General features: G+C 37.1%; 4 protein-coding genes across 9 annotated transcripts; 1 reads left to right on the top strand and 3 right to left on the bottom strand.

The window, feature by feature from the left end:
- Positions 1-17702: 17702 nt before the first annotated feature.
- On the top strand, positions 17703-29052 carry slc25a29 (solute carrier family 25 member 29). 2 transcript variants are annotated; one of them, XM_053242101.1, is made up of 5 exons: positions 17704-18089; positions 22688-23044; positions 25597-25640; positions 26426-26509; positions 26887-29052. In XM_053242101.1, exons 2-5 carry the CDS (start codon positions 23002-23004, stop codon positions 27652-27654), a joined length of 939 nt encoding a protein of 312 aa, XP_053098076.1. In that variant the 5' UTR covers positions 17704-18089; positions 22688-23001; the 3' UTR covers positions 27655-29052. The 2 variants fall into 2 exon arrangements, with proteins under 2 accessions (XP_026779373.1, XP_053098076.1); XM_026923572.3 differs by lacking the exon at positions 22688-23044 and having other exon boundaries at positions 17703-18089.
- Positions 29053-29428: 376 nt separating this feature from the next.
- myh6 (myosin, heavy chain 6, cardiac muscle, alpha) lies at positions 29429-35669 on the bottom strand. Its single transcript, XM_034313439.2, has one exon. It carries the CDS (start codon positions 35573-35575, stop codon positions 29771-29773), a length of 5805 nt encoding a protein of 1934 aa, XP_034169330.1. The 5' UTR covers positions 35576-35669; the 3' UTR covers positions 29429-29770.
- Positions 35670-37473: 1804 nt separating this feature from the next.
- On the bottom strand, positions 37474-55397 carry pak6b (p21 protein (Cdc42/Rac)-activated kinase 6b). 5 transcript variants are annotated; one of them, XM_034313422.2, is made up of 11 exons: positions 54115-55137; positions 50932-51038; positions 48636-48744; positions 47501-47716; positions 43714-44346; positions 43022-43489; positions 42694-42827; positions 40006-40132; positions 39731-39856; positions 38695-38829; positions 37474-38239 (listed from the first exon to the last, which is right to left on the bottom strand). In XM_034313422.2, the coding sequence occupies exons 4-11, from the start codon at positions 47705-47707 to the stop codon at positions 38072-38074; spliced, it is 1998 nt and encodes a 665-aa protein (XP_034169313.2). In that variant the 5' UTR covers positions 47708-47716; positions 48636-48744; positions 50932-51038; positions 54115-55137; the 3' UTR covers positions 37474-38071. The 5 variants fall into 5 exon arrangements, with proteins under 5 accessions (XP_034169313.2, XP_026778356.2, XP_026778354.2 ...); XM_026922555.3 differs by lacking the exons at positions 48636-48744; positions 54115-55137 and adding an exon at positions 55167-55397; XM_026922553.3 differs by lacking the exon at positions 48636-48744.
- A 471-nt stretch (positions 55398-55868) lies between these two features.
- bub1ba (BUB1 mitotic checkpoint serine/threonine kinase Ba) lies at positions 55869-68354 on the bottom strand. Its single transcript, XM_026922765.3, has 16 exons — positions 68084-68354; positions 65751-65941; positions 64583-64683; positions 63219-63343; positions 63104-63138; positions 61780-61870; positions 61450-61537; positions 61057-61307; positions 60269-60423; positions 59313-59447; positions 59138-59223; positions 57699-57857; positions 57466-57602; positions 56546-56690; positions 56293-56429; positions 55869-56134 (listed from the first exon to the last, which is right to left on the bottom strand). The coding sequence occupies exons 1-16, from the start codon at positions 68215-68217 to the stop codon at positions 55993-55995; spliced, it is 2112 nt and encodes a 703-aa protein (XP_026778566.3). The 5' UTR covers positions 68218-68354; the 3' UTR covers positions 55869-55992.
- Between the last annotated feature and the right edge of the window lie 3735 nt (positions 68355-72089).

Genomic DNA, 72089 nt, shown 5'->3' with positions numbered 1-72089 from the left:
AGTGGTAAACTGCTAGAAGATTTAATGTGGCATTTGTTTCACATAAACTCTAGAAATTCAACACTGCTGATTTGACCTTATGTATATGGATGTCAGGGTGTGGAAGCTAATGTCTGACATTCCAATCCTAAAGGATCAAGCCAAACAGACAGAAAAAAGCAAGCATAGGTTTTCATGTGTAAAAACTAAAAAGCAAACCTCTTTTTAATAGTAACTTGCTCTGTGTTAAAAGGAGTGTAATCGCCAACACAGAAAATTAGAGGGCAACAAATTAAAGTTGAAAGCTCAGTGGAAAAATGTTGTGGAGACTATGGGAAAGGCGCAAATTAATTTAAGCATTTACAAACAACACAAATTTAGCATGTGAACTTGTGCATAATTACACCTGTAGAAACACATTGCTCTGCTCAGTCATGCGTGATTGTGAAATATATTTACTGTTCCATACTGCAATTTGTTTTATCCATTTAAATCTGGCTCTCTTAATAGTTTCACAGAGTCTGCTGTGTGGAGCTGGACGCCAGGTAGCAGGATCCCAAATTGCATATTTCTTTTTTGACTGACTTCCCAGAGCTTCCTGTGGTTTTATTGCTTTTTGTTCTCCTTCTAGGAATGAAATCCATGTACTGGAAATTCTGTGCAACACCATACATTTATCAGTGACGAGGGCTAAATATTACAAAATACTCAATTTTTTCAATAACTTTCAGCTTATTCTTGTGTCATGACTAATAATAAGAGTAGTATATACAATATATACATATATATAAAAAATATAAGAAAAGCTAAGGAATGCTTTTTTTATAGACATTTATCTGTTAAATCTTTTTTTTTTTTTTTTTAATGATTTCACAGTAACACTTTAGAGGTTCATCAAAAAACAAGAAAAAAAAAATTGGCATTGTGTACTGTGTATATAGGAAGTAAGGGAAGCACAGAGCCAGAGAAAAATGACATGTTATGACTGTTTAACATCTTGGTGTAGCCAGTTGTTGTAGGTTAGAGAAATAGTGTTATTGTCCCTACATTGTTTAAGATGTTTAAATCTTTATTTGCTCAGTGACATTCCTTTAATTAAAAACATATGCAAATTGCTTGCTTTAATCTATTGCCATAATGGAAAAGATTAATCCATAAATTAGCCCCTTGGGTACTACTATGAGGTCATGCAGAATTACAACTGTCTGCAAAGTGCATTAAATAGTAACTCATTTCAAAGCAACACATTCCACGTGGTGTGCGCTTGAATTTCACATGCATGTAACAGTTAATCTGTTGTTAGTTTAACACTATGATATACATTAAAAAATCTTAGGAATCAATATAACAACTATACAATGCTATTTATCTGAAGCAAACTTTTATCATTTTATTATTTCATTATTATATTTAAAATATTTAATTATTATCATTTTATCATCAAACCTGTGTGTGGTATACATATACAGCAAAGATGTAACTGAATACAAATAAATTATTCTGAATGAACAGTTAATGTGTTAAGTGCACTTTTTTTTTTTTTTTTTTATTTTATTTTTTAAGAAAGCTTGCCAGAAAGCTTCATGTTGAGACTAGGTGTGTGCATCTGTCTTGTGGGACAAAACAGAAAAGTCATGTGAGGTTTTCATGTGGACCTCAAGCCACAAAGTATGAAGCTTTTGAGTATGACGGTTTTAAAAAATTCCTACCCCAACTCAAAAGTTGGTATTGGACAAGAGAGATGCAGTTTTGTTCTTTTTTTCCTTTTTTTTGTTCCCTTTGCGTAGGAAACAAGTTAACAGTGATGTGTACCTTTCTGATTTATTTCTAGAGCCACCGCTCAAGTCCTCGCAGACCCACACAAGGCACAGGGCAGAAAATCTCTGCTGAGATGAAATGTAGCTTAATGGAGCCCATTTTGACTAGCAACAGCACTGTGTCTCAGTTTTATAGTAGATGTCCAGTGAAACATTTCAGATCCTTCTGCAATGTAACAAACGTAAAAACCAGTGTAAACCTAATATTATAAAATGGCTATTGTTGTCAACTATAAACCACAGTTTCCTGACTGGGGAAAGATATTGTTGCTTTGAAAGATAGTTAGCTTGCTTTCTTACTCACAGTAGATACACGGATATGATACACTGTATGGCCAAAAGTATGTGGACACTTGACCAATCACACCCTTGTGTGCTTGTTGAACATCCCATTATAGATTTACTCCCCATTTGCTGTTATAATAATCTCCACTCTTCTGGGAAGGCTTTCACTACCACAAGAGCATTAGTGAGGTCGGGCCCTGACACCAGATGATGAAGCCTGGGCTGTAGTCAGTGTAATTCATTCCGAAGGGTTGAGGTCAGGGCTCTGTGCAGGCCACTTGAGTTCGTCCACACCAATCTTGGCAAACCATGTCTTTATGGACCTCTCTTTATGCAAAGGGGCACTGTCATCCTGGAACATGTTTGAACTAGGCGCCAATAAAGTTCCAATAAAGTGGAATTCTTAATTCTACACCATCTAAAGACATTCTAGACAATTGTGTGCTTCCAACTTTGTGGTAACAGTTTGGTGAAGGCCCACATATGGGTGTGATGGTCAGGTGTCCACATACTTTTGGCCATATATTATAGAAAGCTTGTCTGAAAATTCCACAGGACCATTTGCTCAGAAGTTGAATAAAGTTATGTTCTGCAAATTGCTAGCTGTTGTTATAATTTGTGAATGAAAAATTCATTTTTATTTTCCAGGACTTTCTTTTTTCTATGTTTTCCAGTGTTTCTGAGGCATAGTGGTAGGATCCACATAAATAAAAAAAAATGCCCACAGAATTTAGCAATTTTTTTGATCTGATATTTACTGAACTAATTAAACTTGGAAATATAAATATGTATACATATATGAATATATAGAACTTTAAACAAATACAGATACAGGTAGTGTTTAGTTTAGTTGCATTACACCCCTAATATAAAATGTGTCCAAGACATGATAGTGCAGTTTGATTTCAGTGACTGTTTTCCTCACAACAATTTTTAACACTTATTGAAAATAGTATTAGAAATGAGTTGTTTTATTCTTATTTTTGGATCTGTAAAAAAATATTTGTTCAAATATATAATAAGAAGAATCAAATAAACTAATAATCAAAATAATAATAATACAAAAAAAATTCTAGCAACTGCTGATTCAGCAATTCTCCTATGTACTGTATATGTACCCTGTATATGTTTCATTTATCCAACCTACAGAAAATAAGAGAATAGTACAGTGTTTATGGGACTTTGTGTGTTGTTGTTAATGAGGCAAAATGCCTGTTCTTCTAACAATAACAAAAAACCCAACCAAAGACACAAATGTTAAGACACTCTAATTACAACTGGCAAAATGCTTACAGGATAAATCTTCTGTGTGCTACAACAGGGCTGTTCACAGTGCTACCGTGACAGTGCTCCCAGGTCAAATCAGGACAACACAGTTCCTCCTGGGGCAGTGGTCAGAAAGGACTAAGCATGCAAAGCATCCGGCACAAATGTTTTAAGTCAGTAACACTTTTTGTAGGGATTGCCCTCTATCTCATCTTAGCAGAGCAGTCAGGCGCTAATCAAACTAAAACCGCTTCTCAGTCACGTACATTGCACTGTGGAGATTGTAAAAAAACACAAAGTTTGTTGAGCCCCTGGAACTTTATGACTGACAATGGTTGCTCTTGGATCAAGCTAGAGTAACTGGAGCAGAGTGGCTTTTGAAGCATTCACTGTGTCATTTTCAGCAAACATGAAGAGCAAAACATTCCTGGAGGTAAATGAAATGAAGGGGTTCTGCTGTCCTGGATCAGACTTCTCCACGGTAAAGCACCATGCTCACTGACCCCATTTCCTCAAAGCTGGGTTAATTTTATGAAGCAGTTCCACTGAAGTCATTTGGACAGTGACCTGAAATGACTCCAAATTAACTTGTGACATAGAAATCCATTAAATATGCTTTGGTTTGCTATGGTAAACTAGGGTAAACTAGGGTAAGGTATTATGAGCTTGGTCGTTGTTAAGAAGATTCAGGTCATCAAAAAAAGAGGGGCATTCTTAGACGGATTACCTAAAGTAAAACAACAGAAAGTTAAGCTTAGTACACCCACTGCCATTAGTAAAAATAACCTCAAGTATCATCTACTGTAGCTGTAGCTGTAATTTATATAGCCTGAAGTTTATCATTATTATCATTCATTTATGGCTTAGAATTGTTTGTTTCAATGAATATCTTTCATGGTCTGTGATCATGTCAATATGGAATTAAGAATATATAATTAACAGTGCTTTCTATGTCACTGGTGCAATGTTAGTGTAATTAAAAGACAGCTTTAGATTATGTGTTTGTTGGGTATTACCCCAAAAGCACATGCGTAACAGATCTCATGCATAAAAGATGCCAAATTTAGGTTACAAATGATAAAAGGTGACCTCAATGAACTCTTAATACACAGGAGCTTGATGTGCACTATACATTCAGAGAAGATTAAAATGTATCTGCACAAGAGTAAAAAAAAAAAAAAAAAGGGGGCAAATTTCAACATTTTCACTCAAACTGTCTGGAACTGTGTATGTGGTTCATGCATTAAGATTGCCTACTTGTGGTCAAAAGAAGATTATATCAATTGAAGCACATCCTGTCATGTTTATTTGTGGATCTTTGGGCTTTTCTTAAAGTTCCCAATTAGGCCAAGCTCCTCACTGCGTCTCCAAAGTTCTAAATGAAAACTACATGTTTAGGAAAACAATTTAATTTAGTAAAAACTACTTGTTTAAAGTAAAATCTTTGAAAATTATTAAGAATACATTGTGATTCTGAAATAAATGTATACATGGATATTAACTTTACTATTTAGATTTGACTTAGTAACAAATTTATCTAGTGCGTCCTTTTGACTGATTATTTTTGTGTTTATTTACACAATGTAATTACATCTTAGACAAGTACAGCTGATGAAGTTCAGGACCCTCAGGACCAGGACCCTACAATCAATTGTGAACTTAATCTAAAGATAAAGCTAGACTTGGTTGGAGTTTAATATATATATACCGGCTTGCATTCTGAGCTTCATATGAATTTAGTGGGATTATATTCTCCCAATCCAAAAACCAGCAGGGGCTGCTACTGCTGTTTTGCTCAAATTTACTTCTGAATGTCAATTTAATAAGGTATGAAAATTACTGAAATGTCACAGAGTATAGAATCACAGATTTTGAATTTAATTTTCTATGAGTGGTCACCTGACCTTAGAAACCTATTTAAAAAAAAAAATAAATTAAAAAAAAATTGAATGCTGTAGAAGCACAATTAAGAGTTTCTTAGAGAAAACTAAGTATTATAGTCAGGTTTTGTAAGTTTGGATTAAACTATAACTATACAATTCTATAGTTTAAATATAATATCCATTATCCATTATCTTTGAAAAGATGGGCTATTTTAGCTTTATGAGGCATATAATAAGTTCATATTTCTGATTAAATTTCAGATTTTTTTAAAACCCCATTTTCTCCCACATCATTTGCAAATTCCCAACAACTAGCTAGCTCTCCCCTATCACACAACAGCTACCAACCAGAAAGAGTGAAGGCTAGCATCCTCCAAAACTAGCTAGTATCTTTTTAAACTGCTGCTCATCCTACATCACAGGAAACTGAACACGCTTGGGGGAAGGCTCTAACTGCACTCTTCCACATACACAAGCTCACAGATGCCCATGATTGGCTAGTGTTGTTCTGATTGACAGTGGATAGAGTAATGCCATTCCTCCCAGTCAGATAGCACAGCCAGTTATGCTTTGTTGATGCCTGGCCATGGACAGCTGTAGTGTTTTCAGTGAGTTAATGAGTTTGAGCCTATTAGTCTGGATTTTTGCTCCATGCTTAAATTGCTGTTGATCAATTTCAGCACTACCAACTGTCTGTTATTGTTCATTGATGGGCATGAGTTTGGCATGGCACAAAAGCAGAAAATGGGACATCCATTGCTGGCTTGTTAAATGGCTGATCTGCTTGTGACGTCATGCACATAGGAACTAATAATTAACTGTAAAGGCCTTTGACAAGCCCCCATAAAGGAGCCATGATATTTTAAAGCACCATTGAGCAGAAACATAAAAGCAGATTTGAAGAAGCAAGCCTGACAAAGAAAGTCTTTGTTCGACAATATCTACATTTCTGTTTAGCAGTTAGCAAATGATAACTATATTCAGTGAAGTATTAGTAAAGCCACAAATGCAGTTAATATTGATCAGAGTACTCCAGCGGTGGCATGTTTTTTTGAAGGCAAGAAACCAGAGTACCTGGAGGAAACATACAACATGTAGAACTCAATAAAAAGCTCAGGTTCAAAGCCTGGAGCTGTGAGACACCAGCACTACCTGCTGCACCACTGTGCCACCTTATTGGAAAGGAGTTAGGTAATTAGGCACAATTAGTGCCAAGCTCTGCAATAAAGCAGTTAAAGTGCTTAGTAGTAAATATAACAGACATTAAGCACTACGAAAAAATCTACTACTACTACTACTACTAATAATAATAATAAGAAGAAGAAGTAGAAGAAGAAGAAGAAGATGAAGAAAATGACGATGAAGAGTTATAAGAAATAGAAACCTTATTTTGAACTTTTTCTCCACATATTTTAAGTGAACAGTCTTGCATTATCACTTCTATGTATTTAATTAATATATGGTTAAATTACTAAAATGCTATCCAGTTTTTCCAATATTTGAAACACAATGGGACTGTACTGTAAATTGGCATCTTGAAAGAAATTATACTTCAGTTTCTAATGTTATTTCCTTATATGAATTCTTTATGTTTTCTCCCTTGAATGCCTCACAAATATTTAGTTACACCTTAAAGCCACGTCAACATATGCTTTAATCTTTATAGAGCTCCGTCCACGTTGGAGACCCTCTCTGCGTCATTAGCCCTGACCTGCTGTTAAGGTGACAGAAGTTTTGAAATATTGCCTTGACCCTATACATGTGACCCTGCACTAAAACTTGTGTTTACTTTTTCAGCGTGTGTCAAAGTTCTGTCCTGTTAACAACCTCTGCATTTGCTTTCATGCTTTGCTGTGACTCCCATGTGACTAACATTTAACTCACACACTGTTCGGTTCAGTCTTGAGAGCAGTTATATGTGCAGTTGTTGTCATCAGTGTACGCAGAAATGGTGTAAGGTGTGCGCACAATGTACTGTACCAAAATGTACTACATTTAATTTGCATTTGTGTATGTCTGTAAACAGGTACTGTGTTAAAATAGTGCAAGGACAAAAACTGGGGGAGCTGAATGGAGTAACCTTCTTAGCTGGCCAGAGTAGTGGTTGCTCCATGAGAGGTTGCTCTGTATAAAAGACACAGTTCATACCTGACCCGATAACAAGCAACCTTCACTTGAAAACAACTTGACCTGAAATAAGTATTGAAAGAACACTTTATCACAATATTTGGACTATGCTGCTGTGGCGTGTTCTCAATAAGGCACTGTCAAATCAACATGCTGAAGGGCACAGGGGAATAAACACACACAAAAACACACTGTTTCTTAGAAGAAAAAACATTCTTTCCCAGTTTGTTATCCTATGACAATATCTTTATAAATATAAGCAAGGTATGATTGCAACTGTGAAATGATAATTAGTTGAGAAGAGCAAAGCAGACAGTGATATCTTACTTTTCCATTGTGTAAAACTAACTTTAACAATTAATGTCACTAGATTGCTAACCAGAAGCTAAGCAAGTTAAAATACATGAGCCCAGAACTGAAAACAACATTAAAGAAATGTCTTGTGTCATGGAAGTGACCAAACAATTGTATGCTTAGCAAACCCATGCCTTTATGCAGGCATTTTATATATATATATCCCAAATGAAGTTTAAAATTCAAAAATAAATAAATAAAAATGTGAAATAGGTGCACTCATGAGGTTGAAATTTGTTCTTTCATTATTAAAATAATTTGTATAGTGATAGTGATTTCATTGCTTCACCTTTGAGAATATTTGTGAATCAATATGGAAGTATGATCAACAATACACAACAGAGTAGTTGCAAAAATGCTACTGTGCCAAGCTTTAGTCTGCATACCACAGTGGTGCCTAACCCCAGTCCCAGAATGTCACTGAGTAGGGAAATGTATAGCAGCTCTGTAGCGCTCTTCATAGGTCTAAACCAATTCTAGATGGAATTAGGTGTAGGGGAGATCTTAAAGGGTCATTTAACTGTCAATTTATCTAGTCTGTGGAATTAAGTCAAAGCTTCTATTTTTATTTCTTCTGTAGGAAAATTTTAAGTTTTTTTGGCTGACTTACTGTAATTTACAACAGATAAGTTACCAGCAACTCATGCACAAAAACCCATGCACAGTGCTTTGTATCTGAGTCACATGCCATGTACCTGGATGAAAAAAGTGGTTCGAGTCTTTGTTTGTTCCTTTCATTCAGCAGAAACCACAACGTGGAGGTGTAACAGAGCTTGGTGGAAAATACAAACGTAACCTTGAACCTTGAAAGTAAGGTTGGTTAAGGCCCCCCCCTTTCCACATAGGCATTTGGGGTGAATGACCCACCATCAACCTTTAAAACCCAGAGAACATCCATTTTCACAATTGCTTATTTATTTACATTTTTGTTAATGTTTCACACACTTTATTGGTTGCCCTTGGTCACACGGAAGACTATAGATTGTACAGATTGACATGCTATGCCTTAGGTGGTTTGTCAATATATCTTTAGTGTCACACTTCCAGCATTGAATGACAAAACTAAGACAGGCGGTGGGCAAAACAACATGAGAAATTTGAAGTAACTAAACCATAGTCATAAAGGCTGCTACCCAAGTGAGTCATTAAGTTGAAAGTCAGTTAGCAGTATGAGTCAGCATCTTGTTATGTGAGTTTTCGAAGCAATAATAATGTTATGAAAAGGCCAAACAGTCAAAATACGGGTACATAAAATTAAAGGCAAAGTTATGTCCAAAGTTAAAGAGAAGAGTAGCAGTGATTACAAATTAAGCCTCACAAACAAGGACAGATGGGCACTTAACAGGATAGTTGCTAAATACCACTAAACCAAAGCCTTAAAAATGACAAGTCTGTGTGACTCAGTCTCAGCAATGTCTGAATGACGTGAGCTTCACAAAGCTAGAATTTATGACAACTGCACCATTTGTGACTTTCTTGTATCCAGGTAACCTGATCCCCAAAGCATTGCACATTAAGTAAGTCATCTTTCACATTTTTCTTTTCCTACATCTGACATATTTGCATTTGGTCAAGGCGAAAGGACACCTTTGTCTGTTGGAAGTGCTGCCAAGTAATTCATATTTTGGTGTCAGTGAAGCTGATGATTATTCTGCATGGTTGTGGAAAGGCTGCAGGGCATGAAACCTTTTTACATGACCAAAGGCACTCTATAGTGTAAACGCTGTTCTCTCATTAATTTGGAGCATGAGTTCTATTATGTTTCATACACTTAAGATGAGGGTGTGTTTTGTCCCAGGTGATATGAGAAACAGAACTTCAAGCTGGTGTTTTTTACACAGCACAGACTTAACTTTCTTAATGGATTTACGGAATTTCTGCACAATTCTTTCAATAAGCAGAAGTATCTTTCATGACCTCTGGGCATTGATGGAAGGATTCTAGACAATTTTAAATATTTTGGATGTTGACCTGAAGTTGAGCTGTTGACCCTGGTACAAATGTGGATCTGTGGACAAGTCAAGCCTCACAAAACAGAGCTGATGGGTACACAACTTCTGACTCTCTGACGACTCACTGCAGGATGACTCATTCCACTCCATTTCAACACTCACTTCTGTTTTTGTTTTCTGATGTTATCTCTCTCTTCAGCTGGCGAGGAATCACGCACGCTCAATAAAATGATTGTTGTTTCACCTCAAGCTGAGGTCAACGTGAGCTGGACATTGTTGATTGGCATCTGGTAGGAAGTGGAGTATTGCACCATGTCCAGGACCACATCCAATATATTCCTGCTATAGAAGCAGGGGAAACAATAAGTTCTTTTTATGATGCATTGAAGGTACACATTATGGAAAGGGTGGAGACCCAGGGAATACAAATTCCGCTGTGTCGTAATGTACATAGAAATTGAAATGTTCACTCCCATGCTGTACTGGGCACTCTGATTCCATCTTATTCAGGTCTGTGCTTTGTGTCACACTGACCTTGGTTGAACCCAGTTTGACAGTACAAGCTTGTCACATGGAGTAGTGGCTCAGGAGGTACAGGAGCACGGAGGGCACAGAAGGACAAGCAGCATGTGCCTTGCTCAGAATGGCATCTCTCTGCTGTGGGCAACTAAATGCCTGAGCTCTCCTGCTGAGCACATGCTGCCCCCCACTGAGTGGATGGAGGCAGTGGAGACACTAAAATAAATAAATTAATAAATAAAATAAATAATATATAAATAATAAATAAAAATAAAACAAAATTGAAGAATTAATGTTGGATCATGAGTTGGATTTATATAATACACAAAAATGCCAACACCCTAAATAATTCTGTGTGATTTTAATTGTTTTACACTGAAAAGGTATATAAAATTGTGAGCCACGTTGAAATAGCCAAAATGAATCGAGTTTTGTTAAGAGACTTTCTTACAAACTAAAATACAAAACAAACTGTCACAAGGCTGGCTGGACCACATGGGTAATTAATTAATGTAATTAACAATTAATTATTTAATTAATTAACTAACATCGTACATCGTTTGAATATAAAAAAGTTAAAATATATACGATTAAAAATAGTGATACAAGGCGATCACATTTAGTTGTAGTTTAGATAAATTTGTGTAATCCATAGAGCTCATTGTACCAGTCCAGTTTTAAAACACTGTACCAGTCTAATTTTGAGCCAGACATTGCTTTGATCTCCCTCTCAGATCCTGTCCTACTACTCTACACCTGATTTTACTTCTCATCACTCTATCAATCCCCATAGACTTAGAAGCGTCTGTTTTCCATTTGTGTCTGTGTATATTCACATATTCACTCAGTGGAATGGAAGATGCACCATGCTATGGGATGGGTGCTTAAGCAGTCCAAACATTATATGTTTCTTATTTCTGCTCCACCTCTGAGTCAGTGCTTTGAGTGGCAGCTGAAAGATCAGGTGAGACGGCTGGAAATTACCATCTGCCACCAGCAGGGTGCCATTAAAAAAAAGACCAAAATAGATCCACTCACAAGCTTCTGCTGAAGAGACAGAGAATTATTTCTGTCATAATGTATTTGTTTTGAGAGGTAGGCTAAGTCACTTCCTTGATATTTGATCTGGTGTAGAGACCAGACCTCGTAAGGGGATTTTATATGCATATATGCGCACTATGCTATTTTTAAAATTAGTGAGACATGGAGATGTATACAATGGAGATATAAGTCCTTAAAGCTTGTTTACATGTTTAGATAATTGCCCACTGTATAAAGGAGAAATACATTTATGCTTCAATTATTGAAAAAGGAACAAAAAAATTTCAAGTCTGTTTGATGTGACTGTGTAATTCTCCCTTTCAAAAAGACCCAGATGTCTCTTTGTGTTATAATTCTGATAAAAGTGTTTGAAGTGAAAGCACGTTTTACATGACCCACTTGTCATATATTTTTGCTCAAATAGTTTCCTTCAAAAGGAAAAATCTCTATCTATGGACACAAAAAAATTATAGTATTTAGAAGCAATACTTGTAATTTAATTGCTTTGTAAAAAAATGTAGGCATGTATGGCATTTTGCAGGCATAGCTGAGGAATAAGGAGTCATTTACATATTATAATACAATACAAGATAATACAATATTATACCACAACACTGTTGAATTCTCAAAGTGAATTAGTCAGAAGGTGTTGACTAATGCTGTGTTCAAATGGCTCCCTACTCACTATACCCTACATTAGAGACTGTGGCCTCATTCAGATTACCATCAAGTATCGACTACCCCTTGGCCCATCAGGTTTAGAAAATTAAGAGCCATATTGATAAAACTCAACCTCCAAAGTGCCTGTAACCCACTTCATGACAATGATGAGGGGAAGACCATTTTTAGTACTATGTATGTGCACTTTTAAGTCCCCTGCATCTTCCAGGTGTTTGTGAATGACGTCCTCAGAGAAATGCTTGGGAAATTTATTATTGCTTACATTTGTGCCATTTTGATGCATTCTGTAATATCCCTTGAGCAACACATCCACCATATAGAGAGAGTCTTAAAGAGTCTCTAATAGAGAACAACCTTCATTCATCGTCAACATTTATGCCTTCCAAGTCAGGGTTCTCCTACCAAAATGCATCCTATTGCTTCCTTTACAACAAACAAACAAACAAAAACCTCTCACCAGTAGAAAGAAATTATGACACAAAGGTTTCCTGGCCATTAAACTAGCCTTACAAGAGTGAAACCTATGTCTCTGTTTAGGACTTTGACTATGAAATAACACAGGTCCTTAAAGATCAACAGTCCCACAGTGTCCCTCAGATAAAACAGTTTATTTCCTTCAACCTCTGTGGGCACATATTTCTCTAGCTATTGGTCACCCAGGGGCCATAGACTAGCTGACTGGTACTAAATACTGCTCCATGACGTTTTTTATTTTAGTAAAGTATACTCATTATCCCCTTAGGACTCTTCCTGCTGGCAAACTATTACCACTCTCAATTCCTCAACCCCCATGGTTGTCCTTGCCATAGATTTTGTTATGGGTCTGTCCTCCTCCCAAGGCATTACAACTACTCTATTGGTTGTGGACTGATTTTCTAAATCCCTGTGACTTATTCCTCTCTCTGCCTTGCTGACCCAGTTTCCACATCACACTCCTCAAGCCCATAGTATCCGGCCACATGGTCTAAGCATCTCCCAGTGAGACACCACACTTATCAGAGATGTACACACATGCTGTCCTGATCCTCATCCACCTCCATGACCCAGGAGTTGCCCATGATTCTCATTCAGGTCTTGCATTGAGGACCTAATGGTTAGATTTTCTGCCTGTCCTTTGTTTTGATAATAGTCCCTTTGGCTTTGGTTTTTATTAAAAGCTGAATCTGCACCTGCCTGTCCACCATTCATGACATGAAGAGGGCATAGCTTTGTACACAGCAAAATTTTCAAATTAATTTATATATACATTTTCGAAGTATATAATAAAGTGCTCACTGAAATATGTTATCTTTCTATATTAACAACTAATTCAATAGGACTTGTATGGCAGACTCTCAAAAGTCTAACAATTAACGGATTATTTAAAAGTTTTTCTTATTTAACAAAGAGTAATATAAACTTGTTGCTATAGCTGCCTTTTGTAAGAACATTTGTTTAACATTAACCTCTATGTCAGCACTTTCAAGGTTGTGCCTTTACGTTTTTCATTATAGGAAAAGTCTTTAGAGCAGAGGACTTTGCGCTTTGCAGTTTATCAGTAACATGACAAACTATTTTTGTCTTATTAGTGTTAAAAGAGAAAAAAGAGAAGCTGGTGAGGGAATGACTGTTTATAGCTGTTATATAACGGATAACAGGAACCTTTTATTTTACGTTCCTCAACATTAAATCTAACTATAAATGGATAAAACTATGACACTGTACTTTTGTAAAATGTAAAAAAAAAAAAAAAAAAATGTAATCATTGGCAAATTGTTGTCATAGAAGAGCAGTGAAACACTTGGTGACACGCTGTTATAAGAAATTTGTTCAACTTTGATATGGCAGCACCATGTTGGTGATTATCTTTTTATAACTATGAGTGTCTGTCTGCACAATTTGTGGCTGCATAACACCACATGGCAATTCTCTGGCAATGAGCATCAAAGAGCACACAGTAACAGCATGCCCTGTTGTTTTTTTTATTCTGTACTTAATTATAGCAGAAATACTACTACTACTACTAATAATAATAATAATAGGGCCATTCATTTTATAAATCTGTAGTAGCCCTAGCTATTGGTGATAACATGCTTAGGTATGTCATGCTATAATTAACATTGCATACAGAAAATGGATGCACCTTAAATTTAATTTTTAAGTTTTATTTAATTTTTCTTGTATTAAATTATATGATAGTGTAGACTATTCATTAGGTATATATATTCTATTTGTGTTTATGCTCTATGAATGCTTTGGAACGCAACACAATCTTTTTATTCCATCACTTCTTTATCCATTTATCTTAGGCTTGTTTTGGCAGTGCCCTACCAGATCAGAGAGGTAACTTGAATGGTCATGTGTCTGCCACATGGGGGAGGCAAAGCCTACATGATCATACTGATTTTCACATCAGAGTTTACATTTCAACAACAGTGGAATGGAAACTCTTAGTATTATATTTTTACATCTTCATCCCAGATTCTAAATGTAAAATAGACTAACATGAGGATTTAAACCATGTAATATGGAAAAGTCCAGAAACCTTTAATAAACTTCTAATAAACAATGAAGATTAATAATGGGCGGGGTGGGGGGCATGGTGGCCTAGTGACTAGCACTGTTGCCTCGCGCCCACGGGCTTGGGGGCTCAACTAACTAGCATTTCCAAATTGTCTGTAGTGTGTCAATGGGTGTGTGAGTGTGTGTGTGATTTGTGAGAATCAGCTCAACTCTGAGTTTGTGAGGTTGCAACATACCTTCATATTTATATCTACATTCATGATATTTGACATTTGGCTAGTGCTAATGACAGCTACAAACTAAGGCACTACCCAAAAACATAATTACATTCGTTTTTTAATGCATACACAAACACATATTACATACACGGGATACAATGGTATTTTTATATTAGGCTAACTGTATGATTAGCATTCATTTAAGTGCTAAATGAGTGGCTCATCTGTTTGGGTTTGTAGACAGCTAAGGCACATTCATCCCCCCACCTGCGCACCAGTATAGAATCATTTCATTTAACTGTCGTGGGCTAAGCTGTATTTGTAGCTACAGCTAGGTAAGTTGTGGGATTTGCCTCTAGCATTATGTAGGAGGGGGCTTGACCTTTTCTGTCTTTGTATGCATCATGGTTTTAAATCTAATGTGGGCAGTTGCAGGAAGTCAGTAGAGTGAAAACAGCAGATTGAAACCAATTTCGTCAGCTGCATTCTTCAGTTTTAAGGACCTGATAGCAGGTGCAGGAAGATGCCATAGTAATCAAGTCTCAATAAATGAACAAACACCTGAGTAGCCTCCTGGAGAGAAAAGTCTATATAGACTAATATAGACTAATGTAAAGTCTAAAATGACTAATGTATAGACCCAGTGTTGTATTTAGGGGAACTTGTATGATAGAAGCATTCAATGGAAAGAAAAATTGGGATCCTAGTCAAATCATTACAAAAAAGGCAGTTATAGGGACATCTATTTGGGAAGTCATTTGTACTAAATAAACTACAGTCAACCAGCTGAAATCAGACTGCCCTACATTTCCTAATTTGTGAAAATGTCAAAACTCAGGGGAAAAAACCAATTCATGCAAACAGCTTACATAATTCTCAAAAGAAACTGCAGATAGGTAGCAGAAGGAAGTGAAATAAGTAGCAGAAAGAAGTGTGGCATGATAAAACTACTGAGTACCCTTCTGGCCTGAAGGTGAAACAGCATTACAGTGGAAATAAAATACTGTACTACCAGATGACACCATCCTGACAACATGTTTATGGTCATACTTTCATGTACAGGAAGTGGCAGTGATAGGAAGATGAAATAGGGAATCATGCTAGAAAAGTACAGTATGTGCATCTGTCTGCCAGAAAACCTAAACTGGGGAAGATGTTTCAGTTGGCCAGTGATCTCCAGCATGCTGCTAGAGCAACTCTCCAGTGCAGAACATTTTTGCATGGCCTAGATACAGTAGGACTTTTAATCCTACTAAATCTTTCTACCCATCTTGTGACAGCTTGATTTCAATTCATCAAGGAGGACTCAATACTTTATTAAAGTATAAGTAATGTGACTAGAATTCCCCACTTCTTCTTTCATTTAGTGTATCGCAGAGTTGGCCTTGAGGCTAGAAGCTAATTTTTTTTGATGGTAATAATTCAACTTCTTCTTCTTCTTTTTTTTTTTAAACTTAGGTTAAAAGGTTAGGTTTCGTATAAAAACTTATCTTAGTATCCTGATATCTATTTTGAGGTCATATTGAATACTGAACATACTGTAAGCATACAACCATCAAATGAACCACACCCTCCTCACAACAACAACAAAACAGATTTTTCAGACTACAAAAAAAGTGCCTTTAAAACATTCTTCTCTTTCCTCTCACCTCCCTAAAACATGACGTAAGTGGATTAGCTACTCTAACAAACACTTTTTTACAATAAAACAAAGAAATTCTTTAAATTAATATTCTTTGTAGCTATAATCTTACTAGCTATTGAGATGTTGAACTGGACAAAGTCAAGCAATGTTGACAATATTTCAAAAATATGGCAAATATTTGAGGGGATTTACTTTTCTCTTGGCCATGCTGCTAGAAACTTCCTGTTTGTCATGTGACTGATTGGGTTTCAGTAACAGAGTTGCACATACATTGTGGCATGTGGCTTAAATGTATAATTATCATTGCTTAATGCAACTGAATGCTTTCACCCTTCAATGACATATATAACAATTTGACCATACTAAACAAAACAACCTTATTACTTACTATTTTTATTATTATATGTGGCAAACAAAATGATTGTCAACAAAGTAGGACAAGAGAAAACAGCCTGTTTGAGGCATACACAAAGGTTATTGGTATTTTAAAAAATTATATTTTATAATTATATATTATAAATTACTAATTTTGTTTGTCATTTTATTTTGGTAATAGTAATAAATTTTAATTTGGTAATAGCACAACTGCAGTTTTTACAACTCTTATTTTGTTTTATATTCTGTGCATGTATTCTGTGAAAATTTATGGTGGGACAAAAAAGGTGGAATATGTTCCCAACACCCATCTGGATTAAACAATACCCTTCCTAACACACACCGCCACTGCACACCTGCACTTTATACTGTTATAAACAAGTGCTTTTTACTTTCAGCTCATTTGGCTGATACTTTTATCTAAAGCTACTTACAGTTGAGACAGTAGAAAACTAAGCAGTGGAGCATCACCCAACAGTGGGGCCTTCAGTGTGCTGCGATTTGAGCTCATGGCCTTCCAAGCACTAGCCCAAAGCCTGGACCACTGAACTACCACTGCCCACCTACAGACTAGCTCTTCTACACCTTTCTCCACAGACAAAATGTACTTGTTCCTCCAATGCAACACGGTTCTGTCGGCCTGTCTAGTTAGCATGCACTGTCCTGTGTATTTATTGTTCATTTTGCACTTGTCTCACACTGTTGTGTATTTGTCCTTTAGTTCTGTGTACCTTATTACTATATAGTTATGCCTTACCATGGACCTTGCAGTGCATACGAGTTATATAGAGGAATGTCGATGAAACCTATATATATTATATATATATATATATATATATATATACAGAGAGAGAGAGAGAGAGAGAGAGAGAGAGAGTGCATATAATATATATGCGCCGATTTGAGACACACCCAAACAGAATGATGCAACCCAGGAAAGTACTTTCAGTAAAGCGGTTCTGGAGAAGCACGAGCACAAGAGGGGGCGTGTCCAGAGGGATTGTTTTCATAGGTACGCCGCTATTGGACGAACAGGTTTTATGCTGTGTGACGTCAGCACACACCTCCCGCTCTGACAGCTAGGTTGAAACCCAAGTAGACGCTCCGGCAGGCAGGGAGGCTGAGGTGGATTTTTCCACTACAACACACGAGTCAGTCAGCCATTCAGTTGTTTGAGGTGTTGCAGCTTTGTTACCGTTCGTCATTTTATCGTACATACTTCTGGGGAAAATCTAAATTTAGACTCGGAGGATTGAGAGAGGAATCTACATAGCTAGATAGATACTTAGCGAGCTAACCTCCGGCTAGTTTCTGCCCACTGTAATTAACTGTTAGCTGGTACATTCATTTTTAAAAAAGAATTTGAAATTGAAGACGTTCAGGCTGCCAACGTGTGAAGACTGTTTTGGGAACAATGATGGACTTCGTTGCTGGCTGCATGGGAGGTAGGTGGATAGCCGGGTAACTAGCGCGCGCCATAAATGACTTCCTTGAATAGTGACTTCACATCAATTTAGCGCGTGCTTACTAGTGAGCATGCGAGCTAGTTAACAGGTTAGCTGAAGTTAATCTCGTTAGAAACACACACACACACACACACACGTGATCATGGATACAAATAGTTATATTAGAGGATAATAGTCATCTGTCCGATTTTAACTCGCTTAATTGTGTGAGCCACTTGCTGCTTTAAATACGCCAATGACCTAATAATAATAATAATAATAATAATAATAGTATTGTAAGAGGCTTAAGTTACCCAAGAACACTGTATATGGATATACAGAAAAATAGACACAGTAAACTTCAATATTGCATAGATAATTATACAGGAAAATAATAAATAACACATACCAGTCATGTATTAAACATAAACTAGTGTTAGTGTTAAATGTAAACTTCTAGTTTTTCTGAAGTATTTATATAATGTAATTGATGTAATCTGTGTCGCACAAAGTAATCCACTGTACAGAATACTGTTGCATCCCTGAAAGCATGTGTTAGGAATAATGAAACCACATGCTGCTGATTTTTTTCTCCATTTTTGATTCTTCGACCAATCCAATTTTTGGGTTTTTGGTTCATCAGTATGTAGACTAGGTGGGAGGTAGGTTTTGAAGAGCCTGAACAATCATCGCAGCTTGTATGTACAGTCAGGTCCATAAGTCTTTGGACACTGACACAATTTTCGTAATTTTGCCTCTGTACTCCACCACAATGGATTTGAAATGAAGTAGTTAAAATGTGATTAAAGTGTAGACTTTCAGTTTTAATTGAAGGGATCTAACAAAAATATTGCCTTAACTGTTTAGGAATTACAGCAATTCTTTTACAGAAAAAGAGTCCCTCTATTTTTACATTTATAAGCAGTTTCATGGCATGGCCAGTTTCCTTGTTATTTCATGACAAATTAAGGAGAAAAAAGGTCTGGAGTTGATTCCAAGCATTGAGTTTTCATTTGCATTGCATTTGCATTTGTTCATGGGAACTCCAAATATGCAGAGGTGTTGATGCAAGTGAAGGAGGCCATCATTAGGCTGAAAAAACAAAACAGACAGAATCAGAGAGATAGCAGAAACTATAGGAGTGGCCAAATCAACAATCAGCAACACCAAAAGTCCTGGAAGACCACAGAAGATAACTAAAGTGGATGAATGCAGAATTCTTTCTTTGGAGAAGAAAAACCCTTTCACAACATCTAGCCACATCAAGAAAATTCTGGAGGAGGTAGGCGTATCATTGTCAAAATGCACATTCAAGAGACCCTTCATGAATGTAAATACAGACGGTTTACCTCAAGATGCAAACCGCTGGTAACACTGAAAGCAACTGCAGTAAAGGCCTGGCAAAGCACCTCAAGGGAGGAAACTCAGCATTTGGTGATGCCCATGGGTTCCGGACTTCAGGCAGTCATTGACTTGCATCCAAGTATTAAAAATAATCCTAATATTTATATTAGTTTGTCCAATTACAAAGTAATTACAAATTATAAATTTTAAGCCTGTTAAAATGGACGGACTCTGCAAAAAAAATCCATTGTGGTGGTGTACAGAGGCAAAATTACGAAAATTGTGCCTCTGTCCAAATACTTATGGACCTGACTGTATATGTATAGTACATTCAGTTCAGTTTTATTTGTATAACACTTTTAACAATGAATATTGTCACAAAGCAGCTTTACAGATATATATATATAAAGTTATAAATTTATCCCTAAATGTATCCCTAATGAGCAAGCCAGAGGTGATGGTGGCAAGGAAAAACTCCCTGAGACAATATGTGGAAGAAACCTTGAGAGAAACCAGACTCAGAAGGGAACACATCCTCATATGATAGAAGGGAATTATTTATAATTGCACTATTACTGTGTACTATATGGTCAAAAAGTGCAATTGTGTTAGCAGGAGATTCATTATAGTTTTAACATGAAGTCTATCTTGTTCAAGTTTTCACTGATGGAAACTTGAGTGCAGAACTGTTGGTGGCAATTGCAGTCCTAAAGCTATCATAGCAATTGTAGTCCTAAGCCATTGCAGCAAAACTGGTTGTATCAATTGCAGACCAGAGCCATCTTCATGGTTTCTAAGTGGTACCATCGACAGTAATCTCGTGTATCTTTAGGCTGTCCATATGAGGCCATCCACAGCATCAGCGAGTGGTTTCCAAATGATGAGAACACCAACCAGAAGTAGGGCATCAGGCTGGATCAGTCAGGTCTGGAGAGCAGAAGGGGTCAAGATCACTGGTATCTTTTTCCATGAGGCCCATTTGCAGGTGTTTGAGAACTAGCACTCGCAAGCAAACTTTAAGTTGCTGTTCAGTTACAATTATCATTTTTTAAAATTTATATAGTTTCAGATTTGGCATTTCATTGTATGCCTATTTCATCGCCCACCCCCCCAAAAAAAACCCAAAAAACAAAAAAAAAACCAAAACATTTCAGTCAAAATATTCTGCCTTTTTAACAGATTATTAACCATTTTTGACTGCTTTTTTTGGATGACATTCATAATATATATATAATTAACTATATAATTATTTAATGATAACGAAGTCGAACACATCAGCCGATTTTATTTAGCATTAATGAACTTAAGTCGTTCTTCATTTACCTTGAGAGTGTGTCCCATCAGTATATTTTTTCAAGCGGCAAAATTGAGTTAAGCTGAAACATTACTAATGTGAGATGCGGGAGGGAGGGGGCGGGGCTTCCGGGGATCAGAAGCTGGTTCAAACACCTTCCAGGGGATCAGATCCCAGGTTCAAAACACCTGCGCAACTGTCAGTCATTCAAGATTCATATGTTGATTGGCTCTTCAGGTGAATCTTTTGTGTTGCCAGCATACTCTGATAATACTCTGAAAATGTGGAGCTTCTACATAAAATACATAAAGGTTGGCAGGTCTGATACAGTCATTTAAATATTTATTTTTGGTATTTTTCACACCTGACCCAAGCCCCCTGCAATTTGTGCCACCCCACTGTCTGAATACCTCTGGCTTAGAGTGAAGCATAACTGCAAATCAATACAATGTTATTCTGACAGATCACCTTTGTCCTATGATGAAACATTTCTATCCAACCCAATTGATGATCTTTGGGAGATTTTTGGGGTGACTGATTTTGGAGTGTTAGATAGCCCTCTCCACCACCATCATCAAAATGTCAAATGAAGGAATATCTTTTGGAGAAATACTGTTCTTCTCTCCAGTACTATTCCAAGGCACACTGAAGTTGTAGTGGCACAACATCTTACTAAGACAGGTTATGGTGGTTTTTACTTGCATTACATAATTACAAAATGCTGTTAAACAACAGAAAAAAAAGTCACAGAAACCTGTCTGCACAAATTCTGCAAAAATGTAATTTGGAAAAGACTCCAGGCCTACACATGTCTATGCTGTTCCCCTAGTAATTAACAACAAAAAAAACACCCATTTTTCAAACAGCCCTATGGGTTTGCGCTTCAAGTCGCCCTATGGGTTTGCGCTTCAAGTTGATGGGGTGCAAGTAGTTTCAAGATTCACGATTTTATTTGTCACATACACAATTATACATATAAGCTAGCTAGTATGACTGGGATCTTACCCAGTAATATATCATAGCACAAACTATTTCTAGCCATCATGAAAAGCCACATCTGTATTTGTAAAGCAAATGCAGGCTTTGCCTTCATTAAAGACTACTATATATTGTATTGTTCAATATGAGGTGATACATCTGTGTATCAAGCAATTCAATCACAGACAAAGTAGGCCACTCCTCATAAAATACCTCTTTGATATGTAAGAAACATTTAAGCTTAACATAGCATGTGATATGTAAGAACCATTTAAACTCAAGCCCACACTTCCTCCTATGAAAAGCCTCCTCTTTATCTCCAATCAGGAGAAGCCATGGTAGTTTAAAAAAAAAACAAAAAAAAAACGCTTCTTCTAAGCAGGCTGCTTTTCTCAAGCCAGTATGTTAACATAATAGCATACTAGTGTACTAGCTTGGGATAAGTAGAAATGGCTATGGTTAGCCACAAGCAAGAACTGGAAGATTTTGCCAAATGTTTAAGGTCTGGTGTGTGGAAGCACTTCAGCTTCCTGGTAAGTTACAGTGCTGTAATGGACCGAAATGTTAGAGCATTTTGAATCCACCAAGTAAGAGTACCATGCACCAGTGTCCAACATCACCCTTCTGTGTCAGTCTCTAAAACTAGATGAAAACACGAAGAAACACACGCATACAGATGTGTGCGCACGCACAGCGAACTCGCTCTGCTGCATTCAGACAGCCACTTGCTGATTCAGTCTGGGCTAAAGAAATCATTTGCAGCATTTGTGAGGTTCATATTTGATAGTGGAAAACTTTGACTTGTTACTATTCTCGCCACGGATGACCGTGTCCTTAAAACAGACACATGGCCTATTGTTTGTGTTGGCTTGTAGCAGCGTGGGCCCTGTGCAAGCAGATTAACTAATTAAATAATTTTGTAAATTCATAAATTCATAACTTCTTGTAAACTGTTGAACTTTCCCAACCTCTTGTATTTCAGGGCAGGATGGCTTTGGATGATGGACAATGATTAATGCCCAAATTGTTTGTGACTGGAGCATCTTTGGAAAGCATGTACAGAGCCTTGCCCTAACTTCAGCGTAATGCCAATAGCGATGCGTAAAGTTCGCAGGCTATGGAAATACTGCTGATTAATAATTATCCTTCCTCTGACGCTGCATGGTCACAGCAGGGAGTGAAGTGAACAGCTGACATGTCTATGGAGCCCCCTAAGAAGAAAAGGTAAGCTCCTTCGCTGTGTTGTTGCGGCAGGAACAGGAATGGGCAGAAGGCTCTGCTGCTCAACCCCCAGGAATGGGAAGTGTGAGCGCTTTAACAGTGTTGGAAGAATTTGGAGGTTAGTACAGCTGCCTCACATATACAGACAGACACTGATGTACTCTCAGTGGCTGCTTCTCATTATCTAAACTTGAATAATGAGCCCACTCTGGTGTAGAGTGCTGATAGCCTACCATCAGAGCATTCTGATGATCAGAATGTAATACAACAGTGCAGCTCAGCAGCAGCGAATGCGTGCAGGCTGATATTAAAGCTTCCTAGTGAAACCAAATCTGTGTCTTCCACTCGACACCACTGATCAAATGCCTAACCCATTTCATGGTATAGTTAACCAAGTGCGTGACTGGACTATTTCACTATGCATCAATCATTAAAGAGCTCTTATGTGTATTCAAAAGCACATTAAAGCTGCTACCTGATAAAAGGGCATACATGCTAGCTACAATGGCAGATGCAGAATAACCAAAGTTAAGATGCCCCTGATAGTGATACTGATTGCCTCACTAGTGGTACAAGAAGATGAACCCTGTACATCAGTCACTGTGGCATACCACCGAATATAAAAGAGCTGGCTTGCTGATTCACAAAGTGTATGATGTAATAGTGAATGTGGATTGTATCCCTAATATGGTGTACAGTTGGGGTCCTGGTCCTTAATGTAATAATCCTTGCGTAACTGGTACAGAAATACAGGCAACACTCCTACAGGCTCCAGGCAAAGGGAGACATAACAGTGATGTGCAATCGCTGACTGGGGTTCTTAACCTTTTCTTAATACACTCTTGTGTAACTTATTTACATCTAGAGGATTAAATATGGTGTCCACTAGATGGTACATCAGAGCCAAAACATCTCTGTCCATCTGGTTTCCAAGTCGAACTATATTTAGTGATTTCATGCACAGTTATGTTAAAAAGACTGCCAAACTCCATTTCGTTTTTAAAACTTTCTGCCATCAGCACGATTGTTGTCGTTGGATTATGTCTTAAATCGAAAACTCTGACCTTACATTTAAAAGTACTTACTAAGCTAGAAAACCCAGAAGAGTGTTACTCAAAACAGACCTTTCGGTAGGTTTAGGAGGTTTTTAAAATTCAAACACGAGCTGTAATAGGAAAACCGTTATTATCTGTACTCAGTAACGGTCTAGAGTAGTATATAAGTGAACGATTTGAGACACGTCGTTACTTTGTTTAGTCAGTTGGGGACACTGTCACATGGTGCTATACTGCCTACACTATTTACATTGGTAGTGCACCACATAATTGCCTTGCATTAATTTCTGAAGAAGTGCACAAGCAATGCGCCAAATGACTGCAGTATACGCGCCGGCCATCTTGCGAATACATATGTGTAGTTAACAGCAAGTATAAAGCAGCTTTTAGCTGACTCAAACTCAATAACGTGAGCCTTGTAAAAACTAAGTGTGCCACCTGCCAATAGTACCTGGAAAAGACTTTGGCACACAGGACTGAGAGGCACTCCTTCTGTCTAAAACATGAACTGGACATTTTGCTGCCGCAGCCTACCCTTTGTCTGTCATCACTAAAGGTCATTGAGTCTATTCAGTGACTGAGTTAACTGAGTCATTTCATTTATGTTATTCGTTCAGTTCTTTCTTTCAGTTGACCCAAATGTTGCACAGTTGTCCTAGTCTCAGCCTTCTGCAAATGAAATGCTCCTGAATCATTATGCAAAGTAATTGTTGTCAGTTGTGGGCTTTTCTATATAGAAAGAAAGATAGAATGAACAAGAAACTTTGTCACATATACAAGTATAGTACAGTGGAATTCTTTTCTTCACGTGCACTGAAATGCCCCCCCCCTTCCCGATATCAAGCTGGAGTCAGAGTGCAAGGCCAGCTCCGATACTGTACTCCTAGAGCTAAGAGAGAGCATCGAACATTTCGAGAATATGGTGTTAAGTTTTTCTTACATCCCCTGCTATACACTGTAAACAGAACTGTTTCTGTCTTTTGGAATATGGTGATTTTTGTAGTGTGAATCTGGTACTTTATGTCCTTGTTTTGGTGGTTGAAAAGCCAATAACCATAACTAAATGGCTATGGTTTCAGAACTTGAATGGAAAGAGTAATGTTGAAGTACTACAATCACATTAAGGCTCAACGTGTAATATAGACCGACCTTATTAGTAATCAACAAATGCGGTGGTTTTCCAGTATATAAAGCAAATTTTATATATGCATGAATCACTCTAAATGTTTCTGGTTCTTGGAAGTGCCTCAGAAACCCAAATAGCCATTTTCAACCTGATCCTGATCTAATCCTGCAAAACGGCCAGGCATCCACACTGTAGCTGTATTTTTTCCGGTAGTGTTTTTAATGTACATCCAATACTAAGAAAAGGTTAATTAATATTAATTACAATAACACAGTACTACAGAATAAAGAATTTTGCACACATTTTTGTCATTGTATTCGAAATGGTGGTCAGTCTAATATAGATACTTCACAGATTAATAAATGCTCCCCAGTCTTGTACATTTGTGAGTACAAGACTGTTAAAAAACCACAAGTGTTGGCGTACATTTTCTTCAGGATATTTGTGTAAATAGGCCTAATTATACCAGATTGCATTTCCACTCATCAGGTGCCGCTGGGGTTCTAGTAGGACATCCTTTTGACACTGTAAAGGTGAGTACATTGGTCTACATGCTATGGCCATTTTAAACCAAGCTTATTCTTATACAAGTGAATCTTTGTTTGCTTTGTAGCCTGTAATTAACAAACAACAGCAAACCACAAGAAATCCTTCCTCATAGTATTGACCTCTGGGCTCTGCATTTAATGGTGCCTCTGTGTTTACAGTTAATTCCCCTTTTCTAGGGGAAAGACACTGTTAAAAATATATGAATGATAGTTTTACTTTAACTGAAAGATCTACATTCTTATTACTCTTGACAAACTATTCACAAAATTGTACATTTTGCAGTCATTCTGTCTCACTGTATTTTTCAAAACACAGGTGAAATATGAGAATGTATAGGCCTCATCCCTGATAAATAAAGAGATGATTGTCTATTCATAACTATATATTGCATTTGATTTGTGGTACTTGCAAAAGAAATTGGTCTAATTACTATAGATGGCCATAAAATGCACTTTTTGGTGAGTGCATAGTCACTTTCTCTGAGAGGAAATAGAGCATGGAATCATGAAACGAATGAAATGTAAAGACAAACGTTTCTCCCTATATAATTATTAGATATAGTTTTTATTACATAAAGCTTATAGTAAAAGCGTTACCAGTGAATTTAACTACAAAGCCTTGAGAAAAGCTTTGGTGCACCAATTGATCAACATGCCTCTGCCCATTTCCATAGTTCCACTCTGTTTTTGAACACACTTTACCTACTTAATTTTGGAGACTCGTGTTTACTTCCTCAGATTTCTGTAGAACCATGCTTTGTCTTTCACAGGTCAGGCTTCAAGTCCAAAATGTGCACAAGCCTCTGTACAGGGGAACCTTTCACTGTTTCCAGTCCATCATACGGCAGGAATCAGTCAGTACCTTTTTCTTTGTGTTCATTTGCTTAATTTTAGTATTGGTTGTAATGGTATTAATTAAAATCAGTGAAAGCAGTTAGATTGTAAATGCATGGGTCATTCGCAGAATCTACTTGAACCAAGTAGTTAATGATAAGGTAGCTTCACACCCAGCCAGTTTTATGTCTACAAAGATGTCTGGCATAATTTTACAGTTAAATGAACCTGATTAACTAATTTGCTGGAAGAAAATGTATAATTGGGTATTATTTTAAAATAATTTGTTAATTACATTAAATCTATCTATAACCTATATCATAATAGGTTAGGACAATGTCTTTGCCATAAATGGATGATAATGTTATGCCCTAACAGCTGTTTTTTTTCCCTACAGATTTTTGGTCTGTACAAAGGCATTGGTTCTCCTATGATGGGCCTGACTTTTATCAACGCCATTGTCTTCGGTGTTCAAGGCAACACCATGCGTCTGCTGGGACAAGACACTCCCACAAACCAATTCCTAGCAGGAGCAGCTGCGGGAGCCATCCAGTGTGTTATTTGTTGTCCGATGGAACTGGCCAAGACACGCATGCAGATGCAAGGTACTGGTGAAAAGAAGAAGTCCACTCGCAAGGTGTACAAAAATTCGTTGGACTGCCTGGCCCGGATATACCAGCGTGAGGGTGTGCGGGGCGTCAACAGGGGCATGGTGACCACCCTCATCCGCGAGACGCCTGCCTTCGGAGTGTACTTCCTGGTCTACGATGTGCTAACACGCTCACTAGGCTGTGAGCCTGATGACTCGTACATGATCCCTAAACTGATGTTTGCTGGTGGTATGTCAGGCATTGCCTCGTGGCTTTCTACATATCCTGCGGATGTGATTAAGTCTCGGCTACAGGCAGATGGTGTTGGAGGCAAGTTCCAGTATAGTGGCATCATGGATTGCACACGCAAGAGCTTAGAGCAAGAGGGATGGCGTGTGTTTACGAGAGGCCTCACATCCACTCTTCTCCGTGCTTTTCCAGTCAACGCAGCTACTTTTGCAACCGTAACACTCTTCCTCATGTACGTACGGCGAGAGGAAGCGCCCAAAGATTGCGAAGCCGACTCGCAGCACCATGCTGCATTACAACAGCAAGCACAGCCTACCAGCTTGTAATGGCCTCCGTTTTCAGTGTGTATGCCATGGCTGATCATACACACTGAAAACGGAGCCCTCTGTTGGTAGATTATCCCACCCAGTCTGGAAACCTGTAGAAATAATTAATGCAGCATGAAACTGCATTTGCATATATATATTTTTTTATTTTACGGTGTGAAGTAGAACGGTTCTTAACAAAGGGATTTTGATTGTATGTACCTATAAAAATATTTTTCTTCCATTTATGAATACCAGTCGGTAGGAATCTGACTTTTAATACTACTGTCTAGAACCAGTCTTTTTTACACTGCATAAGTATGAGTACTGCTGCTGATGCTGATATTGCACAAAGCAACAAAGAGAGCAGCTGCTGTAGTTAAAGAAATCCACCACATCCTGTTACTGAATTACCACAAATGGTAAAATGTAAAAACTACTTCTTGAGGTAAAGTAGTTCCTAAACAAATGTGAAATACAGATGGAAAAATGCACTTTAGGGTACATCCTTGCTTAAATCTAACAGAAAAAAAAGTTTTTTAAGTGACTGTTGAACATAGGCTAGAAAAAGCAATGTCTCTCCTTTCCATAGTGTAAAACTGCTAATAAATTTAGTCACTTCTTCAAAGCAACATTCTATGTACTGTACTTACTCTAGTACTCATGCTGTTTTATAAGCATTGATACTGATAATTACAAAATAATGTTTAGATTTATTTAGAAATGTCTACCTGTGCTGGTTTCCTAGAATTCAGGTAGCTCATCTTATACTTAATTATTAAAATTGTAGAAAAGTAGAAACTCACCATTAGTCTAGTTCTGTGATTTCATTCATATGAAAGAGAAGGATTTCTTAAGAATTTGTAAAATTAAGAATCCATATCTTTTCCATGCAACAAATTGCACAAACTGTCTTGACCATTCAAAAGGGATGCATTTTTTTCTTTGTGTAGTCTGTCTTATTTGTACTTGAGACCTCTGATCTCTTTAGATAGCTATGGTCACTGTGGTAACAGCACGTTTTTTTTTTCAGTCAATACAACAGTATGATGCTCTGTGTTAGAAAAAAATTTTGTTTCTGGTCTAATTGAAGCATGTTGTTTGCCTCAGTAATACTGTACAAAATGATTTTATTTCTCACATTGTGTGTACATTACAAAGCCTATCCAAAGCTGTTGGAACTGTTTGCGTGAGTCAGTGGGATTTGTAAGATTAGAGATTGTTAGAGGCAAACATGGACTTCTATTGACATTGTTTGTACTTGTATTTAAACCCAATTATGGCAGTTAGTGTAACCCACACTATGATTGGTTATTAACAAAGTCTACTGTTAAGTGTAAACTCATTCATTAGGTCATTACTTGTTTGCTGTACTTCATGTACAAATGATGTATTCCATTAAAACTTGAGCTTTAAAAAGTAGAGTTTTCAATCAGTATTATTTTAGCTCTGAGAAATTTTATAAAAAAAAAAAATCTTTATCTGCAAAAATAGTTGGTTTTAGATTCAATTTACACCTTTAACATCTCTTTGTATATGTTTTCATGTCTTTGTATATGTTGCTGTTAAATGAGGTTTTGTTAGATGCTTTAAATAACAGGTTGGTTACAGCATTAATATAATATCAAAATTTGTTTATTTTATTGCCCTAATCTGGTGAAGTGAATTTTTGCTTAGTGAATGGTAGAGAAGCTGACCCAGATAGTCTAGGTTTCCCTTCAGGAGGGAAGTAAGTTATGTTTTATGCTGATTCATCAAGAAATTAGAAAAAAATCACAACCAAGTGACAGTGAAATGAGTCAATGGCATGTTTACTTCTACAAAACTACTAAAGTACATTGATAGCATTTTTATGACATGATTTGAGAATTTCAATTTATTATTTTTTTTATTTATGTAATGGAAAATGTAATAAATATCAGTAATTCTTGGTTAATGGTGTTTAATCACAAAATGCATGCAGTTTCTGGAAAGCATCAATTTTAAACAAATATTAAATTGTTTTAAATATAATATATTGTTATTAAATATAACAAATTATATTTTTTATAATCTAATGAATAATTTCAGTTGATTGAGTCCAAACTAATCTAAACTAGCAACACATTTAGTAATATCCATAAATTGGGTCTTGCTTCTACTCATCCTGAGATTTTTTACCAGGCACACCATCCCTAGTTTTTGCACGTAGCTTGTTCACCTGGGATTCGGCAATATCTGCACGCTCTTCTGCCTCTTCAAGCTCATGCTGTAGTTTTCTTATCTTGGCTAAGTTGGAATTTGCTTGCTCTTCTGCCTCTTCAGCTGAACGCTTGTAGGACTTCACTTTCAGCTGTAGCTTGTCAGCCAAATCCTGGAGTCTAGCCATATTCTTGCGATCTTCTTCAGCCTGATAGGTGAGTTCCTTAATGCGGCGCTCATACTTGCGAACCCCTTTTATAGATTCTGTACCTCGTTTTTGTTCTGCTTCCAGTTCATTCTCAAGTTCACGGATGCGAGCTTCCAGTTTCTGAAGCTGTTTCTTTCCACCCTTCATAGCTATTTGTTCGGCTTCATCTAGACGGTGCTGCAAGTCTTTGATAGTTTGCTCCATGTTTTTTTTCATTCTCTCAAGATGAGCACTTGTGTCTTGCTCTTTCTTTAGCTCCTCTGCCATCATAGCCGCATCAGTTATTGCCTTTTTTGCTTTCTCCTCAGCATTGCGGTTCTCTTGTACCACCTCTTCCATCTCACTCTGTAGCTGTACCAGATCAGCCTCGTGTTTCTTCTTTTGGTTGATCAGGCTAGTGTTTTGAGAATGCAGTAGCTGCATCCTCTCTGTTGCATCTATAAGTTCTTGCTCAGCCAGCTTACGCCCCCTCTCAGTTTGTTCCAACATTGCCCTTAGCTCCTCAAGCTCTGCTTGAAGGAGGTTATTTCTCCGTTCTAACAGGGCAATGTTCTCTTTGAGATCTTCATTACTATGAGCAGAATCATCCAGTTGAAGCTGAGTGTCCTTCAAATATGACTGGACCATCTTCAGTTGTTTCTGTGCATCAGCTGCCTGTCTGTTGGCTTGATTTAGCTGAATTTCCATCTCATTTAAGTCTCCCTCCATCTTTTTCTTGACTCTTAATGCTTCATTACGGCTTCTTGTTTCTGCCTCAAGAGAACTCTGTAAAGTTTCCACCATTCGTTGGTAGTTCCTCTTTGCCTGCTCCATCTCCTCATCCTTCTCTGCCAACTTTCTTTCAATGTCTGCCTTTACCTGATTGAACTCAAGTTGGGCACGCAGAATCTTGCTTTCCTCGTGTTCTACAGAGGCCTCAGCTTCCTCTAGTGCAGACTGCAGCTCTGCTTTCTCTTGTTCTAATTGTTTTCTAAGTTTCTCCAGCTCATGAACACTCTTCCCTCCTTCACCAAGCTGATCTGTCAGGTCTGATATTTCTTCTTGCAGATTCTTGTTCTCCCTTTTGATAGTCTCAAGTTGATCAAGACATTCTTCATAAGCATTTTTAAGTTTGAAGAGTTCAGTACTCAGGTTTCGTGCTTCCTTCTGTGATGCTTCCAGCTCACACTGTGACTCTTCATACTTCTGCTTCCACTCTGCTATGACCTTATCAAAGGCTCGCTGTTTCTTGTCTAGAGCAGCAGATGCAGCATTTGAGCGTTCAAGATCAAGCATAAGATCTTCAATCTCATTTTGCAGGCGATGTTTAGTTTTTTCAAGAGAGGAACACTTTGCATTAACTGCTTCTACTGCCTCCTCTGCCTCTTGGAGCCTTTGAACAAGTTTTTTCTTGGCCTCTTCTAGTTCCTCTGTTCTCTGAATGCCATCTGTCTCATACTTAGCCCTCCATGTTGCAACTTCACTGTTTGCCTTGGATAATGCCCGCTGAAGCTCTGCTTTAGCCTCCTGCTCCTCCTCAAGCTGCTCTCTCAGCAAATCACAGTCATGACGAGAAGACTGCACTGCATGAGCAAGTGCATTCTTTGCTTTGACTTCTTCTTCAAGCTGCCTTCTCAGGTCCTCTAATTGTTGGGTGTAGGAACTTTTTCCTCTTGTGAGTTGAGAGATCAGGCATTCTTTTTCCTCAAGCTGCCGTCCAAGTTCCCCATTTTCAGTTAGCAACTTGGCTCTTTGCGTTGAGAAGTCGTTAAGAGCCCTCTGAGCCTCATCAGCTTTGGACCTATGTTCATTCATCTGATCCTCCAAGGAACGGCACAGCTTTTCAAGATTCACCTTGGCTTTCACAATGCTCTCCATGTTTGAGGCCAAGTCATCCATTTCCAACTTTAGCTCTGTCTTTTCTTTCTCTAACTTTTGCTTGACTCGTTGTAGATTGTCAATTTGTTCACCAAGTTCAGCCACACTATCAGCATGTTTTTTTCTCAGGGCAGCAGAAGTGGCTTCGTGCTGTAGGGTAGATTCCTCAAGATCCCTGCGTAATTTCTGAAACTCCGCTTCCCTTTTCTTGTTGAGCTCCACTTGGGCAGATGTGGCTCCACCTGCCTCCTCGAGCCGTTCACTAATGTCTTCTAACTCACGAGAGAGATCACATCGCTGTTTTTCCACCTTTGCTCGGGCTGCACGTTCAGCATCCAACTCTTCCTCCAGTTCTTCTATACGAGCTTGGCTTTCTTTTAATTTTTTTTGCAGTTGCACTACAGCTATCTGCTCATTTTCAATCTTTCCATTCAGTTGATTTATTTCAAAATCTTTCTTCTTCAGTTTCTCCTCTTGCTGCTGCTTATCATTCTCTAAATCCATTATATTCTCTTGAATCAATTTGAAGTCTCCCTCCAACTTTCTCTTGGCACGTTCAAGATCCATCCTAACCTTTTTTTCTTGTTCTAGAGTCCCTTCAAGGTCATCCACTTGCTGCTCAAGCTTAAGTTTAGCTTTTGTCAATGTGTTTGCTTTATCTTCTTCACTCTGAAGGTCATCTAGTGTCTGCTGCTGAGCCTCCTGTAGAGCTTTTTTCTCTTTTGTGAGCTTCACTATAATCTCATCTTGGGAGGCCATTTCCTCAGTGAGGTTCTTCACTTTATTCTCAGTAGCATGTTTCTCTTTCTCAACCTTGGCTAGAGTTAGCTCAAGGTCATCAATGTCTTTCTTTAGCTCAGAGCATTCATCTTCCAGCTTACGCTTTTTGGCTGTGAGTTCAGCATTTATCTCTTCTTCATCTTCAATCCGCTCAGTCATCTCTTTAACTTTAGCTTCCAGTTGGATTTTGCTCTTTATCAACTGTTCACAACGCTCTTCAGCATCTATCAGTGTATCTTGCTCTGACTGCACCTGGAGAAGTAAATCATTCTTTTCTTGAAGAAGTGTGACCATTTTCTCCTCTAACTCTTTTCTTCGACTTTCAGATTTATCAAGAGCCTCTTTTATTTTGTTGAATTCATCTTTCATATTTGCCATCTCTTTCTCAGCCTCAGCACTCTTGAGAAGAGGCTTTATTTTAAAGAACATTTTCATCCAAGGCCAGTTTTTCACACTTAGGAAGGAGCGAATGTTCCACTGAATAACCATTAGTGCATCTCTGCGTTCTACTAATTTTTGATATTCTGCTCTCATTAACAAAGCCCGAGCATTAGCTTGTATTCTGGTAATGATACGGGCAAGTTGTTCATCTCTCATTTCTTCGAGTAAACCCAGCAGACCAGCTTTGAAGAAGACTTTTGTGTGACCAAACCTGTACTGTGTATGGTCAATATCAAGTGATCCCAGTAGCTTCTCAGCACTCTTTTTGTTTTCAATAAACTGGCCTTCCGGGATAGCAGATGCATTCAGAATTCTGTACCTCTGCTTGAAATCACCATAGAGTACTCTGTTTGGAAAACCTTTCCTGCAAATTCTGATACCCTCCAGTACACCATTACAGCGAAGCTGGTGCATCACAAGGCAGTTGTCCATAACTCCAGGAGTCTTGGTCTCATTGGGAATCAAACAGCGAACAAAATGTGGATGAGTAGTTTTGAGATTGGTCATCAATTTGTTAAGATTTTCTCTGTGCAGCGCAGATACGGTCTGAAAAGATGACCCCTTCTTTTTACCTCCTTTTCCACCTGATTCAGCTGCTGCTGCATAGCTGGAAAAAAGATGGCTTAGAAGCTTGAGAGATGACTTTTGATACAGTCCGACCACTGTTTCATTCAGTGGATCTTTGTTCTTAACAAGCCAGCCGGTAATATTGTAATCAACAATGCCAGCATAGTGAACCAGTGCAAAGTGTGCCTCTGCTTTGCCTTTGACAGCACGTGGTTTCTGGAACATGCTTGATTTACCCAAATGATTATCAAAAAGCTTCGCCTTGAAGGTCTGGTCGCTTGCCTTTGGAAACATGCACTCTTCCTCAAGAATAGACATGATCCCAAGAGGCTTCTCAATCAGATCAATACAGGCTTGCAAGTCCATACCAAAGTCAATGAATTCCCATTCTATTCCTTCCTTTTTGTACTCCTCTTGCTCCAAGACAAACATGTGGTGATTAAAAAACTGTTGCAGTTTTTCATTTGTGAAATTAATGCAGAGCTGCTCAAATGTGTTAAAATCAAAGATTTCAAATCCAGCTATATCCAACACACCAATGAAATATTGTCGATGCTGCTTTGTGTCTAAGGACTGGTTGATTCTTACGACCATCCAGTTGAACATCTTTTCATACACTGACTTTGCCAGTGCACCGATTGCGTAGTATACTTGATCTACACCTTGGCCTTTTGTGACATATTCATTGCCTACCTTAACCCTTGGATGACAGAGTCCTTTCAGGAGATCAGCAGAGTTCAGCCCCATTAGGTAGGCTGACTTGTCAGCAGCTTCTGTACCATCTGGTTCTGCCTGTTCTTCTCTCTGTTTCTGCTTGAATTTCATGTTGCCATAATGCATGATGGCTCCTGTCAGTTTGTAGACTCCCATCTTCTCATCTGGGGTGAAGCCAAGCACATCAAAGGCATTGTCAGTGGCCATTAACTCCTCACTATCATTAATGGATGGAACAGTTACTTCTCCTTGGGAGATGTAAGAGTAATCATATGGATTATTTGTAATCAGCAACATATCCAGCAGCTCGGGCTTTGCATTGGTCAATATCTGGTAAAAGATGTGATAGTTCCTTTCTGCCTTTAGCTGAAAGGTCACTCGTGATTTTTCCAACAGGTATGTTTCAATGTCAGCTGAAGAAAGTTTACCGCTTGTTCCAAAATGAATGCGAATGAACTTTCCAAAGCGAGATGAGTTGTCATTTCTCAATGTTTTGGCATTGCCAAAAGCCTCTAATGCAGGGTTGGCCTGGATGATTTGATCTTCCAGTGTCCCTTTGTTAGAGTCCTTCTTACCCACACTTGCTCCACCAGCAGCTGCAATACTTGCAAAATACTGGATTACTCTCTTGGTGTTAACAGTCTTACCAGCACCAGATTCTCCAGTGATGAGGATGGACTGATTTTCCCTGTCTGTTAGCATGTATTGATAAGCATTATCTGAGATGGAAAAGATATGAGGAGGAGCTTCAGATCTTTTCTTACCCCGGTAGGCAGCAACTACTTCTGCATCATACACAGGCAGCCATTTATAAGGGTTGACTGTTACACAAAACAGTCCTGAGTAGGTATAAATCATCCATGCTGCATAGCGCTCTTTGAGGTTAAACAGCACTGCAGGCTCATGTAGGAAAGTGAACATTGCCATATCCTCGATTTTATCAAATTTAGGTGGGTTCTGGGGATGAACATCTGTCTCTTTAACAGTTACCGTCCTTCCATCCTCTGTCTTCACAGTTGCCTTCCCTTCTTCTTTACTGATTATTTGTCCTTTGACATATTCCACTTTTTCATCCACAACAAAGCACTCCGTTTTGATGTCAAAAGGTCTAGTTTGAGCTTCAAGTCGTTCTTTCTCTGACTTCCTCAGGAAAGGAGCTGCTTTACCAAATTCTGCCATGATAGCATCACCCATTGTGATCTCTTGAATTCCACGGATGTTGTGGGAATCGGCGGACAGTGTTCAAAGCTTTGGTTGGGTTCAGGAACTGTAGTACACTAGTTCTCACTGCACTCTCTTTATAAATGATGACTAAGTTCCAAATATGGATATGTCTGCAGGCACCTTGGACAAGAAGGAGAGCCTAAACAGCAAAGGACATGTTTATCAAGACTTTAAGTGGTGTGGGGGGCAAGAAAAAGACCTTTAGGTGATGCTATCCTTATTAGGACAGCTCTCACCTCTTCCATAGTCTCATCTGGTCTACCACTTGTCAGCTCCACTGGTGATTCTAATACTCTTAATTTTTGCACTTTAATTTTCTATAGTTTGATTATCTTTATAGCCCACCTATGTGTATATGTATATAATATTAAAGTTTAGTCTGCCTTTTAGATGGCAATAGCAATTACCTAATAAGGAGCTCAATTTAGGATTTTAGTACAGCTTGAGTCAGAGATTTGGGTACTATTTATCTTGGCATGCCAGCAAACCACTTTCTTTATCAAAGGTTTCTCTGATAGATCCCACTGACACCTCTTGCAGCTATCATGGAACAGACTGTCTTGCCCCATCCCTGTTTAACACCAACCCCAAAATAGCACTGATGGATAAATGTCAGCCCATACTTCTTATGCTCCTTACTCTATTATTCCTCTGGTATGAAGATCACTGCTATACACACAAGATTTTCCTGTACATACTATACACTGATGGGCAAAAAAATGGGCCAAGCCCAAAATGGCCCAATATTAAGCTTTTAATGGTCTTAACAAAAAATCATTGGTCAGAAAATTAGCAAGAATTAATCAAATGTACTCCTGAGACTGCCTGTGCCACCATTTGCTCTTTTACTTTTGCTGCAGTGAACTGTTTGGGGAAAAGTTAAAACGGGAAATTCACTTACGTATTCTTCTTGTACACAAAGGAAAATCATGATAATGATTGAAATGTTTGATGTAAAATTCAAACTAACACAAACTATCTTCTGGGATGTTTTTTTTTTTCTTAAAAGATTAGTCGTTATTTGGTTATCTCCCACACCTGTTGCAGCCCATCAAGTGTGTGTGTGTGTGTGTGTGTATGTGTGTATATGTGTGTATATATAGAGGGTGGTGAGTTTGTGTGTTTAACTGCTAAATATTGATTGTGTTAAATGCATGAACAAGCATGATGTAAGTAATAATGTAGAACAGCTTTTTCACAGTTTAACATGTGCCTTTATGATAGCAAGATGGCAAATGGGATAATATACTTGAATTGTACAAACTTGTATAAACAACTTGTCCTTATTTTTGCAATATTGTTTCTGTTAAAAACTGCTGTAAAGAAATAAAATTTTTAAAAATGCATTAAGTTATTAAAATAGCAGCATAAAAGTAAGATCATATAGAATATGCCATGCTCCACGCCATTGCCCTTTGTTTTTTGTATAATCTATACAGAGTTGAATTGTTTAATGAAAAGCAAACATATTAACTCTCAGAATCCACAATGGGCCTTCTAAAAAAACTCTGGACTAAATATCCAGGCCCTATTTCCTGCTCAAAATTGACTTATGCGTGCACAAAAACACCATTTCTTATGTTTTAATAGTATACCACTTTGAAGAATCATGACTCCAGACTAATGCTGTTACCAAGAACTATATACTGATTCAGAATGGAATTACATGGAATTAATACTGAATTAGTACTTTAAATCTGATTAAAAAAATAATAATAATAGCAGTACATTTAACTTTGAAATTTAACTGAACATTTCCTTGCAATTTCAATTAACTATATATATATATATATATATATATATATATATATATATATATATATATATATATATATATATATATATACATACATATATATATATATATATAAAAAATATCAGTAAGGTATTAACAATAAGGTTGTTAGCTCTGATGTCAGAAATAAGTGCTTTAATACAAAATAGACCCAACTAGGCCATTACTTCAGAGAGACAGATTATTGGGTAAATTATGTATTCATCATTTGAATATCATTTGTACTAATATCAAATAAATACATGCCATTCATTAGGACACTAGGTATTTTTGATGAAGCACTGAGATTTAGGAAGTTAGGGAAATACTAAACATTAATATAAAACTGAAAAAAAATCTTAGATGTAGATTATACTTTGTGAAGTCATTTAATAAATTTCTGGTAGGTAATGAATAATACTGAGATGTACTCGGTATAGTGAAGTTTAACTTAATTTTTAAACTAAAATTGTGGAATTTAATTTGTAAACTCAGGAAAGTCAATGGCTCTAGTGGGCATTTAATTAGGATAGATGAAATTTTTTTAAAAAAATGTGAAAATGTTACATGCATATCCCTTTTGAAAATATTGACCATGGAGGTCAGGTCACTGAAAGGCATAAGTAGTTCACATTCATAAATTGCATGTTTAGAGTTTATGTATTTTGCTCATGTATGCAGTGATGTGCTGTTCAGCAGCGAGACATGCGTTTCCGGTACTGCTCCACAAGAGGCACCAGGCAGCGAGGGGAGCCACTTTGCAGCAGGAAAGGGTGATTGAGCAGATCAGTGGCACTCGCTCTCTCCAGTGGGTCCTTTGTCAACATGGATTCTAAAAAGTCCCTCAGCACTGGTGAGATCTGTTGAAGAAGAGAAAAGGTTCATAATGATGAACTCCATCGACTGCACTGAAATAATAGCTTCCATTGGTGTGAAGTGTTAAGCATATATCTAATGCTTATGTATTATATGCATGCTTTAGTAAGCATTTGTATGTGAAAATATTTATTTATTTCAGCATGAACTGCTTGTGCTGTAGAGATTTTCAACCATCAAGAGACCATTCTACTATACTATATTTTACTATGTATTATTTATGTACAGATATAGAATATTGTATAACACTGTAAATGCAGGAAAATATTGTACTTAACAGAAATAAAACTCAGTGACTGAGAGGAAATAAACAGGTTTCAGTGCTGTGCACACCAGACGCAAGGGTTGTGTAGCTGACTATTATTAATCTAAAGACAATTACCCATTTCAGCAATTTACCCATTTCATTTATATAATTGCAGTTATTGTACGTTCTTGCCTTTTGTGTATTTCTGACAGAAGGTGCTGCTTCATCTCTCAGACTCTTCATAGCAGCTATTGGGGTGTCACTGAAATATGGAGGCTCACCATCCACCATCTCCACCACCATAATGCCCAGAGACCACACATCCACCTACACACACACAAATGAAATCCCTTTATCTGCAGGAATTAGTCATTTTGCTTTTCCTTCAGTCATCCTCATTCTTCTAAAATCTATGGAAAATGATGGTTTTCCAAATTATTGAAACTGTGTAAGTTAGAATGTGTTAAGGAGTGTATTCCCATGAAAAGGGGAGAAGTTCTAGCAAATGCCAGCGACAATAACTCCTCCATCCACACCCCTAAAACCATGGCTCTTCATGCAAGAGTAGAAAATAGCTCAGGAGATAAGAGATAGGTATTAGCTGTCAGTGTCAAAATATAGGTTGCAGACCCTAGTTTAATAATAGTCACTGACAGAAATGTTGCTGATGACATGACAAGATGATAAAATAAAAAAAAAAAAGTTAAAAATTATTTCCTGTACAGTACTGCACAAAAGTCTTAGGCACCCTATTTATTTATTTATTTTGATGAAAGCTAATGAAGGCTGCTGGGTTTTGCTGCAAAAATAAGAAGCAAGTGTGACAGTCAAAGTCTCCAGAAGAGCTGTGGCTGCTTCTGCAAGATGCTCAGTAACACTTACAGCTAATTTCCTTATAAAACTGCACAAATTGTACCTGAGACTACTGTTTTTTTTTTTTTCAAAGCGAAGGATCGTCACACCAAATATTGACTTTGTTTCATTTATTACTGTTGCTCTTTATAGTATTTTTTAAATGTAGAAACGTTTAATTTCATTATTTTTGAAGGTATCTTTGCTCTACAGCATTTCTTTGCATGCGCCTAAGACTTTGCACAGTACTGTATATTTGCTCAAAAAGCTGATCCAGAGCAGTATACGCAGTCTAATGAATCACTTTTCTTTTTTCCACTTGAAAAAAAAAAGTTTTCACATTTGAAATATGTTTTGGTTAGCACAATTTCTTTACCTCTGTGCCATATGGGGTTTTGGAGATGACCTCTGGAGCCATCCAGTATGGAGTTCCAACTAGTGACTTCCTCTTTGGAATGTCTTTGCTGATCTGAGCACAGAATCCAAAGTCTGATAGCTTTATCTTGAAAAAAGAGAACATATCCTTGTTGTTTGTTCTCCTGTGTATTAAGCATACTAAGAATTACTGGTAAAGTGAATCTTCATTGATGGAATGAAAACAGCAATATGTACATACATATGACAGCAACTTTCATTAAAAGCTGCACTTACTCTCCCATCCAGTGTTAGTAATATTGAGTCACTCTTGATGTCTCGGTGGATGACACCTTGTGCATGGAGATAGGCTAGAGCCTGTAGAACAGCGTCACACACTGTAGCTATCTGCTCCTCTGTCAACCTGAACGTGTGCAAGCAAACACAAACACACACACACATACAGGATGTACAGTGATCAGCAGATATGTTAGCTAGGACAATTAATTCTACCAGTAAATACAAAGATTTTCCCCAATACTGTCCTTGAGAGAGTGGAAAGTCATGTGAAGATGAATGGGTGTGAATAGCTGAGTAAATCTATGTATTCAGGTGTGAACATAATCTTGTTTTTCTGCTTAGTCCAGTTTGAGAACAAAGGTTTCACATGGCAGTCTTTGCATAGCCAATAGGGAGAAAGCAATAAAGCTAATGAAGCATTACTACAGTCAGGTCCATAAGTATTTGGACAGTGACACAATTTTCGTTTTGAAATTTGTTTTCATTTTCATTTCGTTTCTATTTGAAAGAAATCAAGATGTAAATAAAGGGGTTTAACATATTGCATTAACCATTTAGGAATTACAGCCATTTTTTAAAGAGTCCCTCCATTTTCACAGGCTCAAAAGTAATTGGACAAATTAACGTAATCATAAACCCATGGACTTCATCAAATGCTAAGTTTCCTCCCTTGAGATACTTTGCCAAGCCTTTACTGCAGCTGCCTTCAGTTGCTGCTTGTTTATGGGTCTTTCTGCCTTCAGTTTTGTCATCAGTAAGTGAAAAGTATGCTCAATTGGGTTGAGGTCATTGGACATTTAAGAACATTTAATTTCTTTGCCTTAAGAAGCTCCTGGGTTGCTTTTGTGGTACTTTTTGGGTCATTATCTATCTGTACAGTGAAGCACCATTCTATCAGTTTTGCAGCATTTGATTGAATCTGAGCAGAAAGTATAGCTCTATACACTTCAGAATTCATCTTGCTACTTCTATCAGCAATCACATCATCAATAAACAACAGTGATCCAGTTCCATTGGCAGCCATACATACCCATGCCATAACACTGCCTCCACATGTTTGACAGATGATGTGGTATGCTTTGGATCATGAGCCCTTCCTTTCCTTCTCCATACTCCTCTCTTCCCATCATTTTGGTAAAAGTTAATCTTGCATGAGAACTGGTCAGGCTTTTTTTTTTTAGAGGCTTTTAGCAAGTCTAATCTGGCCTTTCTGTTCTTGAGTGTTACCAGTGGTTTACATTTTGAGGTAAACCATCTGTATTTACATTCATGAGGGCATCTCTTCACTGTAGACTTTGACAATGATATGCATACCTCCTCCAGAGTGTTCTTGACTTGGCTAGATATCGTGAAGGAGTTTTTCTTCACCAAGGAAAGAATTCTGTGAGCATCCACTTTAGTTGTCTTCCATGGTCTTCCTCTTTTTAAGAATGTACCAAATTGTTGATTTGGCCACTCCTAAAGTTTCTGTTATTGCTCTGATAGGTCTGTTTTGTTTTTTCAGCCTAATGATGGCCTCCTTCACTTGCATCAACAGCTCTTTGGACGGCATATGGAGAGTTCCCATGAACAGCTACCAAATGCAAATTCAATGCTTGGAATCAGCTCTAGACCTTTTATCTCCTTAATTTGTCTTGAAATTATGATGAAACAGGCCACACCTTGCCATGAAACTACTTCTCAGTCAATTGTCCAATTACTTTTGAGCCTGTGAAAGTGGAGGTACTATGTAAAAAATGGCTGTAATTCCTAAACAGTTAATGCAAAACCCCTTAAATTCAAGCTGAAAATCTACATTTCAGTCACATCTTGATTGCTTCATTCCATTGTGGTGGTGTACAGAGGCAAAACTACAAAAATTGTGTCACTGTCTAAATACTTATGGACCTGACTGTATATATTTAAAAATACTTTACACCGTCTTCAATACTGTTAACCAATAATATGGTTTGTTCTGGGAAAATGTGTTTAGTTCTGCAGTACATTCAGTTTTGAAAAGATGAGAACAATGTCCTTGACAAGCAAAATATGTTTATCACCATTCTCCACCAAGCTTCACCTTAGTACACCAATTAAAAACAGTCTGTTATGTCAGCTACCTCATTGTAGGTGCTCATTCAATAATTTATGAGGTAAACCCACCATACAGGTGCAATTACTGACTGTAGCCCATCTTTTGCACTGCTGACCAGATATTATTTGTCTGATGGACTATTCTCAGTATAGCAGTGACACTGTCATGGTGGTGTGTGTTTCACTGGCACAAGTACATCAGGTGGAGAAACTTTCCTGGGGTTTTTAAAGACTTATTACAATTACTGGCCAATTTATTAGATACAGCTACTTTGTGGGTGTACAACCAGAGACCACAGCTCACCTTTCTCCATAAACAATTATTGTGCATGCAAAAACTGTTAATTTATGCATCAATGTCTGTTTTATATCCATGGATCCTGCAGGCTGGATATTGTTAGGTTGAAAAAAAAAAAGCCCATCAACACTGATGCTCAAGATACACTTGTATCAGAAACAAAAATACTATTACATCAGTGACACTATTGTACCCAGAATGGTCCACCATCCAAATAATATCTTCTATATGGTAGGTATTTCTGTTAAAATGGCCAATGAACATAGGTCCATGTGGAACCGATGATCTTAAAACACAATTTATTTGTTGCTCACCTAGTTTCAGATACTATGTTGGTTAAAGCACCACCCTGCAAGTACTCCATTATGACCCAAAGCTCCTCCTCCACTAGAGCACTCTTGTACATCTCAACCACGTTCTTGTGCCTGTAGTCTCTCATGATAACCACCTAAAAAAATTAAGATTTTCAAAAATATTAAATGCAAATTCAGTTATCATCTAAATTTCCCCACAAATAATTACACATTCAGAGGGAAAGGTTGTTAAGACAGTGATCAAAAAGAAAGACATAAAGAACTCATTTGCAACTGATCAATATTAACTACAGAGTTTGCATATTAAAATGAGTACAGAATGACATACTTCATTAAAGAGCAGCTCTCTCCTTTGCTGTTTCCTCAGATCCATCATCTTCACTGCTACCTGTTTCCCACTATGTTTCTCCCGTGCAATACAGACAACTCCTGTTGAGCCTTCACCGATCTTCACAAAGTTCTCCAGATAGGTGCGGGGGTCCCCTTTGTCTACTACCATTTGCAGAGCAGCCTTGAACTGTGCATGAGTGACTGCAGGCTGCTCACAAATGACGGTGGCTGGCTCAGCAGTTCTTATATTGGGAGAGCAAGCCCCAGGAATGTTAGTGGCAGGGGAGCCTGTAGGTGAGGGCCGAGGCTGAGAAGGACTGTCCTGTATAGGGGGTACTGAAGCATTACTAGGAGATATGACTGTTGTATTGCTGGAGGACTGTGATTGAGAGTGGGTGTCATATGCTGGTTTAGGACTGCTGGTGCCATTTGGTTTTGAGGTGGCTGGGAACCCCCCTGAGTTTGTCTGTAATAGCACAAGGAACAAGTGATACCTTCACATAGTTATTGAGTACCTATAACAAAGACTAAGTTAAAATATACATAATATAAATTATATAAATTATATATATATATATATATATATATATATATATATATATATATATATATATATATAATTAAATGAATGTTTTTCATTTATATTCACATACTACTACTGTTAAACTTGACATGAATGTTTGATCTTACCTTCAAGTCATAAGTGGAGTATGGCCTCCTAGGGGTCTCCACAGAAACCAGGGGAAGCTCTGAGTTGGGAGTCATCCTTGGGTTGACCTTTGACCCTTGACTTAAGGTGGGAGTATTGTAGAGGCAAGACATAGGCCTTTGGTTGGCCTTACTGACTCTCTGGACCATGCTGGGATAATAAGATCCGATTCTCTCGCTGTGTGCATATTTGCCTTCTTGACCTGCTCCTGGTAAACCTAAAATGTCCCTTGGCATGAGCCCCGGCTTCCCCGTAGATGCCGTGCTGACTTCAATAATAGACCTGGCTCTTGGTTGCAGCCCATTAGGTTGGAGAGTGGCACTCTTTTTGGTGCCTGGTCGTGGGCTTCCACTCTCACTATAGACTTGCCCTGCCCAATCATGCCAATCTAGGACAGACTGGCCATTTTTCTCTTTATTTTGATTCAGTTCCTGATACTGATATGTTTCCCCCTCAACGAGCTCACCCAGGCGTCCCAATGACTGGGCTCGTTTTCGAATAGACAGACTAGTCCTCCTGAGAGAGTTGGAGCTGGTAACAGAAAGCCTAGTCATTTCAGCAATTGCTGCTGCAATGTAGTCTCCATGTCCTATAAAACTGCCCCGCACAATGTCCTGTGTGAAGAGAGCACAAAAGAAGTATGTAAGTATTGATATTATGATTAATTATACTACCATTATACTACAAGGCATCAAAAGATTTCCAAAAACACACAACTTTCATATGCATGTGGAAAACTTATTTTACTTACTGTATATATTGACTATTATTTTCTTTGTGTTATATATATATATATATATATATATATATATATATATATATATGTCAGTCTTAGGCACCCTTTTTTTTTCAGTACAAACTTTGTTATAGATTTTTATTTTATGACTTCTACATTATTGATTCAGTACAAAAACATTTTACATTTCCAAACATTAGTATTCCAGCAAAAAATTAAATGTTACAGAAAAATGTTTCTATGTCAGTAAAGAAAGCAGCATATTACATAAGAGAAAACTTTTCAGACAAAAAAACACCATAATGAAGGCTGCTGGGTTTCGCTGCAATAATAAGAAGCAAGTGTGACAATCAAAGTCTCCAGAAGAGCTGTGGCTGGTTCTGCAAGATGCCTAGTAACACTTACAGCTCATTTCCTTATAAAACTGCACAGATTGTACCTGAGACTGCTATTTTTTGTTTTAAAAGCAAAGGATCGTCACACCAAATATTGACTTTGTTTCATTTATTACTGTTTACTGCTCTTTATAGTATTTTTTAAATGTAGAAACATTTAATTTCATTATTTTTGAAGGCATCTTCGCTCTACAGCATTTCTTTGCATGTGCCTAAGACTTTTTGCACAGCACTGTATGTTCGTATGTATGTGTATATATATATATATATATATATATATATATATATATATATATATATATATATATATATATATTTGTTTCTTCTCAAGTGACCCTCAGGATTGAGAGTACGCTTGTCTCAGCTTGGAATAGGCTATACTGTTTCAGTAAGATGCAAGATACAGAGGAGCTAATCCATTTAGAGCTTTCCATATCATAACATAAGCAAGTCAAAGCAGGAATTAATAGGTAGCCAGTGTAACTGGGGTAATGTGCTCAGTCGTCTTTTCCTGGTAAGTCTGCAGGCTGCTGTATTCTGATCAAGCTGAAGCTTCCATATATAGGCAGCAGAGTTGCTAGTCCAATCTAGAGGTTATGAAAACATTTCTATATGATATTTGTATATTGTATGATATTTGTTTCTTATCATTATGTATCAAACACACACCAGAATCTAGTGTTAGATAAATGTTCTTAGCTGTAAATTACCGTGATACATGTACCTTGTTCAGACAGACTTAGTATCTAAGTATCTGGGTATCTAAATATACCAAAAACAGAAATATATACATAATTTGAGACAAGTAGAAAATTCAATTAAAAAAGAAACACATTTATACAATTTATTTCTTCTTTCTTTCTATCTGAAGAGTAGCTTATATGCTGGTAACAACTAGCCGGTCAATATTATCATGACTGCTGCAAGTTATTATTGTTTAACAAGTTATTATTGTTTAACTGCTTCATTTAGCTGTCAGCTTGGATGAAAATTGCGTTTTAATGCAAATCACAACCTGCAACTAGTTGTATGAATCTTTCACATATAAACAATGTTGTTTAGTGGTAACATTATCCCCCACCTGTATTCCATATTCCACTGGCTGATCACTTAGATACAGCAGATGGCGCCAACCTTTTCATGTCAATCAGTGGGTCAGCCATAGGCTATGCACTAAGCAAAGTTCTGTCAGTCTGCTGTCTGGATCTAAGCATAGCAGGATCAGTGATGAAGGTAACTGGGTGTCTTACTATATAATAGTGCTGTCAGAATAAATTTCATTGTTTAAATACTAATGAGATTTTCATGAAATTTTTGAGTTCAAAGGCAAAAAATTAAAATGCATTCAAAAACAGCTGACAATTTCAAACAGGTATTATCGGAGTCGTCCTTTTTCTGAAGCTGAATCTCAAATCACAGTTTTCCAGGAATATGGAGCAATACATAGCCCTTATTTCATACTATATGTAGTGAGCATATAAATCTCTTTGGGATGAGGCATGTTTTGAAAGGGGGATTAAATTAACAATATAAACTTATGTAAATGTGGAAAAAATAATAGAAGCAGAACCAAGTTATTGTTATTGCAAGTTATTGACAAATGTCTATTGACAAAAATAGGGTTACCTCTTATTGTTTCAATACAAATATTATAAACAATAGTTTGGGTCCTGAACTCTGATATGTATCTCTGTGTACATTTAGAAAAACTGTAGATATTACAATAGTATATTTTAAAAATCTTATAATTTACTAGAGTGAAATAGTATAATTATCAATTATATTGCTATCCCCCAGTGAGGGAAGTTGATTTATATGATTTTTTGGTGTCTTCTTGGAATGCATTTCATTTCTGCCTAAAAGCAATAAATTTTCTACAAGCTCATTTCTGCTAAAAATGTATTCATTGAAATACAAGTTTATAAAGCATGTTTTGTAGCTGTCTAACTAATACAACACCTAGAGGCAAGCGCTTGTCCAGGAAATACAAAATGTGTCATGTGTCAAAACAAGGCTATTTAATTTCCTCACAAACTTGCAGCCATGTTTTTGTAGTGTTCAGACCAGATTTTCCTTAAGCATGGAGGCAAGAGAACTTGCCTTTCAGGTTTGCCTATCTAGTGCCTTTCAGTAATGATGGTCACTTGTGCACTCACTTTCTGTCTGCATTATCAATTTCTCTTGGCTATTGGATGCATTTTCCTTTATTTTCCATGAAATGGTATGAATGAAGATCTTTTTCATAACATGAGCACTACTTACATATGAATATCACATTTAGATATAATATAAAATCAGTACATATGCAGTGGGTGGGTGATTTGTATAAAAATAGATAAATGCTAATAGAATAGAATAGAATAGAGTTGCACATTTGTTTTTATTGGAGAAGCTGCAAAAGGTTTACTGTAACTCTTATTGTATTTTGGTATCAAATACTTGTATATCCTCCTTTCAAAAAAATAAATTATCTAAGCATATAGTTGAACTTTAACACTGACAGATATAGTACATTTCCCTTATAAACAAGCACAGGAAATGAATACTCATTTTACACACAACAAATGGTCATGCACACACACTCAATCATGGCTGCACACTTTCTTTATGACAAAAAGAGAACTTCTAATGCTGTACCTTCTTCTGCTTATGCTGCACTGATGTGATGCTGGAGGGATCCACCAAAGGCTTGGGTCTCTTTAGTGTTTCTATTATACTTTGCCATTGTGGTGGTAGTCCTACAAAACAGCCCCGAGCAGCATCATAAGATGTGTGCACCCGGTGCTCAAAGTTCTTGGGTGCAGAGATCTCTACCTTCCTCTTCTTCTTCTTCCTCTGGAACATTTTAAAGGCCTGGGTGAAACAAAAGTAAAGTCTGTTATGCTGTGTGTCCTTCATCTTCCCCAACACTGCGAGATTCACTAGCTTGACACCAACATCTGACAACACCTCACAACCATGTACAAGACACACCTCTCTACTTCCGTCAGAGAAAAAAATCAGAGCACAAAACAAACAATGCCACCTAGGTGAGCCTTGAGTGTATGAATTCTCTTGAGTGAGAAGGAGGTGGAGAGAATATTACTACACACCCGGAAGAAAACACACCCCTCCCTGCAAAGGTCTAGCTGAAGTGTGTGGTCTATAAAATAAAACATGGATGAGTTATGTTTCAGACTGGGTTTGTTGAACAAAGCACATGCTGCCTGTTCGCATTTCCCTTTCGCAACACAGCTGTTAACACTGTGCTAGACTGCCACTAATGGAGTTAAGCGTACCATGACCCTGAATAACAATAAAAATAGACAGTGCCCTCAGTTTTTCCACTGTGAAATCAATCGCTTGCCTGCTACAGGAACAAGTTGAGTTACAGTGTCAATTCCTGACTGATTACATTCCTGATTTGTTACAACAGCTTGTGTTTATTGACATTGTGTTCTTATCCCAACCCAAAATAAATGATAGGCGCGTTTAAGAGCAGACATAGTCACAAATCAACTTTACAGAAATCCAAACGTAAAGACAAGTGAGGGTGAAAACAAGTTGAATGTATGAATCTGTGGTTATTATCATTAACTCATTATGAAATTAAATAATAACTTTGTAAGGTCTGTGTTAATAAGCTGTGAGAGTGCATCTTTGTTTAATACATATTGAGCAGTCTTTTGGGATGGGAAGCCTATTTAAATAATGCAATATCATCTAAATTGAAGACAGATGCTTTAGACATTTCACAGTGTAAGTACAACATGTTGATATACTGTGTCCATACCTGAATAATATCTCCAGGCTATATCCTTGTTTAATTAGGCCAGTCAATATTTACTCACAAGTGAACGTCAAATAGAGCAGAATGATTGTGCAATCAAGCTACACAGGAACTAAGATAAGAGGGAATAGGAAGAGTTTACAGAAGCCTGAACAGTAGAGCCAAATAGAGTTACTTGAGATATACTGTATTCTTCTAAAGCTACTTCTTATACACAGTTCTAATACATAAAATAGTATACATTTTTTAAACTCCTCATTTGTTTAATTTATGTCTTATAATTTATTATCATTTCATTTCTAGAATCTAGTTGTATCTACAGTAAATTAGATATTTGATGAAAATAATGACAGCAATAAAGGAAACATACCTTGCATTATCAAAAACAATACGCTGTGAAAGGCCCACTATCAGTTAAACCGATATGCAGCTTCTTATTTGATTTTTTTGGACAAGATCAAGAGTGCAATACAAACTTGAAGTGCATAGTACTTAAGAAACACAATATTTAAATACTTAGTAAATAAAGTATCCTCAGCATTAATATATACCAAACCAGCAGCCCCTAAAGTAATCCTGAACTACTGACTCATTACAATTAAAATGTTTAATTTTAAATTTATACCCAGGCATTCATGAGTCATAGCTGTTTTACAGTATGTTGCCTTACATTATAATGAATAGCAATAATTAGATTACATAAGTTGTGACAAAAAAAAATTACAATTACAATCTATATACAATTTAGAGTTTTAGTTTTATGATGCAAGCTCAAAAAAATTAATAGAGTAAATAAATTGCAGTGCTGATCCAGCAGTACTTGAACACCTGACTGGAACTTTATTTGACTATTAACTCTATCCAAATTCTGATTTTCTTCAGAAAGTCTTATTCTTTATACTTCAAATTTAGTTTAAAAAAAAAATCATTCAGCAAAAATGTAGTCACTGTGATCATTTGTGGACTGAACTTTCCCCATCAGAATTAGTTAAGAGCTTTATATCATAGAATCCAACTTTGTACACTTAGATCAATACAATTAAACCACTGATATTAACTGATTAATATATATTTACATTTGTTTCCTTTGAGTCTGGGCATTGACCCTAACAGAAATTCATTCATTCATTAATCTTCAGTACCCACTTTCTTCTGGTCTGGTTTGGAGCCTACAACAGAAATGTGGAATGTGATGTGGAAATACACTCTGGATGGGATGCCAGTCCATCATAGGGCATCAAGCTCACATTTGCTCACTCATTTACACCTAGGGGCAATTAAGTGGAGACAATCCACCTACTGGTATGTTTTTCTGAGGTGGAAGGAAACCAGAGAACCTTGTGGAAACCAACCTGGACATAAGAAAAATATGAAAAATTCTACACAGACAGCCATCCAAGCTCAGGATCAAACCAGGGACCCTGGACCTATTAAAATCATGAGCTACATTTTTCAAGAAAAGTGGTGTACTCTATCAGGTTTGTAAGAGTGTACACAAACACGAGAATACTATGGGCAAAGCTAGGAATTCTGGGTCCCCTGAGGAAAAAAAAAAAAAGGCCCATCCACCCCATCCCACTTGTCTTAAGATTCATGCTCCAGGGTCCATGTCTATCTTTGGATACTCTGAATCATTCAAGGCTATTTGTTGCATATGGCATTCTTGTTGGTTACATATGTACATGCCTATGTTCTTAGTAGTTCCGCAGCCCAGCCCAAAGTAAAGAAATCACCAACCAAAAGCTTCTTCGAGTGATACACATCTTAAACTGACCAAAACATAGCCATATACAATCCCCTCCGAAGGTATTGGCACATCAAGGCCAATTCTTTTGTTTTTGCTAGACATCAAACACATTTGGATTTGAGATCAAAAGATGAACATAAGATGATAAAAAACTTAGAACATGGCACCTTTTGTTTGAACTCACCCATTTTTCAAAAATACTGTGACTCAGTAGGTGTTTCTTGTTGCCCAGGTGAACCCTATTCATTTGTTGTTTAAAAAAGGATAAACCAACATGAAGACCAGAGAGCTGTCTATGATAGAAAAGCAAGCCATTTTGAAGATGAGAAAAGAGGGAAAATCAATCAGAGCCACTGCACAAGCGAATATTAGGAAACGAAAGATGAAATTTTAATCTATCATCTCATATTCATCTTTTTCCATCTCAAATCCAAATGTCTTCAGTGCATATCAAAAACAAAAGAATTGGCCTTGCTGTTCCAATACTTTTGGAGGGGACTGTATTAATTTAGGGAGACTTTAAGGTAGAGTAGGAATTCTATGAAGCCTTACCTCAGTGTTCTTGTTGGCCACAGGTGATATTTAGTGATGGAAGTCTCTCAGTCTGTTCATATAATTAAGACATTATGCTTCTCTTGGTGCAACCCGATCATAGTCATCTATAAGGCAAAGGTGCATGGTGTAAGCAAAAACTGCATTTCTGTATGTCTTTCTTTTTCAGTTTATCTCCAATACTTTTCCACTGTAATGTCATTGGGATTCAATGTGACCTGAAATAGGAGCATGTTGAAAGGTATGGAGAGAGCTTCGTCCAAAAATTATTGGCAAATATGTTTATCATGATCAACAAACAATAATTGAATATTTGCTAATACATGCATTAATTTTTTTTTTCCAAAATCATTTTCTATATTTGTTGATAAGGACACATGCATACATTCAGTGACAACTTTTCTTTAGTGACAAGTTTTTCTTTATTATTTATATATTGATTTATTTATTTGATGTGCATTGGATTTGCGCACAAGCTGAGATATTGGCCTCACTAAATCGTCAACCTTTGAACAACTACAGACTTACCAATATCATTTGTGTTAGCTAGCCAGCAAGCCTCAAATGCAGTTAAAACATTTAATCTAATACCTTCAAAGCTGCAATATTTTTGTTAAAAATGAAAATAAAATCACAATTATTAGGTTAGCTGTTGGTAGTCACTCTGGAGAACCTGTAACAGTTACTCACAGTCAGATTTGGTTTTTGGACACATCACATACTTTTTACTTTAAAAAGTAGTACAGCTTCACAAAGAGTTAATGAGAAATACACAGAGTAGAAGTGTGCAAGCGCGTGAGTGTTGTACTTCACATTATCTTTTAGCTAGCTAGTTAAGGTTAGCCAACTAGCCCTGGAGCGAGTAAAATTACACTGAAGTCCTGCACAAACAGAGCAGCTGTCCATCCAGTGGACTTTTTATGCGTTGTTGTTCTGATGACTGATGCATTCATCTTTCATCTTATATACTAGTCAGGATTGAGATGGACCGGGGACTATCCTGGGAACACTGGGCATGAGACAGGAATACACCTTAAACAGGATGCCAGTCCATCATAGGGCACCATGTATACACATTTACACACTGATTCACACCTAAGGACAATTTAGCATAGCCAATCCACTCCTGAGATCGTCTGGCAAAATGCAGAGTCTGAACTTCATTAAATGTCATTAGTAGTGGCATCTTGTGTTGTGGTAAGATGGACCAAAATCACACTTTTTGGTCATTAAACAAATCAGTGATAGGGACATTGTCATCCTGGAAGAGACCACTCCCATCAGGATACAAATGTTTAATATAGGCAGTATAAAGGCAGTCAGTCAGAAGAACTTTGTACTGATTTGCAGTGACCCTTTACTCTAAGCTTACAAGTGGATGAGCATCACAGTCATTGAGTGACCATTTCCAACACTATTTACTAATGGCTTTCCAATAACCAGTTAAGGTAATAAACTTTCTTTTAAAGTGACAGAGAGCTTTTCCTCTTAACCTGAAAACAAGATGAACTGGGCCTATGTAGAAATTAATAAATGCTACAGAGCTTGGTGGGATGTTAATAGCCTAATTGTATCATGCAGTACCCCTGTCTGGAATCATCAGCACTCATCCATTCATTTATATGTAGGTTTTCCCTTTTTTGTCACCTGTTTGTACTAAAAGGAAATAAACATATGGCATTTGTATAATTGAAATATAGTATTTTGCCAAAAATAATCCATTTAAATTACAAATTACATATACATTAACATTATGCCACTTTAAAGTAAATTTTTGCTTAACTTGTGAATTACACCAGTTTACTTGACAGGTTTCTATTATCTTTTACTGTTGAATGCCTTGCTGCTGTTATCTGGTATAATGAATCAATATGAGCACTCGGAGAGAAAAGTAATATGGCGAATCACCCGGCTGTTGAGACTCCTGATGAATCTATGCTGCAGCAGCCAAACTGGTTCAGCAATTGAAATTGTAGATCAATGTCTCACTCTCCTGATGTGAACACTACTGTAAGCCTCTGGTCTAAATTGATGATGGCAGTCCAAATGCACAAAATACAGCATATAAACTTGAAAAGTTTGACATGTCGGAGTGGTTGAAGCCACCTCTACTAGAGTTCCTAAGCTTTTAGACATTACAGGAAAAGGGTCAGTGCTGTTATTTTCTCCACAGGAGGTTTCACCAAATAGTAATTGGGGGGTGGCAATAATTTTAAAACCAGTCTTTTGCAGAAAAAGACACTGTTTAAGAAAACATATTGTTATCTATAATATTCCCCATATGTTCACAATATACTCAAAATACCATTCCTCACAAGCTTTTATGAAGGATGCCAATAATTCTGAAGATTACTGAAGGGAGAATAATTTTAAAAAAATACCCAAGGTATTTTAAGCTTGACTAATGCGTACTAAATTTTCCCTAAGCAGTTCTTCATAGATGCTGAATCTAACACGTTCACCATGTCCTCGTTTACAATCTAAGCTGGTATTAGTCATAATAACTACACAAAAAGGTGCAAAGTTGTGCTCACTTTCTGACGACTAACTTACTGACTGTCAAAAATTCTACTGGTAAGCAGGCACCTTAATACAGACAAGATTACTGCATACTACTCAGCTAACTACATAAGTACTACATAAGAAAGCAGATTATAGAGACAACTAAGAACTACCTGTTATTAAGGGTTACTTCTCCATTAAGACAGCCCAAGGACACTTATGTGAACTTTCCACTGGACAGGCATTCCACTTGATCAATTCAGGTCAAAACTTTCTTTGCCTCTGTCCCACCTAACCAAGTTCCAAAAGTGCTGTAAATATCTGTATCCTGCAGCCCATCCTGGTAAGTGAGAACATTTTGGACATTGCACCAAAAGTACAATAATCTCTGAAATAAAATGCAAACCTTGTTCCTCAGGTCTAGCCTGCATTTTAAATGAGAAAGTAGGAAAAGCATCAATGAAATCTGAACAAAGAAAAGATTGCCTGCTGAGTCACTACCCTTCCCGCATCTCGTTCTTCTCCTTAAGTTCAGTCACATGACCTTCCTACTTGAAGATTTCGCCTTACTACTTTTTGTTCAAGGTGTTTTCAGATGTTCTTTCTCTCAAAACTACCTTCTTAACCTGTCCTAAAAGGAAGTGAATAAAGCTAAGAGAGGGAAGAAGAGAAACACCTTACCTTTCTGCCTAGAATTGGAAAATGGGCTTCAAGATAACTCAGAAAAAGACACTCACACAACACCTCGCAGACGGTCTGTCTCGCACACACAGAACCGTGGTAGCTGCTCCTGTCAACATGCAGCGCACAGGCCAGCACATGTTGGGATGAGTTGGGTGCGTTCTTCTGTGGAGGAGGTGGTGTGAGGCTGTTTAAAGCGGTCCCTGTCAGGGCTAATTCGTCACCATAACTGAACTCTCGTATGCCTAAGGGGCCTGTTGTAATTGCTTCTAGTGCAGGTAACATAGAAACCAGAAGTATAAACAGTTGATATGATTGCAGAGAATTATTAGGGGTTGCTGGACTTCTTTAAATGGAAGGACAATGCCATTTGGATGTGTCTGTCTAAAAAGAGAAAGCCTTTGCATGCTGCTGAAGCAGGACATGTAATACAAATTTTTAATAATATGAAATATGTTGGTTTATGTCTGAGGCAAAGGACAACTAGCAAAATTTTAATTAATTTTTTTTTCTTGATTCCATAACCTACCTTGGGCATTTGTCTAAAGGAAAAACAATGCATATAGTTTACATTTGCCAAATGTTATAATGGTTCAGAAATTTGTGGTGATTGATGGTTCTCATTAATCCATACATAATAATTATGCTCATTCTCATCACTTCCTTTCATCTTTTGGTCCTTAAAACAACCAGCAGTAATACATTTTATATTAAGAAAAAAAAAATTTTTTTGGCCACACCCTGGAGGTACGTTGCACTTAGATTAAGCCAACTATGTGTACAGACAAGTACACACATGATACAGTTAACATAACCAGGCACAGTATTGGTGTTCAAGCTGCCTAGCAAATATTATGTGCTCATAGAAAAGGAATCACTTTAATATGAACATAACACCCAAACAAATCAGGAGTTCCACTAAACCCTAAGACACTTACAACATGAGCATACTTTCCCTCTCTCTCCCCACCAGTCTTATAGAGCAATATCCAGGATTTAATAAATACATCTGCCACTTACAGGTCTGAGCCCAAATCCATGAGGAACCATACCTATTCACAGGGCCCTTGAGTTCAGTCAGACGTTCCAGACCTTTGAAGTAGAGTAAGAAGGAATGACTGCCCAGTGACCATATCCTAGCAAAAGCTTTACTGCACAGCCATTTAAATAGCAAATAAGCAGTCACTCCTCCCAGCAAACAAAGATACATCACCTGAGGTCTTAACTGCCTCAAGGCTGACATTACATGAAAGGCTTAGAGGACAGATTATTTATGGTTCTGAAGACCTACTACCCTACAGAGTTATGTTCTCCCTACACCTAATGCAAACTGATCAGCTACTAATAAAGCCCAGTGGTCATATCAGTAGTAGGGGAAACTTCATACAGTGTGGGTTGTAGGTCCTTCTGCTTTAAGGAGTACTCATACTGTAAGTGTGCCTATATATATATATATATATATATATATATATATATATATATATATATATATATATATATATATTTTTTTTTGTGATGAATGTGTACAAAGGAAATACCGTTATAATAAATATCGTTATCGGAAATAATATCGTTTATAAAGGTTGTCTTTGGTTAAATCATTGGTTATAAGTAATTTTTTTTTCTCCCTTCTCATTCATTTCCACTGTATCATAATCACAAATTAGCAGAAAACAAGCATTTTGATTGTGCCATATTTTTCTTGTTTAAAGAAGGATGAAAATATTAGTACAGAATAAGATAATTAGGCAAAATTAGGAATATGTATGAATCCTTTATTGAATTAAACTAACATAAAAATAAATCGTGTGAAAGGAACAGACAATGACTTTTAGATCAGGTGAGTGAAACATATAGAAAAACACAGAAAAGCATACATTATAGAGAAAACTGACACTCCAAGCCTTCATAGAGAGTGTTCTTTAAATTGTTGATTAGGTTGGACAAAATAAACTCTGTTGAGTTGTCCCCTGGATTCAAAAGGTTGTGGAAAAAATCTTGCCAAGGACCAAGCAGGTTGCTAAAAATGAAAGACCAAACAGGTTAAACACAAAACTCTCATATAATTAACCACTCACCCAACAAAATAAAGGAAAATTGAATCATAACTGATTAAAATTAGAATCAAAGTGAAATATTAAGTCCCTGTTCTAATTAACTAAACTTATATACCCTCACCTGAGGTGAAGAGTCCTCTGCCAATCCAGAGGTCCAGAGTTCTCTGCCAATCTCCAGTAAGATGCCTCCTTAATTATCTTCATGTTTTTTCCAAACAGTAGCAAGTGCACTACTTCTGCAATGCCACAGAGGTCCACCTGTTAATAAGTGAGATGGGAAGCACATTAATACCAACTAATTCTTCTGTTTTATGCTGCACATTTGGTTGCAGAAGAGATGGCATTCTAGGAAATCGGGGTATGAGGAGATTTACCTGGTAAGGAGAGGCAGAGGGCGACAATAAACCCTGTTTAATATAGTCCTGAGCCGAGGGAAGAGACTGCAGTGTCTTCACGTCAGTCTGCAGCTCCAAGTCCAACGAATTCGAGAAATCCATGCAGATAACACTGTCCTCACAGCTGGGAAAATAATCATTATACCTGAGCATGTAATCAATATTACATTTTAAAATTAAAATATCTGCCTAACCTTCTATAAGGTGTCACAAATATATCACAATATCATACAAGAAAAGAATATATTCGTGTACCAGACTATAAAACCTGGCTTTTATACAGTCAATCAACTTAATACATGTGTGGCAGCCTGGGAAAACTCTTCACATGGTGAAATTTTGATCTTTCTTTCACTATATACTGTATATGTAAGTTCTGAACTTAAATACTGTATGTTTCTCTTTTGCATGCATCTCCCCCATAAATAAAGTTCAAGCATTTTAAATTTTGCTTATCCCTAAAAGAGAAAAGGGAGAAATCTACATACATTCATTTTGACTGTGGCACTGCAGACATTTTGACAGCTGACATCTGAGGAATTGAACAGGCTTATGTTCTTTTCGCTATGCTTATGCCAAAGTATATTATAAGCAGAAAACTCTTTCTCTGGCCAAAAAAGTTTTTTTTTGTCTTTTTAGCCATTTGCCAGAATTCAGCCACAGTGACACCTGACTGGTTTTCACAGACCGCCAAACATACAGTATTATTCATTAACTACAATGAACCTACAGTGAAAGGTGTGTAGAACAGTGAGAAATGTATATCTGGACATGCAGACAGAACAACATAAGGTCCTTATAAGCAGTGCAGACACTGCTGTGAGGCATCTCTTCATTTTATAACAGCAAAGCAACAAGCTGGAATACTTTCAGTGAGATTCAGTGTCTTTGATTTGTACCTGTGGCACACCATTAGTGTTTCAGGTTGCAAAGCCCCATGAACAAGTCGACACGAATGCATCCGTTTCACCATCTCCAACAACCGAATGGCCAAAAGTGGAACATCCTGTCTATCCACGTGGTCCTCTAGTAAATCCTATACAGAAACAGAAAAGAATTTTTTTTAAATAAACAGAGTAGTAGAAAATTTATTCAGCACCATTATTTGCAATAAAGAAAGTGAGATCCATACTTGAATAGTTTGCCCTTGAGGAACCTGCCACAAGGTGAAAGATCCATTTTCATAGAGGTAGCAGGTGCTCTGGGCATGACAATGCTGTAGATCAGCAGGAAGTCTGGCCCTCAGTTGAGAGTTAATATAAAAATCCCAAGGTACTGTGGATTCATCCACCTGAACAATCCAGAAAGATACAACAATGAACTGGTTTCCATCCAAGATATTTCACATGAAAAACAATTTAGTTTCATGTACGCAACGGAAGGAGCATAACTGTATGATAACTGTTATATCATAAATACTGACAAACCCTACTGAAATATTAATAAATAAAAAATAATTGTAAAGCAGGTTTTTGAGAAGAAAGTACTGCAATTTCTTTATTAAACTGTATCACGTGTCTTTCCAACAACAAAGCAAACTCACAGGGATAGCAATAAAAGGGGCGTTGTGCCAAAACCTTCCTGTTCCTCTGCATGAGCACACATATACCACACCCCCCAACTGAAATTCCCTCTAATAACTCCTGTTTCTCACTGAAGCACTAGAAAGGCTTCTCACTGCTTTCTGTCGTCTACAGTGGAAAGAAGGAAAATTTTGGGAGACTAACAATACTTACAGGACCTGCTGAAATCGTTAGGTATACCAATTTTAAAAAATAAATTTATGAAAAAGTTCAAATTACACCTTATTACATGTCCTAACTTGCGTGGATGAGACAGAAGGGATCGGATTTATATGAGTCTCGCAGCACCTGCTGAAATTTTCCTGCCCTCTGGGTAGTAAGGACTATGAATGATATTCTAAAATGCCGTGTTTGTAGGTTATGCTACTCCAGGTTAAACCCTAATATGGAGGAAGCCTACAAATGAACATATATGGACAGTTATATAATGACTCACTTTTAAGCAGGATCAGGGTAAAAAGCCTTGAATCAGGTACAAAATTAGCATGTAAAGCTAACTGGTGTCAAAAGTGTGTTCAGATTATGCAGTCAAATAAATGTTTTCCAGTGGAAATGCAGGGAGCGGGAAGAATCCAGCATAGCAGAGCATTAGATGAGGCTCCCGCTGGACTGAGCGGATGAGAACCTAACGTTCACTGGGAATGAGTGGCACATTTAAATTTCTGTGCCATCATCATTCGCTGTTGTTAACAGTGGAGATTAATTAAGACATGATAAGATAATGGCCAATATTAATCATGTCCTGCATATTCTGTGTCACCTTCATCAGTAGGTGTGATAAATATCAGTGAAGCCAAACAAAAAAAGTATAAGATTTATATTACATATGAAATACCTTATAAAAACATGTAAAAGACATAAATTTGATGGGAACGAGACAGCACCCACAACATTCAAAAACATTATCTAATGCAATAATCACTCGTATTATGTACATAAAGTCAATGGGAATTTCGCTAATGAGCGCAAGATTCAATTCAAGACATACCTTAACGAGCACACTACCACCACTTGAAAAATATAAGCACATTCCCTGATCATCCATCTTTTTGAGGAAGAACAATGTTTCACCATCTGGAATGATAAACAATATTCAGTCAAAAACCTCCTTCTAGTCAATTTAATTAAATAAATGTAATGGTCATATACATTTAATAGTGTACCAAGATGCAGGTCATCAGGGTCAGGTAGAGGTCCAACTTTCCTGCTGAAGTTAGCAATAGAACTCAGGTCCACTTTATCAAGCAGTGTTTTTCTGACATCCAGACTGCATGGATTCACTGTCTCCGTCTCTGTCTCTGGTAAAACAAGCATTTACATGACACACTAAACATCCTATTCAAGTCAGAGTTACTGAAAAATGGTGACAAAGCAGTTTAACTATGTAGCAAGTTTTGGATTCAAAGATGTATTACACTTATATATTAACTGACCCTATGTACATGGTTTACGAATGAAAGATAGCTCAGTTAGATCATAGTTCATGATAGCTCAGTATGCAAGATTTTTGTTCAGAAAATGCTAGACGTGTAACATTTGAAAACTGTTATGGTTTTAAATCTCATTAATGAAATCTTTATAATATTCCAGAGAATTTTGTAAAGTCAAAGTTTAAATGCCACCTGATGGTGTAATACTGCAATTGCAATACCCACAATCCCAATTGCATGAGAATTTAAATGGGACACAAATGAAAAATAAGAGGGCGATAAAGTCATGTGACATTATTCGCTACTACAAGCAAATGAGTTTATGTCCTGTGTTCTTTCCCCTTCAAATGAATTGGCCATTTGGCTGGTTGGATTTTATTGGTCTGACTGCTGCTTTAGCTGAGAAAGCATAGTGTTCAGGCGTCTCCCATATTGTCATCTGCTACAGCTAAACTGTAGAGCTCGACACCTGTGGAATGAAAGATGCTGCCCTTTTAAATGATGATTTAACATTAAAAGCCTAATGTATATAATATGTCTAACATAACAAACGAATAAAAGCTATACAAATAATAAAGACTATAGGCTAATAAACGTGCATCAGGTCACTTGCACTTGGAAAGATCCAGAACTGGGGATTCTGGTTCCAATTAAAAACAGTTACCCCCTTTCACAGAGGATTGGCTCACCGAGTGCAGGAGCAGACGCTGTTTTCGCTGAGGTAGGCTGAATGACCTCTGTATTTCCCAAGTGAGTTGTGGCCCTTCCTTGTGATTCTGGCTCCAGAGGATAGGTGGAAGCTAAGGAGGTATAACCCCACTCATGACTGATCTCCTGGATCGGGCTGTTTATGAAAATAAATATTCGTTTGAAGAAGTAAATTCCATAAAACTTAGCTGAATGAATGCTGGATATCTGCATGCTTAAGTTCAAACACTGTCACTGGAGAAATGATTTGAACTGGCTTAAAAGAACAAATACAACATACTTTATTTCTTACACATAGTTTGGTAGGAGAGGTAGCTTTGAAGGCAAAAGTTCGATTCTGATTAGTTTATGCAGGAGTACTTTGTCTAATGATGTCTTTTGAAGTGAGTATGTGATGATTTAGGCTGTAAGCTTCTATTATTTGTTTTCCGCATTAACCTCAAAACTCCACTGCAAAGCAAAAGCAAATCTCAGACACCAAACATGTCTTGTCCGATTAAATGCTTATTGAGCAGTTTATCGTGAAACATTGTTTTCGATTATGGAACAGAAAATAGGCAATACCATGTATGGAGAAGTGTTGCTTTTGCTTAAAGCTGCTTTCCCTAAAGCATGTTTATAAAATTAGGTTCAGATTTAGTTACAATGCTTAAATGTGAATTTGTCCATTCATGTAAAACTGTAAATGCCATGTTCATTATCATCCTAATTCTCAGCATAAAGTTTCTCTCACCTTTCTAAACAAAAATATGAGTAATGTAAAAAGTACCTTAGTTTATTTGTCTCTGCTCTGGCCTCAGGGTTTGGCTCTTTGAAGATAACAGTACCAGTTTTGTTGAGGGCTTCATGTTCTTCCATCCGGCCTCTTTCGGAGGGGTTTTGCCTTCCTGGTCCTCCGAATGGTGTGGAGGCCAGCTGAGCAGCACGGACAAAATCACAAGTGTCATCGGGGCTTCGGCAGAGAGTCTTATTCCAGTGGGCATTGATGATAGCCTCCTCAGAGCGTGAAAGGGAGGCATCCTAAAGACAGAAAAAAAGTTTAAAACTGAAACCACTATACACAGCAAAGAGACAAATGAAACCCAAGGTAAGCACCCTTACTAGAAAATACTAAACATATAAAATGGCCAAATGCTGAGATGTTCAAATAAATAAACTTTACTTTATCACTGGGACACTCTGATGCAGGCTGTCTGGATTTCAAAATGGAGGTGGGCAGCTTCAAAGATTTCAGGCTCACAGAGGATGATCTTAAAAATAAATAAATAAATAAATAAATACCAGAATCAACATAAATTACCAAAGTTTTTAGAGGTAAACTAAAATTAAACCTGAAGCTGTTTAAGAAAATGTTCTACTTTAAAAAAAAAAGATAGATTACAACACAAAATATTGCCAGTGAGAAATTAAATTCATTTCAATTACAAAATACAGTACTATGAAAATAAGAAATTTGGTACAATTAATCAAAAAATATAAACTGTGAACCCACCTTGTATTTGGCTTCTCAGGCAAAACATTCTCATCATATATAGGAAAAGATTTTGTTGCCTGTGAACTCCTTTGCTTAACACCAGTTGTACCTGAACAAAACAAAAAAAACAACCAAAAAAAAAAAAAAAAAAAAGGGAAAGGGATTATGGTTGCACGATTAACCAAAGTGAGATTCAACAAAGAAAGCTTCGTTGAGGGCTGCAATAAATGAAAATCTACGGAAGTTGGATAGAATATAGCTGCACAAATACAGGCACATGGCAGAGTAACTTTCATGCTCTAAACTTGTGTATGTGCGCGACTAAACAGCCAAACACATTCTTATTAGCCGTCATACTGAAAAGAGGACTGCTGTGAAGTTACATGCTAAAAAATGAAGTAGCAAGAATGTAAGGTACTGAAAGGCAGTACATCTGTAATCTGGTTTTAAAATGAGATGACCGTGTCAGTCCCCACTTTTCTGTGAAGTGACAGGCAGTAGTGACCCTGTTACATTCAAATTCTATTTAAATTTATATTAACTTTTTTTTTTATTTTTAGGATAAATTGCACCTACTCTTGCTTGAGTAATCATATAAAGACAGAAATGTACACTTGCTGTAGCTATTCTTCTGAGACATTTTTTTCCCCTGTGGATGAATCTCAAATGGAATATGGTACACGTAGTACACTACATAGGGTGTACAACATTATGTGAATAGTGAATGAGAGGTGTGGATGATGCTATTGACTTTAAGGAGAGAAATAATGGCATTATTTTTGTATAACCTGGACCTGCTTTTGATTATCTGTGGTTATTTGAGTTACCGTAGAATTCCTGTCAGCTCAAACCAGTCTGGCCATTCTCATCTGACCCCTCTGAACTGCTGCTCACTGGATGTTTTTTGCACCATTCTCTGCAAACTCTACAGACTGTTGAGTGTGAAAAGGATATCACAGTATCTCCCTCTTTTTGCTGTATTGCAACATCAAATTCAAGCCTCCCAGAATGCCATTTTTTCTGCTCCTTTTAAAGTGACTCTCTATTAAATTAAATAATGTATTCAGATGTTATCAGAATTACTTGAATTTTTTTTTTTTTTTTTTTTAATAAAATCTAAAAATTGCTTAATTGATAAGTATTCACCCCGCTTTATTTTAGCAATCCAAATTAGGGCTAGTATTTAATGTTTTATAACTTACTGATCACTTGTACATGGTGATCAGTCTCATGATTGGAGTATGCTCGCTTGACTCGTTCAGTAATGTTCAGAGCACAAGTGAAAACATGCAAACAAACAAACAAAATGCAATGAAAGACATGCATAAAGAATGGAACTTACCTTGTCCCATGTCTTCATGGTTTATTATGTTGTTTCTGATGGAATATATAAAGCCCTCTTAAAATCAAGTTAAATAAAAAGTGAAATTACTCAAATCGTTGGTATCAACAATTACCTCATGGCAGAGTTTCTAGATATTTCTCTTTCACTATAAACTTTCAATGGAGCAGCCTGATTGGGAACAACAGGAGCACAGCTAACATCAGCAGTCTGAAGGGAACACTGTGATACATCAGGTTGCTGTAAATCAAAGAACATCACAAAAAAATATTAGAAAGAAAGCACCACGAATTAAGATGGTTAAAGACAGTTCTATTTCCTTACGTTCCTGTTATCATTTTGCTGAGGAGTTGACTGTGTCCTTAGACCAGACAGGTAGCCTATTTGTGTGTCCATGCAGTGGATGCAGAGAGACTAATTTGTTTGACTAATGAAGCTGTGACTTTTGCCAGGCCCTGAGGGTACTAGATAATTGCCCTAACTGCAGCTTAATACCAAAAGTGATGTGAAAAAAAATGCCTCACATGTAAAACTGCAGATTATTCATTATCCTCCTCTGACACTGCATTGCCACAGCTCAAAGTGAAGCAAACAGCAGACATGTCTGGGGAGCCCCCAGGAAGAAAAACATAAGCCTCTTTCCTGTGTATTCATGGCGGTAGTGGAAAAGGGCAGAAAGTTTAGCTGCTCGGTTCCCAGGAATGTCTGCAAAGGTATTTGTGCCACTGCATATTAAAGGTGCAGCAGTCGTAGTGCGGTCGTACTCTAGTAGGTGCAGTATTCGAGTAGTCACCACCAATAGTTCTGAAGGAAAAGCCTCAGTGATCCTCCACTTAGTCTTAGCATAAGGGTGAAAATAAAAGTAAAGTAAAAATCATACCGATTTTAAAGGTAGATCATATGCTGGAGGACCAACATATAGATTTTTCTCAGCATTTACTGAGGTCTTGTCCACATTAACATAAGCAAATTCAAAAGTGCAATTTTTAAAATCTGATTTCCTTTTTCATCCAGACTAAAACAGTGTTTTCTGACCAGCAGTTCATGTTGAAGTGTAGATAAGAGAAAACATAGCCTTTCCTACATTGTGCAATTGATTATCATGCGATCTCCATAAAAACAAGCTGATGAAATCCACTGTGATGCTGTTTTCTGTATTAGGTATTTTTATTTCATGCTGTGTATATTAACAAGTGACACTGTGGTGGGCAAGAAAGCAGGTCCATGTTCATGGACAAAGTCCAATGGCTATCTGAATGCCATTTTCTCTAGCTATTCACACGGGGTATGTTGGCAGCATAAAACATATTGGAAAATGGTGAAAATAATGTAAAGGTCATGGGTCAGAAGCCCAGTGCACATGCCCAGCATGCCTTTTTTTAAAGTCATTTTTTGCAGTAAATTAACTGAAAATGTTAAAAACATAATACAGCATTTTCAAATGTAGCTGTGTGTATAGACTAGGTCTGTATCACTTACTTGATGCTGGATGGCACCACTCCTCCCTTGAATAAGTTTCTGTTTCTGCTCAATCTGAAACTTCAGCTCTTCTTTGACTTTGTTTAAGTGTAAGACTTTTTCTGACAAATTAAAAAATAAATTAAACATGTATTTACATATTTTAAGAGCATTAATATTAACTGATGTACTGGATTATCAAGGAAAATGTCTGACTTCTACTTTCTCTGATTACCAAGGGCTGTATTTAGAGTTGACTCAGGAATGCATAGTGAGGAGTTAATACCAAAAATGAACATTTTGTTATTCAGACTAATAGTTTACTGATCAGTCTGGCCAATTAATTAGGCTGATATCAAGCATTTTATGGTAATTAGCTTAGGCCAATCAGTCTGGAAGCATGGCTGCTTAAAGGTGAAATAATCAATATTTTTCATTTCTTACTAATACAAATAATTTGGAAAAATATGTAGAAATAATTAAAAATATTTTAAGCCATTGTCTCAGAAGAAAAGTATTATGTAGCTGAAAAAAAAACCCCAAAAAAACAAAAAAAAGGAACATTTATTTGTATTGGCCTCTTGTCAATCATTTTTATAGACACGCCCCAACACCCCTTCACATTCTCATAAATCATTATGAGCAGTTACATGCTTATAGAGTTTTAACTTGGCTTTCAAGCAGTTGAGTGTCTAAGTGCACTTGAAAGTGATGTCATAACAGTCCTTGCTAATGGTAACTCTAGTTAGCATGCTAACTATAGTTGAACCACCATAAGTTTGGGGGGCAGAGCTTTGGGTACATGGGTGAAAATGGGGTGGGCTCAATGAGATTTTAAATCATTCAAATCTTATTCAACTCTACCCATTTAACTTTCAGAGAACTTTTTTTCCCCCACAAATCTTAACTAATGGGCAAATGTATGGTATTTTCATTTGATATATTATATTATATGGTATCTGGGGGGGAAATTGGTGTCATATAAGCAATTGGACTCCCTACTTTGTAAATGTTGGCACTGGCCAACATGGTCGACATATCAGTCGACCACTAGGCTAATCCAGACCTCCAAAAAACTATAGATTAACCACATGAATATTAATGTATTTTTTTATACAGAAGTTACCAACTCAGAATACAGCCCCAAAATTATAGAGTATAGTTTATGCCAAGTGTTTTTGAGACATACCATTGAGTCTTTGATAATATCGCTGAGCACGCAGCTCTTCAAATGAAAACTCTGTGTCACCTCCAAGCACAAGCTCCTTACAGTACATGCTCTGTACCATGCCAGGCTGCTCTTTATTTTGGCTAATACTCTCTTCCTGGGTCCCACTCCATGATGATGGGATCCCACCTTCCACAGGGTTGAATGGGCAACTGTGACACAGCATGACAGAGACAAAGAGTTCCTTAAATTGACAAATATGGTCAGTATGTCATCAATCCAAGGTTTAGGCCAAAACTTTGTTAGTGAACTGTGATCTTCATGAGTAGTAAAATCATATGATTCCAATCTGTATTTATTGACTGTGCTTCTACATTTTTCTTTTGGCATAACAATATCAAGTATCTCTACTAAACAACACACAGACAAAAAAAAAAAAAAAAAGACTAGTGGCATTACAATACAAAGACAATGGCACATATTTACTGCATGGAATGTACCATATTATATGTATCATGGACGAGCAATATGAAACAAAAAGTAAGTATGGCTACAAAATATGCTGTAATTGCAGGTCCAGTTGACTTCACTTAGACTTAACTCAGTTGACTTCGATTCTAATCATCACACCTTATCTCCAGTCATGCTATAGACTGGGAATATTTTATTATTTTATTTTATTATTTTATTTATTTGTTTGTATGTTTGAACCTGGATTCTCTGCCTATAGGCAGAGAAATACATTGCATCTAAAGAATATCAGGTCACTGTGCTCATTTCGTCAAGCTAATAAACTTTACTTGATCATATACATGAGTATTGTGAATGTATGATGATGTACCCAGTGTGAACATAATAAATATATCAGGGGCAAGGTGAATTTAAATTCTTGACCTGTACAGTAGGCTAAACAAAGACAATCCTTCTATAAATTGAGCTGTTAATTTTTTTTTTGCTACTGATGTTAATGTGTTTGAAGGAATTTTACTAGACACTCAATGCCAAAGCATACTACTTTTGGTTTCACTGCATCATATTAGATTTAAAAACCCAACATTTTATCTGCCCTCTAAAATTACACATTTACATTGTTATATTTTCAGTGATCTCTCACTAGTTGGTTAGTTAGTTAGTTCATTGAGGAGTGTTGATTGAGGAGTGTTTTTGCGTCACATAGGACAGAGCAAAGATATGGTTTGAGATGGGAATGAAATTAGCCCATGCCCAATGTTTCTGTAAAATACATTAGTAACAGAACTTTTGTTTAAAGTCAGAAATGATCAACATAATAAACAATGTACTTTAAAATCTTGTTTTGTTAGCATTTGTTATAAAAATGACTCTTTAAAGAATGGGGAACAAGCCAAAATGAAAAGTGGCCCCAGTCTTCAGAGAAACTGTAAATCATCATAACTGTATGAGGACAGCGTATTGTGACTTAAATGTTTGGCCATTTTCCTCACCTCAGGTTTAACCGTTCTATAAAGGCCCTCCAAAAAAGTGACACTCTGTATGAGGTCTGATTCTGGTGGATATTACTGGATGCATAGTGATATATCTGCCATGCTATAGTGATGTGTTCAGAGTTACCATTTCTCTCTTTCAGGATTTATTATCTAGCATGTTTGATGATTTGGTTTTGAACTTGACTGTATCAGATCGTTTGATTTGAACTTATTAAGTATAACAACACAAAAGTTGTTAAAAAAAAAAAAAAGTAATACTGATTGCACATTAAAAAAAACAGATAGCACAATAAAGGGAGAAAAAAAACCCACTTATTTCTATTCTGGTGCAGTAAAGTAAAGCATGAGGTAATTTGAGAATTCAGGGTTAGGGAGAGGTGTGACAGACATCACATATCTAACCTTGACCATTTTATGGACCTTAACTAATCTCACTAATATCCTAGATGATTAGTGTTTAAATGAGGAAGCCAATAATCTTGTTAATAATATGATTAATTTGGGGTTATTTTCCTTTTCATAATGATAATAATAATAATAATAATAATAATAATAATAACAACAACAACAACAACAACTTCCCGGACTTCTCCTAATCAGTGTTTCTTATTTCTTTAATGTTTTAAAAAGCTCAAACACTGTACCATGAAAAGGCAAAACACTGTGACATGTACAGACATCAGTGGCTCTACATTACTTCCATAATCTTTACTCTACTCTGGAAACCAGTGTGTACTTGCATGTAATGTATGCCTCGGATAACAGGCTAAATTAATATACAGTGGGGGGTAGCCAGCTAATTTACCATTCAGCCTGCTTTACACAAAGGTTTTGTTATTAAATCAGGATTAATTAACTGAACTGTTCAGCATTAGAGAATCTACTCACCTGGTGGCTTGTTGTGCAGTGGACTCCCACTTTTCCATGTTTTCTGGTTTTTGCGTCAAAAACGTTATCCTGTACTCTTCTTTAACAAATCCAGCTATCTTAGCTAAATAAATAAAATCATCAGAGAAATTCATACAACGGACAGCGACATGTGTTTGCTCAAATCCAAGTAGAACGCATTAGATAACTATAACTATGACTGCAATCCGTTCCCAAACAGAAACGTTACCAACTGCCCACAATTCAAACGAGTTTCCACCCGGCCTGATTTCAAATAGTGTCACGTGACAATGACGTAGCTGTCATGCAGATTTGAGACATATTTTAGGTACTTTTTTGTACCTAAAATATTTTAGATGCACTTAAAACATACTTCAATAATCTAGTAATAAAATAAGTCAGTTAAATGCGAAACGAAATGGCTATTTTAAAAAGCATTTTAACAAGTAGTTGATGCAACTTCCGGTTACCAAATGCTTTCGTCAGGAGAAAGCTTATTAGTATTCATAAGAAAGCGCTATCTGATTGGCCGGTGAAAGTTTTCGACTATGACGTTTCATGTTGCTGTACGCAACGTTCTATGACTGGCGTCAGAACTCTCCCTCACTTTAGCAAGCGAGTTCTTCGAGTAAGGCAGCTAGCGTTGATACGGTTGAATCACAGCCTTACTGATTACAGTCTTACTATTCACAAACTATTTAGCAGCGTGATTAGATTAGCAGCGTGAGCTAACTGTACTAGCTACATAAACTCACCAGAGGCACCAACAAATACCTGTATACACTGTATGGCCAAACCTATGTGGACACTTGACCGTCATGCTCATATGTAGGTCTTCCCCAAACTGTTGCTACAAAGCAAACAATTGTATAGAATGTCTTTGTATGTCGAAAGATAACAATTTCATTGGAGCTAAGGGGACCAAGCTTGTTCCAGTTTGACAATACCCCTGTGCGCAAAGAGAGGTCCATGAAGACATGATTTGCCAAGATTGGTGTGTAACACCACTGAACATTTTTGGGATGAACTGTAATGCCGACTGCATCCCAGGACTCCTCACCCAGCATCAGTGTCTGACTTCATTAATGCTCTTGTGGGTGAATGGAAAAATCCCCACAGCCATGATCCAAAATTTAGTGGAAAGCCTTCCCAGAAGAGTGGAGGTTATTATAACATCAAAGGAGGACTAAATCTGGAATGGGATGTTCAAAAAGCACATAGGAGGGTGATGGTCACAAACTTTTAGCCATGCAGTGTATCTATTTGTAATTTATCAATTAAATAACACACTAATCAGTGTGAAATCTGTTGTTTGATCTGTGTTATGTGCCAGGCTTCATATTAGCTATTATACATCAGTTAGTTCCGGTCCACTATTTTGATTGGATGAGTGACATTCCAAGAGTTCTGATATTTAGTATAACATCACTGGTATATTTCACTGTTTGTATCACTCCACTTGTCTGTGTTCGCTACATAAAATTCCAATTCTAGCAATAGATCATTGTACTGAAACCATTATTACACTAAGGGCTGTCAGTCAGTCAGTTCATTGCCAATGCAACACACAATGATCTATCCAGGTGTAGCTTTTTTGGGAAATATTTTCATTGACAGAGCAAAAATAATCAAAATACAGTCATGGGAAATTGAAAATACACTTCCTTCAATTCTTTGTTTTTATTTATTGGGGCCTAAATATCAACTTCACCAACTTCTATAAACAAACAAACAAACTCAGGTATTTACAGATATGTAGTTATTTTTTCCCAAAAAGTAAACCAACATTCAGAAACCAGGTGGGGAAAAATAAATATATCCTTCCTAATTCCACAATCATTAAGAGAGTAATTAGCAGCTAGGTGTTACTAATGAAATGCACAAGATTAGTCTTCAGGAAGTGTGACTTTTGGTGGTTTGGTGTTCTGGATCACTCAGGTGTGTCTCTACGTCATGTCAAGAAGGAAGGACAACAGCCATGACCTCAGAGAAGCAATTGTTGCTGCTCATCAATCTGGGAAGGGTTATAAGGCCATTACCAAACTATTTGAAATTCACCATTTTACAGTGTGAAGGATTGTTTACAAATGGAGGGCCTTCAAGACAGTTGCCAATCTTCCCAGAAGTGAGTGTCCCAGCAAATTCAGTCCAAGATCAGACTGTTTAATGCTCAGAGATATAAAGAAAAACCCAAGAGCTACATCATATGACCTAGAGGCCTCTGTAAGCACATAAACATTTAATGTGCTTACAGAGGCCTCTAGATCATATGATGTAGCGCTTGGGTTTTTCTTTATATCTCTGAGCAGAAAAAGACACAACAAATATGGCTTTCACTGAAGGGTGGCTAGGAGTCAAGGCTAGGAGAAAAGTCCCTTCTCTCCAAAAAGAATAAGGCAGCACGACTTAGGCTTGCAAAATTGCATCTGAACAAACCACAAATATTCTGGAAAAATATCCTTTGGATTGATGAGACAAAGGTGGAGATGTTTGGTCATCATGCACAGCGCCATGTTTCGCAAAAACCAAAGTGTATCAACAAAAACACCTCATGTCAACTGTCAAGCATGGTGGTGGAGGAATTATGATTTTGGCTTGTTTTGCAGCCACAGGACCTGGGAAAGTTGCAGTCATTGAAACAACAATGAACTCCACTTTATACCAGAATATTCTTGAGACAAATGTGAGGCCATCTGTCCAGCAGTTTAAGCTGGGCCGAGATTGGGTTACACAACAGGACATTAATCCCAAGCACACCAGGAAATCAGCATCTGAATGGCAAAAAAAGTAAAAATATCAAGGTGATGGAATGTCCAAGTCAAAGTCCAGACCTCAAGCCCAATAAGATGCTGTGGCAGGATCTTAAGAGATGTTGATTTCCTGTGCATAAACAAATGCCCTCAAATATCAATGAACTGAAGCAATGTTGTAAAAAAGAGCAGGCCAAAAATTTCTCCAAAATGTTGTGAGAGACTGATAAACTCCTACAGAAAAAGTTGACTTCAAGTTATTGTTGCTAAAGGTTGTTCTACATATTACTGCATTATAGGATGTACTTATTTTTCCTGCCTTGAAAAAAATTCTTTTCAATATGACTACTGTATTGAAGTCTGAAATATTGAAATCTGTTTTATTTTTCGTTGTCACCTAAGGTTATTTGTTTGTTTATAGAAGCTGGTGAAAGCAACACAATTGTTATTTGGGTAAATAAAAACATAGAATTGAAGAAGGATGTGCTTTCTTTTTCCCTTGGCTGTAGATCAGGACTCAAGCATTTGTTTATGTAAACTGAATAGCTTAATTGGTATTGATATGTTGTTATTCATAAATCTTCAGTAACCACTTTGTCCTGGTCAGGGTTGCAATGAAATGAATAGTCAATGAAATCAGTAAAATGAATAGTCATAAAAGAATAATAATAGCAGATTATTAGCAACACTCTACTGATGTGATTATATTTGTCTCCACATACTGTAGGTAGATGTCATGCAGTGGAGTCAGAGCTGGATGCAAATGCAGTTTAGAGATTTTATTGAAACACTGGCAAACAAATCCAAAACATGAAGCAAAATACTGAGACAAGCAATAAGTCAGGTGAACTACAAACAACACTGAGGGCAAATCCGAAAAACAGACTATCTTGTCACAAACTGCACGACATGGTAAGTTCAGGTATGAACACACTGAGCATTACTTTGCACAGAGCAAAGAAATACAAGGGCTTAAATACAAAGACTAATCAAGGGGCAAACTGAAATCAGGTGAAAGTGATCATGACACACTAGGGAGACAAGACATGAATCAAAACAAAATGCACATGGAAACGTAAAAAAACAACATGACAACATGGAAATAGATGCCGTAGTGCTGAGAGCTGTCATGCACACTGAGAGCCGCAGAGCATGCAGCACTCAGCGCAAGGGGGAAATACGTGATACTCTCTGGATATCTAATGAATTTTCTATCTAAAGTTCATAAATTCAACTCATAAATTCATCTCTACTAC

The sequence above is a fragment of the Pangasianodon hypophthalmus genome, chromosome 19, assembly GCF_027358585.1.
Source record: "Pangasianodon hypophthalmus isolate fPanHyp1 chromosome 19, fPanHyp1.pri, whole genome shotgun sequence".
Taxonomy (NCBI): domain Eukaryota; kingdom Metazoa; phylum Chordata; class Actinopteri; order Siluriformes; family Pangasiidae; genus Pangasianodon; species Pangasianodon hypophthalmus.
The sequence above is the reverse complement of the archived record's forward strand: the minus strand, read 5'-3'. Positions and strand labels throughout refer to the sequence as shown.

What these genes read in the sequence shown, in the direction of transcription:
- pak6b (XM_026922551.3), bottom strand. Translation starts at nt 47,761, where the DNA reads ATGAAGGACACACAGCATAACAGACTTTACTTTTGTTTCACCCAGGCC. An exon ending in ACTCCACTTATGACTTGAAG is followed by an intron (nt 43,490 to 43,713) that starts GTAAGATCAAAC and finishes GTGCTATTACAG; the next exon opens with ACAAACTCAGGGGGGTTCCC. An exon ending in GAGAGCTGCTCTTTAATGAA is followed by an intron (nt 42,828 to 43,021) that starts GTATGTCATTCT and finishes TAATTTTTTTAG; the next exon opens with GTGGTTATCATGAGAGACTA.
- bub1ba (XM_026922765.3), bottom strand. Translation starts at nt 68,217, where the DNA reads ATGAATTTCTCTGATGATTTTATTTATTTAGCTAAGATAGCTGGATTT. An exon ending in GCAGAGACAAATAAACTAAG is followed by an intron (nt 60,424 to 61,056) that starts GTACTTTTTACA and finishes TTTCATAAACAG; the next exon opens with CCCGATCCAGGAGATCAGTC. An exon ending in CTCAAGGGCAAACTATTCAA is followed by an intron (nt 57,603 to 57,698) that starts GTATGGATCTCA and finishes GTTTCTGTATAG; the next exon opens with GATTTACTAGAGGACCACGT.
- slc25a29 (XM_053242101.1), top strand. Translation starts at nt 23,002, where the DNA reads ATGGGAAGTGTGAGCGCTTTAACAGTGTTGGAAGAATTTGGAG. An exon ending in AGTGTTGGAAGAATTTGGAG is followed by an intron (nt 23,045 to 25,596) that starts GTTAGTACAGCT and finishes TCCACTCATCAG; the next exon opens with GTGCCGCTGGGGTTCTAGTA. An exon ending in ATCCTTTTGACACTGTAAAG is followed by an intron (nt 25,641 to 26,425) that starts GTGAGTACATTG and finishes TGTCTTTCACAG; the next exon opens with GTCAGGCTTCAAGTCCAAAA.
- myh6 (XM_034313439.2), bottom strand. Translation starts at nt 35,575, where the DNA reads ATGGGTGATGCTATCATGGCAGAATTTGGTAAAGCAGCTCCTTTCCTG.